This window comes from Patiria miniata, unplaced genomic scaffold, assembly GCF_015706575.1.
Source record: "Patiria miniata isolate m_02_andy unplaced genomic scaffold, ASM1570657v1 HiC_scaffold_3, whole genome shotgun sequence".
Classification (NCBI taxonomy): Eukaryota; Metazoa; Echinodermata; class Asteroidea; order Valvatida; family Asterinidae; genus Patiria; species Patiria miniata.
Window position 1 is genome coordinate 2,445,862 of NW_024037069.1, and position 72,089 is coordinate 2,517,950.

Sequence of the window (72,089 nt, forward strand, 5' to 3'; positions counted from 1 at the left end):
ACATGTACTACGGTGCAAGTCTCAAGTTTTAGTTATACATGTACATGTGTTTGTTGAGGGAAAAAAAAACCTTTTTCTGTTGTTTCAATTGAAAATATGACTGTCCAAGAAAAAAGGGTGGATAAGCCACATTGATTATAAGAATGGCATAAAATACATGCACCACAGAGTCCATATTGTCTTATTGTCTACATTGCTCATCAATTGAGGAAGTATATATACGTACATCCATTTGACCATTTATAATAATGAAGGGGGGGGATGAGGGGGGCTAATAATCCATACTCGCAGCAGCAACTCAATGCGAGGACGCAGCTACGACATGGTCGAGCCGAAGGCATGTAAAGGTGTCTCAGGCTGCCGCCATATGACCCATGCATGTATGACCACGGAGCACAGCCAGATTGACAGTGTGGATTTTTGCAGAGGGAGGAAAACCGGAGAACCCGGAGAAAAAGTCTTGTTGCACAGGAGAGAATCAATGAACAACTCCATTTACATGTGACCCAAGATGGGAATCGAACCTGGGCCACAGTGGTGAGAGGCGAGTGCTGTACACACAACGCCACCCATGCACTTCATATTTTTTTTTTTAACCCTTTCATGCCCACATTGTTTATTGACTAGGCTCTCCCCAGGACCAAATTGTTTGCTCAGTCATGCGGAAATCACTAGAACGTGAACAAAATGAGCACGAGTCAAAACCTAACTTTTTTCAACCCAGATTTTCATTGCCAAGGAGTGATTTAAATCATAGGTGTGTAAAGTTTGTTCCTTGAACCTTACTCTTTTATGTGATGTAAAAATGAAGTCCATACGTGTAAATATAAGAAAGTTATGCCTGTTTGTTCATCTGGTCCCAATTATCAAACTGCAAGCCATTTCACCACATGACCAAATGGCACTCCATACCCCAAATCGTGCGTGGATACTTCTGAAGCACTTTTCTCATTTTTTTTGTATGGTAACACTATGAATAAACCACTTCAATAGAAAGATCTGAAAACACTCTTTCAGCTGGTATATAGTTGATGTATGGGCGGCCAAACATCAACATGCCGCCTTTCTGAATAGTAGTGAATATATCTGTGTTGAGGGTGTTTTGTGTGTGGTTTCCTGGTCGACTAAAGTTGCCCATGGGAACCAGCAGGGGGCAACTTCTTGTCGACAAAAGTCGCCCATGGTAAGGAAAGGGTTAACCAAATAAGAATAGGTGAAAATGCCCAATGGAGTTACAGCAGAAATACAGTTTCATGTCATGATGAAAACCAGCGCATACATCTCAAAAGCTGTATATTTTCATTGTTGGCAGCATATTACCATAACTCCGAATTCCTGCGAGATTGACCTTTACATTTGTGCTGTGTAACTAAATGGTTCTTTCAGTGTTTCCCCTGGCAAATGAACTGAGCGAGGTGGTGTAAACATTCAAATTGATGATTGAAACAAAATTGACGCAGTCTGCAAAGTGAAAAGAACGCAGCACCCAGAAAAGTGCGCGATGATTCCATCTACATATCCAGTTCTTGATACATAGAGGTCAAGGAAAACGCTAATACATTACACAAAACAAAATTTTTCGATAATTTGTATTTCTATTGGTGCAAAGTTTCGCAGTGAGGTGGTGATATTTGCAAAAATTGAGCGAGGTGGTCACTGAAAGTAGCGAGGTGGGCCACCTCACGTTTGAATGGGCAGGGAAAACACGGGGTTCTTTACAAGTATTTTTAGCCAACATTATATCAATAGGTCTTTTTCCTTTCTTTTTTTTGAAATCCACATCTAGCTAGAGTTCAAGCTGGACTCAGCGCTCTGCCAAGGAATTGAAGAGGCCAAGGCTAACCACGCATTGGCTACCAGCCAGCTGAACGTACAGTGGGTGCAGTATCCGAGATATGGCAGTTCCTTCATGAAGAAGTGCGGAGTGAGCCCAGATGCCGTGGCACAGCTGGCTTTACAGGTAAGCTGGGCTTGTGTCCAGCGGCAGTGTTGTAGTTGCGGTACATGTGATGGATCAACAATGAATCACAAGCGAAGTAGAAGTGAATCACAAGTGTATCACATGTGAATCACATGTGAGTCACAAGTGAATCACATGTGAGTCACAAGTGAATCACATGTGAGTCACAAGAGAATCGATTCCTCAAAAAAGTGGAATCGCGATTCCAATTCCGAATTTGGAGTCAATTCTATTCGATTCCGGCGTGGATTCACGTAACAGTCACATTGTTTAAACATGTATTGAGAATGGTGAGCGTTTTTCTTAAAACAGATGGCATACCATCGAGTCACTGGTGGCGTCGCAGCAACATACGAGTCCTGCAGCACTTCCATGTTCAAGCACGGCCGCACAGAGACCATCCGCTCAGCAACAGCAGAAACCAAGAGTTGCACAGAGGCTTTCTACAAAAACTCCGGTGTCAACATGGACGAGAAGAGAAGTCTGGTAAAGGCCTGCTCTGATAAACACCGACTTCTGTCCAAGGAAGCTATCCAAGGTAAGAGAAGAATGCAAAATTAAACAAGCGGTAACTTGGTGTGAAACCCCGAGTTACCCTATAAAAAGCTCATTAACCTTGTAGAACCTTGAGGTAAATGTAACCTAGATTTGCTGCCTGTTTTAATTTTGCATTCGAAGTAATTAAATTTAGGGAAGGTATTCATGCATGCACAGTGTTTTTCTTGTGTAGTATTTTAAATTGAGGAAAATTCTTGCCACGTCATAGGATTTCCAGGAGTTTGACATGAAGGGCCTGTAAGCTTAACATAGCCTAAAGACCAGTTGCATGCTTTGGGTCAAAATTTGTAGCTTTGCTAAAACATTCCATTTTCTGCTGATGGAACTGTTGTCCATTTCGCCAAGACTAATTTAAGCACTATGTACGCACAGCAGAGTGTATCCTAGCTTCATGGGTAGAATTTGCTTAAAATATTAATGCGACAACAATTTAAGTTTCCTTCAATTGATCAAATAGCACTTTTTGCACTCACAAGTCAACGCAATTCGATCACTATATCAATCAGGTCATTGGGTTCTGTCCAAACTTGGCCCCAGACACGTATGTCACCCTCCGATGGTTTGTTAAAAAAGTCATGAAATAAAATAAACGTAAAGAATGTTGCATCCTGACGCCACTGTTTTCATCATATATTATCTCAATGAAGGTCAGTCATTATCACCCATCCAGACTCCCACCGGTCTTAAAACAGAGTGTTATAATACCTCTCGAATACACATTTATTCCCTTGATGAAACCATCTTAGGCCCCCAAAAAAGTCTCCGGTTTCTGGTATGGAGCTTGCCCCAAAAGTGGTGCGACAACGCGGGTTTTATTTTTTCCCCTACTTTTTTTTTTCTTCAAATGTCGGCTGATGTTGCAGATGGCGCTTCAATCCCCTTAAAACTCTCAAAATATCATCCTTCAAGGGTGGAGCTTGAGGTGACCTCAGTAAGGCCATAAGGCTTGAGAACTCTGCACCCACTTACGATCTCACCGACACAAACATTCTTCTGAAAATTTGGATAGTCAAAAGAAATGTACAGCGCCATCGACATCGTGCATGTGTTGCCGGGCTGTTCATTAGTCTGCTACATATTGCGCTAATTTAAAAGTGTTTACAGCTTCCAGATACACGACCATCGCTCCCTCAGTCTGGCTTCCAGACGCACAATTACAAAATTACAATCACCGTCTGCAAATGGTGCACGGCTAACTTTAGCGCAGAATATATGGGATCCCAGAGAGGTCACGTAAAGCTTATACTCGATCGCAACCCCATCTAAAAATAAGTTAAAATTGTGCAGCAGCAGGATTCCAGTCAAACAAGTGAGTTTGTCGGTTTTGAGACTTCACCCTCCATTGAAAAAAATTTGGCCGATTGAAACCATCTATTATTTTTTGAATGGTTGAAAATGGTGCATGAAAAACAGAAATCCTGAATTGTGGGAATCTATGTCCATACGTGCAGTGTGCATACATGGTGTATGTGTGATGTGTGTCCAGATTGTGAAGCTGGCCACCTGTGGTTTTGGCCATTAATTAATAATAATTGTGGATATTTATAAAGCGCACGTATCCACCAGGACTGGTGCTAAAGGCGCTACATCATTATTACCCCTGCTCATTGGGCACATGAAACATTCCAAATACCATCTCAGCTCCCTGGGGAGTATACAGCTCGATGCAGCCTGTTAGGAGCAAGGAAGCTAATTCAATCACAATAACCATCTCTGCCCTCACAGGTACCCATCTACTCCTGGGTGGAGAGAAGCAATGAGTGACAAAGTGCCTTGCCCAAGGGCACACGCACCATGACCCCGCCAGGACTCGAACCCACAACCTGCAGCTTTACCCGCAGACCACGAATCAGTGCCCTTAACCACGAGGCCACAGTACTCCACATTTGCCTGAAGAAATTAACCAGATAATAGTGGGCTGGGTAAAAGATAAGAACAATGACATCCTGGTATGGAAAAGACACTGGTTCTTAAAAGGCAACATTACCTCATGTGCTACCCCGTGGTTGAACAAAAGACATTGACTGTATCACAACAAACGATATTCTTTTTTGTACAGGCCAAGGCTGGGACCGTCATCTCTTTGCCCTGCGCTGCCTGGCTACGGTCACAGGCAGACCCATGCCGGCAGTATTCCAGGACCCGGCCTACGCCAACATCAACACCATCACGCTGTCAACAAGTACCACGGGCATCTCCAAGAGTTCAGCCGGGGCGGCTTTCGCACCGGTATCCCCTGGCGGGCTCGGTGTGGCTTACACTGTGACGGGAGATGGTGTGAGTTGGATGGGGACCAGCTACTCTGCCTCGCCGAGTCTGTCAGACTTTGCCAGGAGCGTCCATGAAGCATACGATGACCTGTACGAGGTTATGAGTTACTAAACGTAATTGTTTCAGTCTGGGTACATTTGTACATTATGACTAACTAGAGGACCACATGTATAAGTCATTAGAGAGGATTCACATGCAAACGGATACGTTTAGTGCGACGGATACTTCATCAGTTATGATGTCATACGCCGCTCACTTTCCGCTAAACGTGCAGACGACACGCATATCCCGCTCGCTACACTTAAGTAAAAAACAGATACGGATAGCTAAACGTAAGTGTTAAGCGTATCCGTTCGCTTGTGAAACCTCCCTATTACTGATGGTGTTACGTACCACATTTGCACACAGGTGGTATATGCACACACTCGTTGATCCTACAACCAATAGTGTTTTCAAATTACACACATGCCTGAAATTAAAAACAGCACGTCCAATTCAACATCCATGTGTCCATCATGCGTGAAACATATGCGCATTGTGTGTGCTTTAACATCACGCTTACGTACATGTACACATGGATTTTAAGAGTGCACATCACGGTTAGGCAACTGGTAAACGTACAACTCACTGCGCAAACAGACACACGGATTTTAGGCCGTAGTCTGTATTGTATTAAAGGCATGTGCGGTTCTAGGGGGGGGGGGGGCTGTAGCCCCCCCAAAATTTTGTCTAGCCCCCCCCAAAAAAAAATTCCGTAAAAAAAAATTGCATTAGCAAAAAGAAGGATTGTGATGTACATGCAAACGGTCTCCCCCTAAAGAAGAAATAGCCGTGACAAGGGTGCATTAGTTAATATGGTGTGAATGATTTTAGGATTTTATTGGCGCTCCCCATTGAAAATATAGCATGAGCCCCCCCCCCCAATTGATTTTCGGAGGCCTAAGTGTCGGGAAAAAATTACCGGTCTACATTTCAGCACGCCTCCCTGAAAAAAATTCTGGATCCACCGTGCTAGCCCCCCCCCCCCCCCAAATATTGGTTCTAGAACCGCGCCTGATTAAAGGCACATTTTTCACTGTCAACTTGCAATTAGTGTTGTGACGCTGTAAATACGACGGTTTATGGAAAAGATTTCCATATACGAAGTTCACTCAACACCCTGTGTACAAACCCTATGAGACTGGAATGGAAACATTTTAAGTGTTTTCTAAGAAAATGCTTGTATTTTCTCACTGCTCAAATTGACTTTGATGACATGAAATTGCTATCTGGGGGCTTGTTAGTCAATACAGAGGAAAATTAGTGAACTTCGTATATGGAAATCTTTCCCAGTGTATTACCATTTTTGACAACAAATAACCCTATCATGTCTTCACGTAAAACCATTGAAAGTTCTGATTGAACAATTTGTATGAAAGTTTTGATACCTCATGTTTACCAAAAAAAACCACCAATATTTGCATGATATTTTTGCAAGATTTATATATATTATTAAACTTAAATTCCTTCGGCATTAATTTTGGAATTTTTTTTTTTTTTGTATATTTTTTCATCAGCTATCATGTATGGATTCATAAGGTGGAATTTTGCGTTGGGGTAATGTAAATCAAATTAGGCTTTGCCCTTCACCGACGTATAAACACTGTATACTCAGTGTGTTACCTCCCGAATGAACATTGGAAAAAATCACTCAGGTGGGACTCGAACCCACGACCTCCTGCTTTCTAGTGCAGATGTCTTACCATTTGACCACCGAGCTAACGGGATCCGCTGGCTGGTTCGAATCTGATGTACATGTAAATAGCAGCGGGTACTGCATTATGTATTCATCAGGTGGAATTTTGCGTCGGGGTAATGTAAATCATATCATGTACAAAATTTGTAGTAGAATCATTACAGCAGGCAATTACAAATGGGCAATAAATCAAAACAATGTTTACATTAACAACAATGTTGTCTTTATTTAGGATTGAGAAACAGTTTATTGCAGGTTTTTGTAATGTTTTTTTTTTTTCTACATTTAAATAAAGACAGTTAACATTGTATCTTATACATGTTACTGTTGGTGTAAAAACTGATATTTAGATGCACATAGCAAGTGGGAATACTAAACAACTATTTTACTACTGAAATATGCCAGAAAATACATTTAAATGTACAGCTGATTTGTACTGAACTTTCTATGAATTTTATAATTAAAGTTGCCTTTTATTTAGAAATAAGCTTTGTTTTGTACATTTTCAGGCAGTTTCATATGGTGCATTTCCCTCGTATACAAACATACATTGTGCAAAGTTGTCAGTCAAAATCAATCAAGCTGGATTGACTTACTGTGACTGTTTATGTAACTTGATACAACTATGTGTTGACAGTGATTGACGAGCCAGCTGTACCTACCACTTGCCTGCTTTTGCCTGTTGACTTAATTTGACTAGTCAAAGTGCTTGCTTGAAATATGATCCGACTGTTGGTGATTAGGCCAAAAAAAAAAAATATTCGATCTCTGGTCAGACCAAAGTTCCGGAATTGACACGGGGACGCGGCTTTTTTTTTTTTCTTCAAGCTTGGATTGTACAGACATGGTGGGGTATTTTTTTGCTTTTTTGGTGTCCTCATGTACAGTGGTGTCCTCCATAATTTGCCTTGGTGCTCTCGATCATTTGCCTTGGTAAAATTTCCCATTCCTTGGTGCTCTTTGGTAAAAAAAAAATTGAGGAGGTGCGGCAATAGAGGGCGCTGTTGGAGCTACCGCGGAACATTTTGGAAAAAAAAAAGATTGACGTGCATGATTAAAATCGACGCGCACGCTGACCAGAGACCTTAGCCCTTAGCCTGAGTAAACGGCATGGCATGTGGAAGAGGATTTTTTTTTTTTTACTGTCTGTGGCTGGTCAAACAGCAGGAGGGTTAATGAAGTTATGATCACAGGATATCACTACACTTTTGCCACAAGTGTTTAACCCTTTAGTCACTGTAGCGCCCCAAAACTGCCCTGCCTTGCCTAACTAATACTTGTAGTGACTAAAACACCGTACAGTACTCTATGATTTTACTGACTCTTCAGTAAATAAACACAATGTAATACAATATAGTACAGAGGACCAATGGGTTAAATACTTGGCATAAATACATGTACAACCATGGCAATGATGACTTTTAATACATCGCAGTACTGTTACGTTTCTTCTAATTTGATTGAAAGAACCAAAAGTTTCATTTGCGAAATTTCCCTCTCAATTATAAAAAGAAATGGAAAGAATGTTGCAACCTGACGCTGCTATTTTCTTCATATATCATCTCAATGAAGGTCAGTCGTTGCAAAAATGATGATTAGACATGAATCTGGGACTGAGAAACATTTCCAATTTTGTTAGGAAATACTTAGAAAATGTTCTTGACTCTCCATAGACTTTGTACACAACTGCTGAAGTAGCGTCAGGTTGCAACATTCTTTCCAAGTAAATACATAAACAAGTAAATACTAAAAAAGTAAATACATAAACAAGAAAAATAAACAAGTAACCAAAAGACCCACTTATACTGTAAATGAAAGTTTGAAACTTAATGTGGATATTATGCAAAGACAAAATAATACCAAATTATTTCAGACAACACAATGAGTTAACCGATGACACAGGTTGGGCAAGACACTTGCGAAAAGGCAAGTTATGAATAATGGAAACCTACATTTATTAAACTCACTACTGTCCTAAAGGCAATTCACACTTCTTTTTGATATTCATTAACATCCAGTTAGTATTCAGTAACATTCATATTCACTTAAACGTTAAAGCCACCGACAAACCAGAGATGACCCCAAATTAGTGAAAACTTGAAAAAAGAAAAACCAAATCTGAAAATAACCATGCTGTACACAAATTATACACAAAAAAAAGAGTAATGAAAGAAAATCAATATAAAATCTGGACTTGGGAAACAAAAATACGTTTACATGTACAAAGACAGGCGCAATAATCTACATGTACATGTACTTGAAGTTCTTTGTACATGATTTATTGTCGAAGTGTACGACAATCGGTAGAATTGTTAGAAGTGTAGGAAAATCGATTGCACAATGCAGCAGAAGTTGCATTTGGTTGCATTTAGCAGGGCAATTGCTTGGTGCCAAGGCTGGTATGCACTGGGTTCACTGCACAATGCAACAGAATCCACTGTTGCAATTTGTTGCATTTAGTTGGGTTTTTATTTCAGCCAAGTTGCATTTTGTTGCATTTGGCAGGGTGCCTAGAGAAATCCTGTTTGGGGGGAGGGGGGTGGTAGGGTTAAATGACTGATGAACAATCACTTCAGCAATTTTGCTACAAAACATTTATTTGAAAATGAAATGTGTTCAATTAAGCTAAAAATATTACAGAATGTTTGTACTGAATATTTGTTAAATTGGAAGGAACACAATTAGTCTATTTCCCGCTGAAGCATAAAAATCATTGGCCCTACGTAGGCAAACAGTAAGACAGTAGTGGTAACTACGTGTACAGTCTACAAGAAGTTCCGGGTTGGCACCGGGATTGCTTTAAAGTACTTTCAAACAGCCAGAAACTAATCGGCCAAGACCCTTTTGGAAATTTTGCCGCAATTTGCAGATAGGGCTTTCCTTTCTTTGGTGTGCTTTCTTTAGTTTGCCTAGTCAGGAGCGTGCTTGCTCCTCTAACCCTAGTTGGAAGAGGAGGATACCCATGGGCGTCCGCTTCAGCCCCAGCGATTCCAGCTTCTTGCCCATCTTGTTCTTGAGGTTGCGCATCCTCAGCGAGGCGTGGATGAAGATCACTGAAATCAAGATGAAAAGGAAAGCCTTGGAATGAAAAAAAAAAAATTGTCGGGATAAAAACCTCAACCTCAAAACCCTCCCAACTGTTATGTACAACATGGCAGGGCCTATATGGGAAATCTTCAATGATCAACTACAGTAAACTCCGGCTAGACTCTTAAGAAAGCACATAAGTAAACAAAGTGTGACGCCATCAGTCCAGAGGCTTATTGACAGGTGCATGGCAGACTTGCCACTGAATGAGGTTGGCTACTGAATGATGTGGCCAGCTACTTAACAATGTTGCCAGTTCTGAAGCAACCCACTCACTTGCTAGTGGGAGGGCGATGCCCCACATGAACACCAGCAGCCCACCAAACACCTTGAGCAACAAGAAGCAGCACAGCAGGATCAGGAGGAAGCAGACAAAGGGATGGCTCCGCTTGAATCTGTGCATCTCCACCCGGTTACTGGTGGTGTAGACGAAGATGGCAAAGATGACGACCATAGTGAGGAGGCCCATCAGCATGGCTTTGGGGTTCATAGTCCTGGATTGGGAGTAGAAATTTGTAATCCTTGAGAAATTTTCTTTATCACACGTACATGTATGCATGATAGATTGAGGACTTGATAAATTTGGGTAAAACAGACAGATGCACACATCAGCATGTGTAATCACGCTGTTCTAGTAAAATAGGTGAAATACTCAAGCCGAGTAAAAAAAAATGTTCATCTGGGCTTAAAAAAAAAGAAGTAGGCAGCCCCTTTTAGTCTTTTTTAACCAAAATGATGGATCAATTCTTCCATTTTCTCGACTCTTTTGCCGATACCTCTGCGTCCAGAAAAAAACACCACCCTTCCTACCAGATGTTGATCTTGCATATTTTTGTCGGCAACCAATAAAAAGTGTGACCAACCAAATTCAAAATTGGAAGAAAAAAATTCTAGTGCCCCAGTTACCAAGTCTAGCAGACCGGCCCTTTATCTCTCCCTCCCCCCCCCCCCCCACCCACCTCTGCCCTCAAGATTGTGGATTTTCCAAGAAAGTGGTCTGCGTGAATGGATTCTTCAGTTCAATTATTCAAAGGAGCCATTTACCTTCTCTACATAGGCTCATAGCTATACTTTTGTTGGAAACAAATAAAAAGACAAAATAGTGACAATTGATATATATGTGCATTAGAATTGGCAATTGCTTTGGATTGTAAAGGTGATCTTTTGAGCAATAAAAACATTTTGACTCAAATTTGATTACCGGTAAAACAAAACAGGGGTGATCGTGTAGTGTAGGGCCCAGTTCTTTTAAGGCCGAGGGAATGAAAGTCATAGAATACCGTACAAAAAAAATCATTATTCACCCAGAATAATCTGCCACAACAGTTTACTTCTAATTTTATCAGAATCCGCTCCACACAATTTTTATAACGCAGAATAGTCGTATTCTGTGTACCACATTGGCGCAAAACCCAATCTGCCCACGCGTACAGAGTACGGTGAACACGTGGTACATAACAATACACGCATACAATGTATAGCGCGCGGTTACCAGAACCATGGAGCTCCATGATGATACCAACAACATGATACCTATCAGTACGATTTTACATGATTCTGGTTAGTGCTTCAGAATAATGAAAAAAAGCCTCATTATTTTTCCAAAATCAGCAGGACGGTATTCTATGACTTTCATTCCCTCGGCCTAAGGGAATAAAATCCACTTTAAAACGACCGACCAAACTAGTTTGCGACATTCTCAATAAACAGGTTTGTCATAGCTATAGGGCAGGGTTTTGATTTTTTTAGGGAAATTTGGGGGTAAAATGACGATGACAGCTCGGCGACAACATGCAACCCGAAAATAAAGACGGCGATCACCGCACGACCAATGCGCTGAATCGCAAGGCACAAACTGCGCACGAAACATGGGGAAATTGTGATTTCTAGTTATTCTACCCCAAATTTTTGACTCTAATTTGATCAAAACAAAACCAAAACAGGGGCCCTACACTACACGATCACCCTTGAATCCTCAAGTCACCATAATCGGCACAGGTAACGCTTGCAATGCGCGCGCGTTGTCCAACGCAAATTGAATTTGAGTGCGTCGAAATCGATCCTCGTCGGTTTAGGTGGACGTGCAATCTTCGAAATGTGCGCAGTACGCTAGTCGCTGTGAATAGCCAATCAGCGTCATTTACGTCATCACGCGCCCATGGCGTCGAGGCTGACTGACGATAATACTAATTATAGTATAAGACTAAGACTAGAGGCTAGCTAGGCTATAGGCCAAGGCTATTTGTATTTGCTATATTTTGACATTGACAATTGACATGTCTGTGACACCCACCCAACTATCAGAAATACCAGTACTGCAGTCAAAAAGTAGTTGGTTTGATAGTACAAAAGGTTGTCTATAACACGGTTGGCCCATCTTGAAGGGTCGTTTATAGCAGGCGTAGAGAACCGAGCCGATTCTAGGAGGAAATCGCTGAGAGAGCGAAGAGACGGAACCTCCAAATCGTCCATTTTGTGTACGTGTGTCAATATCGACTGGTGCCATCCGCGTTTTGCGCTATTTTCCAATACCTGCAGAAGGTTTTGAGACCGGTCATTTCTCCCCCATTGCGGTGCTATTAAACTTGTACAAGTCTGTCTTCATTTTAATTTATTCTGGTTGAAACTTTATTTAAACTTTAAAGCAAGTTTCTTGGTAAACATAAAAATCGATAAAAGTGTCTACTTTTATACGAAAACCAAAAAGAAGTTGTGTATTCATTCGAACATTAAACTTTAGTCAAAGTGACATTTCTAATAATTTAATTTAGCACATGAAACACAAATATTGAGCGCTAGACTTGTGTGCAACTTTAGTTTAGTATAAAATAAACAAAAATCAGATTGCAGGTCAACTCGCCCCCTGGCCGACTCGACCCTTACCGACTCGCCCCTGACTGATTCGCCCCGTGACCGACTCGCCCCGTGACTGACTCGCCCCTTACCGACTCGCCCCCCTGGCCGACTCGCCCCCACGCCTACTTGCCTCCTAGCGGACTCGCCCCTTGCCGACTCGCCCCCTGACCGACTTGCCCCCTGGATCACATTGCATGCCCGGTCGTGTCGTGAATCTCAATGGAGCCAAATTATTTAAACGCCATTTCAAATGATTTCTGGTACAATAACAATAATTATTATAATAAATGGTAATATTAACCAATAATAAAAAGGTCACACATGAAAATAAAAAATCCCTTTCCGCAAGAGAAGAGGGTAAATCACGTTCAAATAAGCTTCGTTATCTGAGTTTCGGTTTTGATTCTCAAAGTTGAGCCTCAGCTCCTCCTATAACATTTTAAGAACACCAAACAAATACATGTTTTTTTTATTTTCACAATATACATCCTTAATTCTTAAAATACTTTTTAATGAAACTGAGGACCTAAAGTTGAGATTTACAAACGGTGAACGCGGTACATGTGCCGCCGCGCACCCGCAGTCACCATGAACGGACCGCGAAATAGACCGGCTGCTACGCGCGATAGGCCCCGGGCACTCCGCGAATATCGGTACAGCTGTGCTAATGTGTTTCCAACCCAAATTCTTCATAAAAGATCAATAGTTTCTTGCATTTGTACCGGAAACCCTTCAAAAGTGGCGTTTGAATAATTTGGCTCCATTGGGTTTCATGCTACGATCGGGCAATAATATTGATTTTTATGAAGAATTTGGGTTGGAAACACATTAGCACAGCTGTACCGATTACCCTCTTCTCTTGCGGAAAGGGATTTAAAAAAATATATATTGACAGTGCGGGAACATATTATGTTCCCGCACTGTCATTATTTTCATGCTACGATCGGGCAATAATATTGATCTTTTATGAAGAATTTGGGTTGGAAACACATTAGCACAGCTGTACCGATTACCCTCTTCTCTTGCGGAAAGGGATTTAAAAAAAAAAAATATTGACAGTGCGGGAACATACTATGTTCCCGCACTGTCAATATTTTTTTTCCAAGATATCCTTGTGATGAGATTATGCATGCAGTATATTCCACCAGATACAGAACCAGAATAAAATGTCCGGTTTCGAAGAGCGCTCCAATTTTTGTAACTTTGGTACTAGCCCAGCCCCCTCCCCCCATTTGATTTTACGGAGGCCAAGTGTCCGGTGAAAAAAACATGTCGACATCAAGTTCAGCACGGATGTGCCCCCCCCCCCCCTAAAAAAAACTGGATACGCTGCTTCACCAACGGACGATGCCTTTTATTGAGCAAGTGCCCCGGTGATGCGACTGTAACCGGTCAGTCCAAAATTTAACCCCAAAAAGTGGGTGCAGCCCCCCAAAACCACTTTTCATTTGCATGTTTTTTAATAAGAAACATTTCGTTTTCGTCCTTCACAAATGTATTTAAACAGGCAATTGTTTTCAACTCATTAAGTTGATCAGTATGAAACTGTGCCACCCCTCTAAGTAAGTCTCGTGACCAAAATGTAATCGCCCATCGGGATTACGTCATTAGCATTGTATCCGACTCTCATTTATAACCCAGGCTTGTGCTGAATGACATTATGCAACTAATGTGTTTAGAAGATTTCCACTCAGACTCCATCCCTATTGTTACATTCATGCCTCGCTGATCACCATGGTACAGCGACGTAGCGTGCACGGGCTTTATCTTAAGCTGTTGTTTCGGTGCTGGGCTAGGCCTTCATTACTGTCGTTGTGCTCCTCACGCTCACTGCATGCAACTCATTACACTGTTCATAATTATCATTTTGGCTCGGTATAAAATTGTTTATTCTAATTGAACGTGCACATTGTGTCCAATTTATATTGTATTAACAAAGACATCGTTACCATTTACTCCAAGATCAACATCAAGAGGGGCAATGTCTTCAAGAGTAGAAAGAGGTACGTTACATGTCTCTGATTAATGTACATGTGTATAAATAGCCTAAGGTTCTCCTACCAAAATCTAGGGCCACTTTAAAGCTATAGTCCATCATTTGCAGCCATCCGAAAAGTAACTGGCGTAATTACTGTTGAAAAACAAACTTGGTTGAAAGATAGTAAGGGAACTAAACTCCCTGTGAAATTATTCTTTCTGGGAAGCTGTCATTTTGAAGTAATCAACGAAAGAAGGCCTTTCCAACGGTGATTCTTAAGAAGCACCGTAGGAAAATTTAAATTAGTAGTTCGTTTTGTTATTCAGCGCAGCGCGCACAAGTATTGGAACCACGAACGCGCGCGCGCGGTTATAATTCGTCGGATCAGTGCGCGACGCCGCGTATAGCTGCAATTCAAAACAGTTCAAAACATGATTCAGTAACTTTTGATTTGAAATTGAGATCTTAGAATGCTGCTTTTCTCGGAATATACAGCTGAAGCTGAGCTGAAACTTCATCAGGTTAGTTGCTCAGTATCCTTCATTAGATTTTGAACCCTTTTGTTGCTTCAAACAAACAAAATGCACTAATTACAAATGATGGACTATATCTTTAAGTAAGTGTAAGGCCTTTATTTGTGTATAAAGTATAACTTGGGGATAAGCGATAATAAGTGATTAGGGATTTGTCTCACGCGTGCGGTGACATTGTGTTCGCACGTAGAATATAACATTTGAATAATATTTCGGCCTACACGTGCAGTGACATTGCGTTCGCACGTTTAATTTGCATAGAAACATAGATAGAATAAAAAGACTAGATCGGTAGCGCGTCCACACGCGCTGACTTGCATGGAGGGTCACGTGCTGGAGGAAAGATACAAATAATGCGCGAAAACGTGACGACGCGTTAATACTTGGTGCGTATTTCTTGCTTCGCGCGCGTTGAGCTTAGTGGTCACGGTGCTGGAGGAAAGATACATTTAGCTCCGTTAATTTACGTTAATTTGTTGCGCGTCCACGAGACACAATACAAAACGCGGAGATTTATCGCACAATGAATGGGCGCGTGTGAACGCACTGCCGATCTAGTCTTTTTATTCTATATCTATGCATAGAAATTCGAAAGACGCATGTAGTGATTGCGTTCGCACGTTTGTAAATAAAATGGGGCGTGGCTATAGGCTCCGTTAATCCGAAGCAGTTTAGATATAAAGTTTGAGACTGCAAAAAGCCACTGGCCGGCCAGGAATTGTTTTCTGGCTGAGCGGATAAATTACTTCATTTCAAGGCAGTAAAATGCTTTAATTTGTTTAGGAAGCTCTGGTAAAAGTAGAGAGTTTTGTCACCTGAAACAGAGAACTCCTTAAAAGGGAAAATACAACATTTTCAAACGTCGAAAAATAAAACTACCAAGTTTTTACGAAATACCTTACTAGAATGTTGGTAAATGACAGTCTAAAGCATCCTGTAAAATTATGGCACCTGGTGTCTAATTATTTTCAAGAAAATTGTATTTTTGTATAGATTTCCAACGGTGGTCGGCCGACCACCGTTGGAAAAACCTAACTATTTTTCAACTACTGCTCCAACTTTTTTGTCCAAATTTTGTTTGCTATTGGTTACATGTTTATGGACGGGTGCAGGCCAGCCTTACAATTTTCCGACATCTATAAATTGATCCATTTTATCTTTAGTGGAGACAAGGAACCAGACTACTTAAACATTTTTGTTTTGCTTGGCTTTTTCCAGCACTTTCGAACCCAAAACTTCAAACATGTGAGATAAACAATACTTGAGCTATAATACTAACCCCTCAAATAGTTCATTTCTGAAAATTACAGCAAAAGCCAATGATGTACATTCCCTTTAAATTTCATTGGATGTTAAAAAAAAGTTTACATGGGAAGATAAATTACAGCAGATTTAAGGTTGAACGAAAATGATTATTTTATTCAATATAATGCAATGCCAATAGGAATTTGTCACGTGCATTGACATTGTGTTCCCACGTGTGTTAATTTGCATATAGGAATTCATAAAATACGTGCAGTGACATTGCGTTCGCACGTTGAATATAACATTTGCATAGAAATTCGTCTGAAATTTGCAGTGACATTGTGTTCGCACGTGGGGAGAAAATACAATTTCGAAAGAATTCGTCAGACACGTGCAGTGACATTGTGTTCGCACGTGGAACAGTTGAAGGGTAGCATTCCAGTGGAATTTTTTTTTTTTTCAAATTGTTGTCTCTGAATAATTTAACTCGCTCATTTACACCAGTATTTTCAATGATAAACCTGTGACAGTGTCTCCTTCATTGTCACATTGACTTGCAGGTCTTATGTAACTCCCTTTCTGGAGAAGGTTAAAAGACGTTCTCCACCTCTGTCTCAGAAACTAAAAAATAAATTGAAACAATATAAAACCTAATCAACATTCTGGGCAAAACGTTTGTGCAAGTGATGCAAACAATTAATTAGTTTTTTTGTAGGTCAAGTTGGGAGGAGTGCGACGCTGCAGGCGTGCATTATGCAGCATCCGCAAAGCAAAGCAGCTGCTGGATCTGTTGGAGTATTAATGTTATGTTATAGGCATTTAGATAATGTTCAATGCATTTAGATTCGGCGAAATATTCTCATACGCGTTTAGAAACCTCCGCACCGCGTTCTATCGCTTTTCCGTGCGACAATAAGGCATATTCATACGTAATGTTCGGCAAACTCGTTTTTTTTTTTTGTTTTTTTTTTGGCTAGACCGGAGACGGTTTGGTACGAAGACCGTGAAGGGACATGGGAGTTATTTTGTTTTTCATTTTCACAATACTATTACGTATGTGTTATTGTCACGTACGTACGTAACTCACGCACGTACTTGAATATTATCACGTACGTAGGTAATATTATCACGTAGGGCCCACGTGATAATTATTACGTACGTAGGGCCCACGTGATAATTATTAAGTACGTATACACAACGTATACTCGTTTAAGGATACACGTTATCACTTACATATGCAATACATGTACGTACGTAATATGTACTTATTTATCAGGTATGTACGCAATGATAGTACTAATATTACGTTAGTACGTAATATTATATTGTCACAAGTATACGTATGTGATTAATTAAATGTATCACGTACGTACGTTGTGATTGTCATATGTATAGTAGTAGGCCCTAAATAAGAACAATATGTTCATCTCCTCTTGGTCTTCGTACCCACGTACCCGCGTATCCGCATATCCGCGTACCTGCGTAATAGCGCGATTTCGTGTACCATACTTCGGAATGTTATAAAACTTAGGAACTGCAAAGTGCAATGAACAGTGTTAGGGAAAATGAAGAAAACAAAAATTAGGGAGCAAGCATAGCCTGCTGCGAGCATGCGCACATTGAGCCTGCAGGCAGTGCAATGGGGAGTTTTAGAAGTTTTCTAAAAAAAAAAAAAAAAAAAAAAAAATAACACTAACACTAACTTAATGCAAACGAAAATCAGTCTAATGAATAACACTGTCCCTCTAAACTTGAAAGTACTGGTGTATTTTATTTTAGCTATTAAGAAACTTCACTCGCAAATTTAAAGTCGATTTTGTAATTGATTGAGAGTCATTTTGTGATGTTTTATCGATCCACTGGAATGCTGCCCTCTATACGGACATTGGCTGGTACTTTGCCCAACTCAAAACAATAATTAAACAAAGTTAGTAAAACAACTACAGAAAGTGGCAGGCCTGGTGCGTTGTCCACCAACGACGATATAATTTCTTTATGATTGTATAAAATGTTTAAAGGGAATATACAACATTTGCAAACATCGAAAAATAAAACTACCAAGTTTGTACGAAATACCTTACTAGGATGTTGGTAAATTACAGTCTAAAGTATCCTGTAAAATCATGGCACCTGGTGTCGAGTCATTTTCAAGAAAATGGTATTTTTGTATACATTTCCAACGGTGGTCGGCCGACCACCGTTGGAAAACCTAACTATTTTTCAACTACTGCTCCAAACTTACAATTTTTTTCAGTCCAAATTTTGTTTGCTATTGGTTACATGTTCATGAACAGGTGCAGGCCAGCTAGACTGGTTCCCTTATCTTACAATTTTCCGACATCTATAATTGATCCATTTTATCTTTAGTGGAGTCAGGGAACCAGACTACATAAACAGTTGTGTTTTTCTTGGTTGTTCAAGCATTTTCGAACACAAAACTTCAAACATGTCAGTTAAACTATATTTGATCTATTATACTAACCCCTCAAATAGTTCATTTCTGAAAATTACAGCAAAAGCCAATGATGTACATTCCCTTTAAGAGCAAACAACATTCATAAAATCTAGGCCATCGGCAACTGACAGTGACCATGCCTGGTGCAGTGTCACTGGTAAGGGATACCCTCTTCGGTGCATATTAGTAGCGCCGATTTCCAAGAGGCCCCTTCCTTCAGAAGAACTTGAACATTAAAACTTAGACCACTTAACACGGAAGGACGTTACTACTTCAATAGCCATACAGAAAAAAACTGTTGGTTAATAATTAACGCTAATTCCTAAATGAGCTCCCTGTTAAGGTGACATATACGCTCTTATAGTAACACTGAAAAGTAAAACAAATCTGGGATTAACAGCGTCTGTAAAAGCGCCACATTGTGAGAAGTGAGGGCACAGTTGACAGTTGACCATATTTAATCAAAAGTCATAACGTTGGTTAATTATACTTTGCATAAATTTATATAAAAGACATTTTTATTCTGTGAAGACCTTTTAAGATCGGTTCATTATTAAGTATTTAAAGATAAACTTATCTGTGAGTAAATAATGCTTACAGAGAGAATGACTTTTGGGGGAAAAAACTCAAAAGTAGATTGTATTTTGTTTCATTGTAAATGTTGCATGTTTGATTTTTTGCCTTAGTGTGCATTGCTCTCTGTGTGGTGTGATTTGTTTTTAATGGTATCCGTCTGTTGTCTCTGACAATAGACACAATTAAATGTTTTTAAATCACATAAATCGTTGGCTACGAAAATGTCAAATCGTTAAGCAAAATCGAAGCAGACGTCGAAAGGAATAATACTTGAAATCAGTGTTATTTTTTTCTCAACTGCAATACGTCGGGCAAAAAATGTTACGGTTTTGAAGCGACAAGCCTCAAATTGACGAAAATACGAAATCAACTTTAAAATGTTAGGCAGTATTGGAATAAATAATACCTGAGTTCGGTGTTATTTTTTACCTTTTACTGCAATACCTACCCGGATATTTACTTGACTACGCGTATGACGAAAACTGAATACAAGATTCAAATCGGTCCAAAATAAATTGTAGCGAAAATCACATCGTAAGCGAATTTTTTTCCGAAAAAAAAATCACTCCGCTTTCTACGTGTAGGCCTACACGCTAGGAAAATGATGAAAATAACGCGAGGAAAACATCACAGCGTTAATGAGAGTAAAAATACCTGAAAGTAAACAAAATTGGTTATGGAAATAACAAATCAAAATGACGAAAATAACGGCATAGAAATTAATCATCTGCAACGAGAGAAGTAAATACATGTACATGTACTTGCAAATTGGTGCTAATTTCTAAACTTCGATCCCTTTCCAAATTTGGCCACAGAGAAAAAAAGACCGAAATTAAGATTGAAAAAAAGTATGAAATTATGCCGAGCAGTGAATACCGGTTCTACATTGCCAAAATTCGCTTTCCGATTTTTTGAGGCAAACGGTGGGAAAATGACGGCAGCAAAAGAAAATGAAATTGACGAAATTACGAGAAAACAATCACACCATAATGAACAAAATATCTGTTTAGAAAATGACTGAATTTCAGTTATATACAGCGGCATTTCAAAAACATCAAAATTGTTTGCATTGTCGAGAAGTGCCTTCAAAACGACCTTATTGCCCCCCCCCCCCCCCCCCCCCCCCACACACACACACACCAAAAAAGGTACATTGTGAAAGGTACAACTTATTGGCAACCTGCCATTATCGGCGTCGGCACATGTTCATGTGCATTATGACAAAAAAGATCATATCTGTTCTTAAAAGTAAATAGTGGAAACATGGGTAGAATCGTTTAGTTTCCATTTGGTAACAAGTGGCCTCATTACAGGTAGGCTTGCTTTGGAATGTTTCACTTCAGTAACAAATGGGCTAGGCCCAGTGTTTTCGTAACCATGTTCACTTAGGAAAGAGTTGCAGCTTTCATCAAAGAAACTGATGATCTAAAAGTTGATGAGACAGCATGGATGAGCTAGGCTGCTTTGTCTGGACGAAAATGAACCCTCCAAGGCTCCAACAGCCTCATCACACAGAAACTCGAGGAACTGGAAGCAGGGAGGAGGACCGACAGATGAACGGATGACCTGCTTGCTGGGCTACCCATTACTGATTCTCGAGGTTAGTTTACATGTTGGCCTCCTTTTTGCATGATCAATCAAGTCACAGAACTCATCAAAATGGGCGATCTGACTCTGTTATAATGTTCTAACACAAAGAACGAGTTCTTGGTAGCGGACTTTGCTTTGTGGGGTTAATTCAATGTTTTCTTTCCCCTTTCTAGCCCTGGCACGAATACAGCTCACTAATTCCCCGGAAGCAGGGAGGAGGACCGACAGATGAACGGATGACCTGCTTGCTGGGCTTCCCATTACTGACTATCAGGTTTGTGTACATGTAGCCTGCTTAAACAGAAACAATCAAGAACTAATCAAAATGGGCGATCTGGCGCTCTTCTTTGTTCGTCCACAAACAACGAGTTCTGGGAGCGGGGCTTTGCTTTGTGGGGTTATTCAATGTTCTCTTTACCCTTTCTAGCCCTGGCACGATTACAGCTCAATAAATCAAATGTTTCCTTTCGTCATTTGAATCCTTTTAGGAAAATGAGGACCACTGACTGATGAGGGAATTGCTCTAATGGGATTGATGAGCCTGCCTCAAGACTCGTTAGGGCTCCAACAGCCTCATCAAACAGAAACTCGAGGAACCGAAAGCAGGGAGGAGGACCGACAGATGAACGGATGACCTGCTTGTTGGGCTTCCCATTCCTGATTATTAGGTTAGTTTACATGTAGGCCTTCTCTTAACAGGAACAATCAAGTCACAGAACCATTTAAATGGGCGATCTGACTCTGTTATTATGTTCGTCCACAAACGAGTTCTGGTAGCAGGGCTTTGCTTTGTGGGGTTAATTCAATGTTTTCTTTCCCCTTTCGAGCCCTGGCACGAATACAGCTCAATAATTCAAATGTTTCCTTTCGTTATTTGAACCCTTTCAGCAAAGCGAGGACCACTGACTGATGAGGGAATTGCTCTACTGAGATAAGGATGAGCCTGCCTCAAGACATCGTCAGGGCTCCGATAGCCTCATCAAACAGAAACTCGAGGAACCGGAAGCAGGGAGGAGGACCGACAGATGAACGGATGACCTGCTTGCTGGGCTTCCCATTACTAATTCTTGAGGTTAGTTTTTAGTTACATGTACCTAAAGAATAAGCAGAAACAAGTAATCAAAATGGGTGATCTGGCGCTCTTCTATGTTCTCCCACAAATAAAGAGTGCTGGTAGTGGGACACTGCTTTGTTGGGTTAATTCGAACATTTCTCCCCCCCCCCCCCTCTTGCTCTACCTTTTAGATATTTTCTAATAATAATTTGGATATTTTCTTTCGTCATTTGAATCTTTTTACAGACATGAGGACCACTGACTGATGAGGGAATTGCTTTACTGGGATTGATGAGCCTGCCTCAAGACTCGTTAGGGCTCCAACACTGAGCCTCATCAAACAGAAACTCGAGGAACCGGAAGCAGGGAGGAGGACCGACAGATGAACGGATGACCTGCTTGTTGGGCTTCCCATTCCTGATTATTAGGTTAGTTTACATGTAGGCCTTCTCTTAACAGGAACAATCAAGTCACAGAACCATTTAAATGGGCGATCTGACTCTGTTATTATGTTCGTCCACAAACGAGTTCTGGTAGCAGGGCTTTGCTTTGTGGGGTTAATTCAATGTTTTCTTTCCCCTTTCGAGCCCTGGCACGAATACAGCTCAATAATTCAAATGTTTCCTTTCGTTATTTGAATCCTTTCAGCAAAGCGAGGACCACTGACTGATGAGGGAATTTCTCTACTGAAATGAGGATGAGCCTGCCTCAAGACATCGTCAGGGCTCCGATAGCCTCATCAAACAGAAACTCGAGGAACCGGAAGCAGGGAGGAGGACCGACAGATGAACGGATGACCTGCTTGCTGGGCTTCCCATTACTAATTCTTGAGGTTAGCTTTTAGTTACATGTACCTAAAGAATAAGCAGAAACAAGTAATCAAAATGGGTGATCTGGCGCTCTTCTATGTTCTCCCACAAATAAAGAGTGCTGGTAGTGGGACACTGCTTTGTTGGGTTAATTCGAACATTTCTCCCCCCCCCCCTCTTGCTCTACCTTTTAGATATTTTCTAATAATAATTTGGATATTTTCTTTCGTCATTTGAATCTTTTTACAGACATGAGGACCACTGACTGGTGAGGGAATTGCCCTATGATGGATGAGCCTGCCTCAAGCTGCCATAAGCTGGGAGGACCGACGGTTGACTGACACTGCCTGCTTGGTTGGCCATTACCGATTCTTGAGGTATGTTTACTTGAAAAGAGACCAGGGATATGTAGGCCAACACTTAAATTTGTTATTCCTTTAATACTATGTCACCTCTTACGATGCTTGATTTCCTCTTTAAATATTAATTCTAATTTTGTTCTAGTTTACTCTTTTTGTAATGTTTTAGAAGATGAGGACCGCCAAGCTTGGATGAGACTGGAAAATTACGAAGCTGCTCTATCTTGACAACGATGCCCTCATCAGACACTTTCCGATTTGCGGAATATTGGATCAAAAATCAGACTGCATATTATTTTGCAATATTATAAAACATCAAAACGACTAAAATACGAATTCTTACGCCAAAGATACCGCTATAATTGGAAGAAATAATAGCTTAAATCGCTGTTACTTGTTAACTTTACTGAGATACCTATACCTGAAATATTTGACAACGAATATGACGAAAATTGAAGAAAAATAGTCAAATGTGTGTTAAAAGTACATTGCAGTGAAAATCAAATCATAAGCGGATTTTCTTCTCACAGAAATGCTTCTCTGCTTCCATCTAACAAGTGGCTGAGAAAATGATGAAATTTACGCCGAAAATAACTGAAATCAGTGTTGTTTTTGAAATATTTGACTAAACGCGTGTGACGAAACATGGAAACAAAAATCAAATCGGTCCAAATTAAATAACAACGAAAACCACATAGTATATACGTGGAGATTCTTCTCGAAGCATGGCACTCTGTTTCTACAGGTAGCTACAGGAAAATTACGAAAGTTACACCGAAAATCAACGCGACATATAAGTGAAGTGACGAAACATAGTTTACACGGCTAAAAAAATCACAGCTTTAGTGAGAGAAATAATACTTGATATCAGTGTTATTTTTCTTACGTACAAAGTGAAAAAAAAATCGATAGCGGAAGAACCAAATTAAAGAGACGAAAATTACGGTAAAAAGATTAACAGCGGCAGCGAAAGAAATAAATATTTGAAAATCGGTAATTTTCTAAACTTCTAAGCCCTATGCCATGCAAAAATTTGCTAAAGAAAATGACCGAAATAATGTTAACAAAAAAAATTCAAATTATAATCGGCAGCCACTTCCGGTACGGTACTTCACTGCTTAAAAAAGCCGGAAACCGAATTCGGTAAACGGTGCACCGCGGTGGGGAAAATGACGGCAGAAAAAAGTTTTAAAAAATGACGGAAATTAAGGAAAAACTCCATTATGTCGATGTAAAGAAAATGACTGAATTTCAATTAAAGCAGCATGTTAAAGGCATTCCCCCCAAGTTCTAGGCCTACACCGTATCTTTTAAGTATTATTCGTCAGCTAAAATAACTGCAATTTGTGACATTGTCAAGAAGTTTGCCTTCAAAAAGGCCAGAAATAGCCAGGTTATGCATGTGAAAGGGTACAACTTATGTGTAATCAACAAAGCGGCGATAGGGAAAATGGCTGTACAGTGCGACATGCGACATATTTACCATCGCATGCGACATTTCTTCGTGTTTTTAATCTACATCATTTATGTGAGTCCGATTTGGAAAGATCGGCAGGGATACATGTTTTCATCAAGTTTATATTTCTCCTTTGAGTTACTCATTTGGTTGTCTTACTTTGACCTTTGATAACGCATAAGGTCGACAGTGCTGTTTTATTGAAGGGGAGAACACGAAAACCATAACGGAAAAAGGCGTTGCAGTAGTTAGAGATCGGTCTAATATAGACTTTCACGATCAAATCTTTGTGGGCTACGAGTACACCTTACTTAACGTAAATTTCAAAAGAAAGCATTTCAAGATATGCGACAGGTTTAGAGTTACATAGAAAACTACTATTTCCTTGTTGATTTTAGCCTACGTGTAACCCTCCCTCCGTATAGTACTATATATGTTCAATGTAAGTCCGATTTGGAAGGGATCGGCAAGGATTAAGATGGCATTTTGTCATCTTAATGTCACGTGAATTTTTTTTTAATGGTTGTTTATTTAGTGTGCGAGGTACATGTATATACAGTTTCCAAAGGAACCTGCCATTATCAGCGTCGGCACATTATGACAAAGTAATCGTGTCTGTTTTAAAAAGGAAATAATGGAAACATGGCTAGAATCGTTTGGTTTCCATTGGGTCCTACCCATGACTTGGTTATAGGTAGGCTTAGACATAATTATTGGCTACATTTGCAATGTTTCACTTAAGTAACAAATGGGCTAGGCCTAGTGTTTTCATACCCCTGTCCACTGAGGAAAGAGTTGCAGCTTTCATCAAAGAAACTGATGATCTAAAAGTTGAGACTGCATCACATGGATGAGCTAGGCTGCTTTGTCTGGACAAAAATGAACCCTCCAAGGCTCCAACAGCCTCATCACACAGAAACTCGAGGAACCGGAAGCAGGAAGGGGGACCGACAGATGAACGGATGACCTACTTGCTGGGCTTCCAATGACTGATTCTTGAAGTTAGTTTACATGAAGGCTTCGTCTTAGTCACAGAACTCAAAATTGGTGATTAGCACTTTTCTGTGTTCTTCCACAACGAGTGCTGGTATAGAGTTGTGTTGCTTTGTGGGGTAAAAATCGAAGTTTTCTTTCTCCTTGCACATATTTCTTAATAATATTTCAGATATTTTTTTTTCGTCATTTGAATCCTTGTAGAGAAATGAGGACCACTGACTGATGAGGGTATTGTCTTACTGAGATGAGGATGAGCCTGCTTCAAGCCATCGTAAGCTGGGAGGACCGACGATGGACTGACACCGCCTGCTGGCCTGGCCATTTCTGATTCTTGAGGTGAGTTTACTTTGAAAACGAAAAAAGACCAGGGTATGAGGATTATAATTTGTTATTCCTCTGATTGTAGTTTGTCCCTCCTACAAAATCCACAGTGCTTGATTTCCTAATATATGTATTTTTTTTAAATTTGCTTGCTTATTTTGTCATGTTTAGGACATGTTTTTGTCAAGCTTGGACGAGACTGGACAATGACGAAGCTGCTCTACTGGACAAGGATGCCCTCATCGGAAACTTAGTTATAAAAAACTAGCTTGCACAATATGAAATAATCAATCGACTGCATAATGCAACGTCATTAATGTTATACACTAAGGCAACAACACTAAAATAAAATGAAAAGTAATTTTGATTTCATTAAATTATTTATGCCTCTAAAATAATCTTAAACCGGATACTGCAACAGACAGTTAACAATGGACAATAATGGAAACTTGCTGAAAAATTATTGTGAGGGTAATGATTTGTCACTGGCTTTTCAGCAGTGACATGTCTGGGAGAAGGGATGTTCCTTTGATCTGTCCTGGGTCATCCAAAATTATTGCATCAATATCATCATACTCCTTACCTTTAATGCATTCAATTGGATCTTCTCGGTAAATTATAAACGAGGTCTCCCCTAACGCTTTGTATTTGCTTTTTGTTCAGTTGACAATGAGAATTTTGCTCTATATATTTAATTTGATATTGAAAGTGCAATTTTAAGAAAACCAATTTAAGTTTTAAGAGTTTTGAAAGATTTTAAAAAGGATTGATTTATTGTTTAAAAACTGAAGAAATGTAGCAAACTTTATTTAAATTTAACGTCTTTAACAAGACGTCGGTTTAACTAAAACGTGACTTTCTTTCCATTGTACATTTATTAGAAAACACAAGAACGTTTAATGTTTAGGAAAATTTAAAGAATAAACTGTTCAGGAACTTCTATCCATCAAAATGCATTGCAACAGGTATGAGTGACACTCAAATTACATTTGTGTTTATCCTTTTGTGATTTATTTCATTGCACTTTTTTTATTTGTTATATTTTTACTTAGTATGCACAATTGTTTTTCTTGGTGGTTTTGCATGTCTTTTCATTTTCTTATTAATAACTAACCTCACAAAAGGATAAACGCAATATATATCGAGTGTTGAACTTGCCTGGCATCAAATAGCTAAATTAGACAAAATATAGTCCTGAAATGTTTCAAAATAATCTAGGAATTTTTTTTTTGGAGGGGGGGGGGGCATTCCCCAGTTTTATCTTCCCTTTTGAAAATCTTTTTCACAAAATGGCGAAATACAAAAACCTGGATTTACCGTGTACAGTCATGTAGTCGTTGCTTATGTAATAATCATCTATGATATTATAAAGTGATTATTAATCTCTCAAATTTATTGGCCTTCTGCCCAACTTTTCCCCTCATTTGCAATCTTTTGTATTTGTTTGTATGAATTGGTTAAATATTTGTACGTCAATAAGACTAAGGAATTAAACAAAATAAATAAAACTTGAAAGATGTGAGACACTTGATCATGATCCTTGGAAGGTTGTCGGTATTTTGCCTATTTTTGTTTTAGTTGTTGGCGGGGGAGGTCAAGCTACTACAAAAGTAACAAAACCCAGCTGAAATGACGTTTTATTATTTCTGGGTGATTGGGGGCGGGGTGTGCAAATAAAGGCACGTCAGGGAATATAAAATAATAAGGTGTTTTTGTAAGGGAAATCTTTACTCTTCAACGGAAATAAAAGAAATCTCCTAGGCTCCTAGGTTCTACCTTTTAAAAATTGTCCGATGAAAAGACCCGAACTTGCATACGCACAATTTGCATGCCCCCATGGGCTTTTTTTTAAAAAGAACTTTTGCAAATGGGAAAGACACTTTGGAAACGACCGATCAGTTTGAATATGCTTCATGAATTTCTGAATAAACGAGCACATTTTTAAACAGTATTTAATTACTATTCATAAATACCTCAGACAGTTTAGCTATTCCTATTGGTCGAGAGCCCGTCACGTGGCCGGTCTTAAACGGATGATAAAGACATGGCTAGCTGGTCTTAAACACTTTTCCAGTGTCACAATAAAATGTGGACTCCTAAAAATCCAGTGCCTCTTACCGTTTCATTGGTTGAACGTTCACAATCCTCACGTAGGCATGCGCAACACTACAAGCGAGTCAGAATTTTATAGTTCTAAATTCAAAACGCAACGCCCCAGGTGCGTTCTGCGTGACATCGCGCAGAACATGTTACGCGCGCGTCAATCTCCATAAAAGGGTTGTTTACATCTTACTCGCCAGCAGAACACTCCATTATTTTGCTAGAGGGATGTTTCAAAAAGCATGAAGTGAACTTGTTGAACAAAATCGGGATTTTTTGAACGAATTATTTGATATTTTTTACGGATAAGGTATTTATGAATGGGAATAAATATGTGCTCGGTCGGTATTTATCACTCTGTTTAATACCGCTTATAGTCTGGGTGCTGATAATTACCCTCGCCTCCGGCTCGGGTAATTATCAGCACCCAGACTCTAAGCGGTATTAAACGAGTGATAAAAACCTCCGGAGCACACATTTATTCCCTTATTATTTTTCGATGTGGTGGGGGGGGGGGGGGGGGGGGGGGGGGGGGGGTGGCGGGGGGGGGGATAGACAGAAGAGTGACGCAATAAAACCGAAAGCGGGTGCAATAATTTTGATTAGGAATAATTTAACCGGGCCATGTTTTTTTCTCAAGAGCATGAAGAGTGTGTCTAAATGTGTAGGTGCATAATATTCCGGGGGCGAGTCAGTCAGGGGGCAAGTCGGCGAGGGGGCGAGTTGGCGAGTCGGCTAGGAGCGAGTCGGCCAGGGGGCGAGCTTGTAAGGGGCGAGTCGGTTGGGGGCCGAGTCGGTCGGGGGCCCGAGTCGGTCAGGGGGCGAGTCGGTAAGGGGCGAGTCGGTAAGAGGCGAGTCGACCAGGGGCGAGTTGACCTGACACCAAACCATGCATGTGACGTCGGTGAGTGTGAAGGGGTTGCAGGTGAGGACGAGTTTCAATGTTTTCCTTGACTGACTGTTTTCATTTGATCAGCCTCAATATTGGTAACAATAAACATTTACCAAACATGCCAAATACTATAGACTGTTTGTGTTACCTTGCAGTGTAATAGTGGATCAATTGGTCATGTTTATAGAGCTAATGACAAGTTTGTTGCAACCTGACGCCATTTCACCGGTCATGCCGGTGACCGGTTGTGTACAAAACAAAGTCTAACCATGGAGCTATAGCTCCATGGTCTAACCATGGTCTAACTTTGTGCGCTTTCTTGCAATTTGCACAATCTTAAGAATGAGCGCGCATTCTTAAAAACGAGCGCGCATTCTTAAAAACGAGCGTGCATTCTTAAGAATGAGCACGCAATCTGAAGAATGAGCGCTCATTCTTAAGATTGCGTGGGAATATTACTTAGGCCTACTTGCGCAATTTTTGAATTTTGCGCAATCTTAACAAACACTGCACGGCATTATTATTACAATTTTAATTTATTATTTTAAATTAAACGTATTAGAGGTTAAAGGGGAAATAATCATATGATGAGACAAGCAAATGATCTATGCATCTGTACCTGTTGAACTATGATAATTTGAATTCAATTAAACAGTTAAAGCTGTTTTGTAATAACGGAGGACTGGAAACTAGTCTGGGAAGTGCTTTGATTAGTCTAGACAAGTTACAAGTCCCTCACCATACGTGTACGCATGCTGAGTGATCATTAGGAACACGTTAGCCTTTACGTTTTTGTTATCAGAATTCTTTCTACCAATGTCTCTTATTATTTTCCCCAATACGCATAATACTTTCATCTCTACCTTACATTGTTATATCTTTTCCCTAGTCAATTTACGTTGCCACAGTATAATTATTTAAGTACAGCCCAAGAATTAATCAGTGAACGAGGATGCAGCTAGACTCGCCAAGTGCAGCCGGTTCTCAGCATCGAAAAGATCGCTTCTCTTGTTGCGCATTCTTAAGAATGTGCGCTCAAACTGGAAGTGGAAGATTTTTTTTTTCGAAGATTGCGCACGGATCCAGTTAAGAGCACGGTGCTGTGTATATTACTAGACCGCTTGCAGACGCGTTCGATAATCGACGCGCGAAGGCGCGCGACGCCATGTTGTGGGACAAGCGCATATCTATCCATGCACATTTTGTCCCACAACATGGCGTCGCGCACCTTCGCGCGTCAATTATCGAACGCGTCTGCAAGCGGTCTATACATATCGTATGTACATTGACTGAAAGTGAAAACGACAAGAAACCGTATTCGTACTCCGTTGTGTCCGATGTAAACAACCAAGGTTTTATTCGTCTTTTCTCGGGAACGGTAAGATATTAGGTTGGTTTCCTTTGAACCAGATGTTTAGAATAGGCTAAGTAAACGATCCAAAAACATGAAATATTTGGGGAGTTCAGGACCTAGTACCCCATTAAGTTAAGTGCATTTTTATGTAGCCTTTGTTTTCTGTACTTTTTATTGTATGTTGACTGAATAAAACATATTGTTTTGTACAAACAATGTACATTGTACCATACTCTATTATGACACACACACACGTTACATACACATGTTTACCATTTTGAGTTCAGCTCATTCATAAAATTCGCAAAGTTAGTTGACCCACTTGTTTACACAGCAAATTCGTTCATGCAGATGAAAAAGTGTACAGAAACATATGAAAAAGGTTACGGCCATTACGCATAAACTTGAAACCAGCACATTTCAAAATTTCCGTCAATTTGCCAGTGAACATGGTGAATTCATCAAGTCTTTACATACACAAAACATCTAGTGTTTTGTCTAGATGAGATGTATTGTTTACAGTAGGCGTTGCCTGTAGATGTTCAAAGTCCACGGTGTGCAGGAATATTCATCAATTTGGATACTGTGCATTAAACACTTTTGCAAGCATGATACAGCAATGTACATTTATTTATTTATTTCCAATTTTTATTTATTTCCATTTAAATGTCCCCAAAATGACAACATTTAAACTGTGTAATGTACACAAAGCATGTACAAATGTACCGGTAGATTAAGATTTTTAAGGTCTAAATTAGGACATCTTGACTTACTGACTAAAAGTTATGATTAATGGGAATAAATGTGCTTCAATGGCTGGTTTTAAACAAGTCCGTTTGAGACTGGTTTGGGGCCTGGTCGCCGATAATGGCCCAAGCCAAATGTCTTTTCCCCAAACCGATCTTAAACATAGGCCCTACTTGTTTAAAACTGGCCAAGCACATATTATTAATTCACTTATTCATGAATATAATTATAATCTTACATTGTCAATGATTGTAGTACACACCAACATTTTGTAAGGTACCGGTTCACATGTACCGGTAGAAGTCAGGAAATGAAGTGAGCACAATTTACATGTAAATGATGTGAATTTGTGGAGTGTTGTGATCCTATGAAGTCCAACTCCTGTGCGATAGTACTGGATCGTGGGAATAATTGGAAGCCAGGCAAGCTGCTTGTGTTTTTGGGCAAGACACTTTACTACAATTGCCTCTCCACCTACACTGTACATTTAGGAGTATAGATGGGAACCTGTGTGGGTAGAGGCCAGATTGTGCTGATCTGCTGCAGAAAACTTTTCTCATGGCCAAGTGAACAACAGTAATAACTGCAAAAACGCCCTAGATGTTAGTACCACATGATGAATATTAATTTATTATTATTATATTTGTCTTGTCACCCACACAGGTTTTCAAGACTCCAGCTGCATGTCTAATTCGTCATGACCCATCAGGCACAGCATGATACCATGATTTCAGGTGCGGTCGGGGCTGACATCATCCCGCCGACCGTCAACCCCCTCCTACAACGAGAGAGAGACAGGGCCACGCTGACCAAGGACCTGGTCACTCAGATGACCTATATGATTGATGATGGCAAGGACAAGACGGCACGTAGACGCCATATTGGTAAGCCTATTATCTGGCCAGGTGTATGCCCCAATTTTTCTTTTTTTTATGTACATGAGTATATCAGAAAGTAATTTTATCGTAAGAGAAAATTTGTGTCTCATCCCCAAAAAATTTATCTAAGGAGTGAGACAAAGACGATTTTTCTTGAAATAATACTTTTTTTGGTGATTTAGAGGGCATTGTTTTAAAAAGTTTTTCCGTGGCAGTTTTGGAAATGTTCGGAATACCGGTGCCACTTTTGTGTTTACATGCACAATTACACATGAACAAAAAAGTGGTGATCTTTTATTTGATTTGCAATTAAACACAAATAATGAATGTTTATGAGTGCGATGGTAAGAATAATTTCATGAGGTGACAGCGGACTGTTCAATCGAATGGAACATTCTGTTTGTCACAGAATGAATTTGTTCTTTCCATTGAACTCATGTGAAAAACACATTATTTGTTTTATACAAAGCCTGAATTAAATCCTCGTCATCTGATTGGTCAGATCCACCCTGCAATGGAACTTCTATTTACCATGGAAAGTAACTGCAATTTAGCAGTGCAGCCGGGCCGTGCGTTTGAATAATCCAATGGGCAATTCCATGGTTACTCACGTTACATTTTTGATGTATTTTTGAGTTTCCTTGGGATGTAATTACCTTACTGAGAAGGTTTAATAGCTGTTACCCCGTGGTAGATAGAGTAGACCTAGACCTACCTAAGCACCAAAGATGACATCCAGAAAAATGTTTTATATACATGATAAACAAGACGTACAAAATCAGTTACTCACTTTACGATAATGTAACGTGAGTAACCGATTTTGTGCATCTTGTTTATCATACATAACACATTTTCTGGATGTCGTCTTTGGTGCTTAGGTAGGTCTAGGTCTACTCTATCTACCATGGGGATAACAGTTATTAAACCTTTTCAGTAAGGTAATTACAACCCAAGGAAACTCAAAAGTACATCAAAAATGTAACGCGAGTAACCGTGGAATTGCCCCAATGATGTAATCGACGATCCACCAATCAGATGATGGGGATTTATTCAGGCTTTGTATAATAAAATAAAGAAATTAAAGCTCATGTAGACTAAAGTTGCTACCCAAGGGACTGGCCACTATGAAACGTTGGCCACACTCAGTGCTAAGATTTAACATGTGTTCAATTACTGTGAGTGACCCAAACTGACTAAATAGGACAGGTGGCCGCATTGTGAGATTGACAAAGAAGCACATTTGATAAGTGTGGTTGGCACATCGGGCAGATAGCTAGAAATACTGCTGATACTGTTACATGTATGCAGAATTTACAGTGTATAGTTTTAGTACAACAAAAACCTGCACAGTATCAAAACTGCTGATAGAGCTGTTCAAGAATGGTCATGATTGTTAATTTTTGTTGGCACTTTTTATAATTTTCTTACAATCTTATCTCAAATTCAGTTCAGTGATCACCCTCTTTTTCAATTATCATGTTTATTAACATTGTTTTTATCTTTCTGCCCTTTTCCAGAATCCAGTCTGTTTTCAGACCCTCTTTTCAGCGAGCGAGACCGCTACATCCGGACCTCAGCAGAGACCTTCGACATCGGGGTCAAGCGTTCCATCCGACTGATTGACTTCAAGAAGGTTCACAACATCACGTTCTCAGAGACATGGGATTATGTCTACAGGTACAAATAAAAAATACAAGGGATCTTCATGCCTGTCAATCAAACAGTGCACATTGACCAATTCTTCTTATTATTTATTATTTTTGTTATTTCTGGTAATGAAACCAAGGATTCCTCAAAAGTGCCCCAGGCACTGTAGCTCGCAAGCCTGAAGAAACTTGTAGAGAGAAGACAATGAGTAGAAATTACAGTTTTAGTGGTGGAAAGAAGTCCCCAGAAGAATATTCTGGGGAAAACCCACGGAATCAGGCAGGGACTGAAAACCCAATCCACAGTTTGGTGCAGGCGAGATTCGAACCCGGGTCACAGCGGTGGAAAGCGAGGAAAGTACCGCTGCACCAACCTGAAATTTTATATGTCCCTTAAAGGGGACATTTGGTGCTTGTGTTCTTGGGCAAGGCACTTTACTACGATTGCCTCGCTTTTTACCAGAAGTATAAATGGGTGCCTGTGAAAGTAGAGACCACATTACGCCTATCATAAGCTGCTGCAGTGTCTCATTCCTGATGAACAAGGATAAAATTGTGACGATATTTTGATCACATTCTTATGGAATTTGCTCAGTCATGTCAGTGTAAGTGTACAAATTATAACAGTTATTAAGAGGGGTATTGTGAGCAGTAATTGTGAGTCCCAAAATTCTCTCATAAATATATTTGGAATAACCTCACAATTGATATGCTTCAAATTTAGTTATATTTTTCCCCAGAGCATTGACCAATGACGTGACTTTTGGGGTTCATGACCTGATGTTTGTGACCTTCATTGACAACCAAGGCACCGAAGAGCAGAAGGCGCGATGGTTGGGCAAAGCTAGGAACATGCAGATCATGGGAACGTATGCGCAGACAGAGTTAGGCCATGGTGAGTTGAGCAAGAGGTGATGTTGAGAAGTGTAGCGTTGATGGCTCTTGCTTCGGGGATTCATCCACAGCCAATTTCACAAAACTGAATCATGTTGAGATTATGACACATTTCATGAGAATTACACATAATGCGTGTTCCGCATCAAACTTCCTTGTAACTTGCAAGGTCTTCAACCAGTTTGCGTCAGCGGCCGTGATAACACGTACTGGCTGTTTTTTTTGCACAGGCACGGCTGACGGGTTAACATGTCAAGATTGCCTCGACTCACCTCCGGGTGACGTCTAAACATGCTAACCCCTCATGCTTTTTGTTACTCACACACAAAGTCCATGTAGTCTGTGGAAGTGGACCGTGTGTGGGCCGTTGTGCATGGCCTATTGTTACACAATTTATGCTAGAGTGCACAACTTGGAATATTGAAACATATGAGGTTTTGGCAAGAAATATCGTACAAACATTGAAATCACTCTTGCAAATCAGTATTTGTGGTGTTTGGCTGTGTATCAGAAGTTTTCTGGAAAAATTTATCTTTCGAAAATTTCGACATTTTTGGCCAAAAAAGAAACTGGCGCAAAGTGGTTAAGGGGGCGTACGTTACAGCATACATTTAAAAGGTACAGATAAGGCCAAAAAAAAAAGTCTCCGGTTTCTGGTATGCGCGCGCGTCGCCGTAGCCATGCGCGTCGGCAAAATGAAAAAGTTTTTTTTTCAATACAAGATGATGTCTCAAAACCGCCAAACTCACTGGTTTGACTAGAATCCTGCTGCTGCACAATTTTAACGTGTTTTTAGATGGGGTTATGATCGAGAATAAGCTTTATGTGGCCTCTCTGGACTCCCATATATTTACACTAAGTTTAGTCGGGCACCATTTGCAGTCATCAGCCGACATTTGAAGCAAAAAAAAAAAAAAAACAGGTAAAAAAAAAAAAAAAAGCCGCGTCGCCGCACCACTTTTGGGGCAAGCTCCATACCAGAAACCGGAGACTTTTTTTTTTGGCCTAAGAATTTAGTGGCTAATCTTGTTGGTATTTGAACCCATCAAGGTTACTACAAGAAATTTACAGTTCGGACAGTAACCAGTCACAAGTAACAGGGAAAACAGTTCATTTGAAGAGCTTTTGACTTGACTTAAGAGACTTGAAGACTTGTGATTGACTTGTGATTGACTTGTGAGGAATTTTGATAGACTCAACTACAAACATTGTAGGATATTAATAGTGAATATTACAAATATTAAAACATTTTTCTTGTGCTCATTTCTTGTCAAATAGGCACCTATATCCCGGGATTGGAGACCACCGCGACATACATTCCATCCACCGAGGACTTTGTCCTCAACTCTCCCACGCTGACATCAATGAAATGGTGGCCAGGAGCAAGTAGGTTTATAACACCATGAAACCCTTAAGTTATTTGATCGAGGGAGTATTCTTTTTTCCCTTGGCTTTGCCTCATATAATAGTATTGGCCTAAGACAGGTTTTGGATGTTGTTTCCCTTATATCGTGTCGGCCCAAATCCCTGGCAAGCACTGACGAGCTTTATTGGTGGAGGGTGATATCAATCAGCTGAATCAAATTTAGTCTTAGCAGCTATAGCACTTATACCTGTGAAATTCTGAATATACATGTACCTCATGCGTGCTATGGTCTCTGTGTGCGAATAAGAGACAGCTCCTTTTGACCACTTGACCAGATGGGACACACCACATGTGCATACTGGAATGAGCACGGATAGTGCGAAGTACGCAACTAATTTTATGCTGAAAGTGCACAAAGGCATAATGTCTTCGCGAGAGCGTCAGGCGTCTGGCGAGTTCGACTGTATAGTCTTCCAGTGGTCTCCCCCAACTCTTCCAATCTTACAGTTGAGAGGGTACTTATGCATGGAACCCAGTATCAAGCAAATGCATACCTTTGAGGTATGCTAATAATTCTTCTGGTCAAAAGTTCAAAAGTTTTTACGAGCAAAAGTTTCAAAAGCTGGATTTGATTCATCTTGTTGATATCTAGACTTGGACCGAGACTTTGCCTTAGGAATATAGACTAATTCAGGGACAAAAATTTTCTGAGGTGGTACCAGGCTCGCGCAAGTCACGCTCAGGTATTACGCTCACACTCCGGGCTCCTTTGACAAATAGGCTACCAAAGCATTCCCTTCTTGTCTTTAGGTAAGCGTGCCGCGTGTGTACGAGCATAATACAACTTAAAAATGGTGTCTAATTTTGTTCAGCGAGAGGCTAGTCTACAAAACAAACGTACATGTAGTCCATCAAAGGGGAATTCCTTTCCAACTGATTTGTTCATAAACCATAGAAATTAAATTTACTTTAAAGGGAATGTACATCATTGGGTTTTGGTGTAATTTTCGGAAATGAACTATATGAGGGGTTAGTATAATAGATCAAATATTATTACACTGACATGTTTGAAGTTTTGTGTTCGAAAATGCTGAAAAAAACAAGAAAAACAAAAATGTTCAAGTACATGTAGTCTGGTTTTCTGACTCCACTAAAGTTGAAATGGTTCAATTTATAGATGCCGGAAAATTGTAAGGTGAGGGAACCAGTCTAGCTGGCCTGCACCCGTTCATGTACATGTAACCAACAGCAAACAAAATTTGAAAACAAAACTGAAAAAAATGGTAAATTGGGAGCAGTAGTTGAAAAATGGTTAGGTTTTTCCAACGGTGGTCGGCCGACCACCGTTGGAAATGTATACAAAAATACCACTTTTCTTGAAAATGACTTCACACCTGGTGCCGTTATTTTACAGGATGCTTTACAATGTCATTTACCAACATGCTAGCATGGCTAGTAAGGTATTTCGTAAAAACTGGGTAGTTTTATTTTTCAATATTTTCAAATGTTGTATATTCCCTTTAAACTGAAGAGCATGTAAAAAAGAAACAGAGATTCTGGGACACAAAAAATGCCACTACAATGTATCTTGTTTGTACAGGAAAACTATTCTATGTCACAGCTAGAGTCGATTCACAACCGTGAAGTTGTTTCCCACAAGAGAACAAAAACAACATGATTAAGAAAAAAAACATAAAATGTGTAATGCTCGGTCGAAACAATTTTAAAAATTCAATGTGTTTTTATCCATTTCAGTGGGCAAAACTTCAACCCATGTCATCCTGATTGCACAGTTGATAATTGGAGGCAAGAATTATGGCCCACATGCCTTCATGGTGCAGCTGAGAAGTCTGAAGGATCACAGTGTGCTCCCAGGTATTGTTCTTTTCTAATATGTGAGGCATTTTGGCAAAATGAGATGGAATTTAGGGCCAATGATTTTCCGCGATCGCGGAAAACGGACGAAATTCGCGGAATCTGCTCCTCGAAACAGAAAACGGAATTTGAATCTGAAGAAAATAATTTCTGCAATTTTATTGATAAAAAACATAATTTCGTTAAATTTATTGAGTACAAAACGAATTATTGATGATTGATTGAACAGACGAGCCATACAACAAATGAGCAGTGTTTATATCACGATTTTGGGGGGACAAAAACGTTCAAGATCAGAGCAATAAATGTTGCGAGATCATTACCGTACTACGCGTAGTCATGGGAGTGACAGTCCCGACGCATGCCGTAGCTGTTGGTCAGCGCAACGGTGAAAATCATCACACTCACGGAACGCTCTCGCGGGTCTCTTTTGCTCCATCGGCAGGTTTATTTTTCTCTGTTCAATCAATCAACCATTCCTATAACACCTAACTTTGGCTCTATTGAAATGCATGTTGTGCTTAGGTCCAAAATCTACCGTGTGTTCTTATTCCTCCATGCGTAAACTATCCAATTTTGTCGCTAACGTTAGCCCGAAAACAAAATGGCGGACATGAATTTCGTTTCGGCCAGCTGATGTGTGTGACGTCATGGGATTGGCCTGTACGGCTATTGCATGTTTCTTGCGTGTGTGGCAGTGGCAGTGCAGTATACGACTTGACTGTGGTGAAGTTAAATACTATGTCTGTACATTGATCGGCCGTTGATAAAATAGAAATCTTTTTGGGGCAGTTTTCCCGCGCTCCAACCAAACGACTATTTCATTATCGTCTTGGAATTATTTACTGCCTTTTTATGTAATGAATAAATGTGAAACGGAATTTTTCAGCCTAAAACGGAATTCAGGATTTTTGAAAACGGAATTTGCACTTTTCTGAAATGGAAAATCATTGGCCCTAGGAACTGGGCACAGGTCTTGGTGGAGCAAAATGCAAAAAACGGAATGGGATGATTTTTCTTCCAAAAAGTTTTCCCTACATGTACTAGTTTTGACGATATTTTTGTTGTTACATTTTTTAGGCAGATCTGTTGGAGCCATCGGAGACAAGTGGAACTTTGGTGGAGTTGACAATGGCTACTTGTCTCTGGAGAATGTACGCATCCCCAGGAAGGATATGTTCATGAAATACTCCCAGGTATGTGGAAATATTCCTAAAATTAACGTGCATACATTGTAAAATGTTTAAATGGTGGTAACTGGGTTATTCTTGAGTACTTGTTTTGTTTCATTTGTACATGTAAATGTATGTCCACCAGTTACCAGAACTTTATATAGTCATGTTGAGTTTGTCACAGACATTGTTGACATACAGCAACACCAAACCGTCCTGTTCTTGTATGTGCAGGCCTACATCTGTTTCAAGGTGGCATTCGGCTAAAAAAAAGAGAGGATTCGTTCAGGTCTACCCAAATGGACTTTGTTTCAGACAGCCAGACTTTAAGGATTCATTTCTCTTTTCATGAATATTTGAGACAGTTTATCAATCCCATTTGGTTAAGAGCCCATCGGGTGGTTTTAAACCGTCTGTAAAACACCGCTGTGTTCTGCGCCACGTTGCGCAGTATGAGCTGCACGCGCACCTTAAAATGTTCATATTTTTTAGCACTACGCATGCGAGGCACGTACCATAGACATAGCCAGAGGGGTGTCTCACAAAACGTGAAGGACAATTGTTGAACAAAATTGGTTGGATTTTTGTACCAAAAGGTATTTTATGAATTGAAATAAATATCAGCAGGAGTCGTTATCCGTGTCCACGCCCCTAGCCGGTTTTAAACGAACTTCATTCTGGGCCCAATTTCACGGCGCTGCTTAACAGTTAGCAGAAAAGTTGTGCTTAACATAGCAGACAAATTTGCTAACCTCAAGCACTATTTCACGGCGTGGATGTGTCATGAAATAGACGGAGGCTCTGTCAGCAGAAAATTGTGTGCTTAGCAGCGCTGTGAAATTGGGCCCAGGCCCCTTGTCGGCTTTAAACGTACTTGCTGAACACCGGCCAAGCATATTTTTATTCGCTTATTTAACTATATTATTTTTCAACAACTATGGTGCAGTCCATCTTTTTTGTAGTCACTCCGAATGGTTTCCAGCATCAAACTTTCCATGTATCTAATAATTCGGACATTAGGAATAATTAAATTTGCTCGACGATGTATTGCCAGTCTGCCACTGGTATTTCAATCACATTTTCTGGCCTCATCTGTACGTATCTCAGGTGGCACCAGACGGTACCTACAGCAAGAAGGGTAACCCCAAGGTCATGTACACTACCATGATGGTGGTCAGACTCAAGATAGCCCAGGAGTGTTGGCAGTCCCTGGGCCGTGTCCTAACCACGGCGATCCGCTACAGCGCCGTCCGTAAGCAGGGCCCCGTAGATCAAGGGTGAGTTAAAGCTATAGTCCATCATTTGCAGCCATCCGAAAAAGTAACTGGCGTATTATTGTTGAAAGACATACTTGGTTGAAAGATAGTAAGTGGACTAAACTCCCTGTGAAATTAATCTTTCTGGCAAGCTATCATTTTGAAGTAATCAACAAAAGAAGGCCTTTCCAATGGAAAGTAGGAAAATTTAAATTAGTAGTTCGTTTTGTTATTCGGCGCAGCGCGCGCAAGCATTGGAACGGCGCACAGGCGTGCGCGGTTGCTATAATTCGTCGGATCAGTGCGCGACATCGCGTATAGCTGCAATTCAAAACAATTCAAAACATGATGCAGCAACTTTTGATTTGAAATTGAGATCCTAGAATGCTGTTTTTCTCGGAATATACAGCTGAAGCTGAGCTGAAACTTCATCAGGTTAGTTGTTCAGTATCCTTCATTAGATTTTGAACACTTTTGTTGCTTCAAATGAACAAAATGCACAAATTACAAATGATGGACTATATCTTTAATACAAAGTATGGCGGGCCATCTCTGTCAGAAATAGTCACTTCAGAAATAAAGTCTCACTGTGGTAAAATGTGTTTACTTAATCAAATTTGTCTTTTACTATATCATTGTATATAGAAATTTTTTTTCTTGAACCAACGGAATTGAATTCTCTACAGACTGCACCAATTTGGCTGTAAAGTATGTTTCACACAAAGTGATATTTAATTGCACCATTCATTGAAAAGTAGTAAATAAAATTGCACGGAAGTATATTTCAAAGTGTTTCAGTTTTTGTGTATTTACATGTATCTTGCCAACTCGACGTTCAAGCCATTCAGGTGCCAGTCTTGATAAAGTCACACATATATTGTTTTTGTCCAAAATATTACTTCAAATACATTTGCTCTCATTGTTGTGGGACCTGGTTTTCCACAGCTCCAGTTTGGGGGAAATTCTCACTGACAGACAGTATTGTCAATCTTGGTCATTCTTGGTCACAAGTAAATTGCATGTAGATCAGTCACTTATGACCCAACTCACTTAATAGAATCGCAACATGTAGTTGTTAGAAGTAAGGCTTATTAACAAGTCTTGCACAATAAAACTGAATAGTCAACGTTTCATCTATGAAATGTCTGCAGTTACATGTATGACTGTTATGGGCTCCGCGCACCAGTACCCCCTCAATGGCAAGAAAAGAAGAGTTGGGAGAGACCACTAGCTGGAAGAGTCATTCGAACGCATAGCCGACAACGCCTGATGCACATGTTAAAGATATAGTCCATCATTTGTAATTTGTGCATTTTGTTCGTTTGAAGCAACAAAAGTGTTCAAAATCTAATGAAGGATACTGAACAACAAACCTGATGAAGTTTCAGCTCAGCTTCAGCTGTATATTTCGAGAAAAAAAGCATTCTAGGATCTCAATTTCAAATCAAAAGTTGCTGAATCATGTTTTGAATTGGGCCTGAATTCAGCGTCCGAGACGCGTTCTCACTGAGCCGATTGCAGCTACGCAATGTCGCGCACTGACCAGACGAATTATAGCAACCACGCGTGTGTGTGCGTCGTGCCAATGCTTGCGCGTGCTTCACCGAATAACAAACGAACTACTAATGTAAATTTTCCTACGGCGCGTCTTAGGAAAGGCCTTCCTTCGTTGATTACTTCTAAATGACAGCTTGCCAGAAAGAATAATTTCACAGGGAGTTTATAATCCCCTTACTATCCTTCAACCAAGTATGTTTTTCAACAATAAGTACGCCAGTTGCTTTTCGGATGGCTGCAAATGATGGACTAAAGCTTTAAGATGCTTTGGCTTTGTGAACATTCAAAACAAACAAGTCGTGCATACATCGAGCTATACACGCGTCAACCAGTACACTTGCACCCTCTTTTATTCTCGCACATATATCTGTATATTGCCCATATCAAAATAAAGACCTAAGTATGCTCTTCTGACTGCATATGTGAAAAGTTGTCAAAAAAAATATATTGTTAAGATTCACTTTGTAGGATCACAATTAACGTTGTACATTAATTTTGTTTCAGGGGCCCTGAGGTAGTGATTCTGGACTATCAGACCCAACAAGAGAAGCTCTTCCCAGGTCTGGCCACGGCCTACGCCTTCAATGCCGTCGGCAAACGGCTCCAGGAGGTCTTCAACAAAGTCCAGGCAGACATTGAGAAAGAGGACTTCAGCAGTTTGCCTGAGGTAGGCAATAGCTGAAACTAGAATTGCAATTTGTCTTCTTTTGTGCAAAGTCAGTGTTGTTCAAACAACTTAGGAGAAAAGGAAAATCACAAACCTGCTTGGGATGGACTCAAACCCATGTCCATCTGCTTAGTAATGCAGATGTCCTAACCAGTCAACCACTGGAGTTGCCTTAGTGGATGAGCCGGTTCGAAGCTGACATAGCAGTGGGTATTGGTATCGATAATGATGAAATTATCATACCTTAACAGGACACACGTAATGTCATTTCTACTAGAACCTTTCTTTAACTCTAATTACATGTTTAACCTGCCATGGTATTTTGGCTAGAAATAGTTAGACACACGTAATGTTATTTATAAGACACACACAATGTCATTTCTACTAGAACCTTTTCTCAACACTAACCTGCTGTGGTATTTTGGCTAGAAATAGGAAACATGTAGTGTCATTAGATAGGACATACATGTACATAATATCATTTCTACTAGAACCTTTCTTCAGCCCTAACCTGTCATGGTAGTTTGGCTGGAAACTTCTGCTAAATGCAACAGCATTTTCTGACCTGTTGAAATTTGTTGCGCCTGGCAGAATTAGGCTTAGGGCTGTTCATTTTCAAATAATTCAATATTTGATTATTCATTTGACCGAATATTTGAATATTTGAAACTCACCGATCAAGTTTTACAATGTGCCAGCTGCAACTGCATGCCGTGCTGCTAACAACTTGCACACAACACGCATTGGTTAAAATTTGCATGCAGCGATCGCAATTATGGGCCGCTGGAGTGATTTACAGTATAGATAACCAGATAACTGTCAATGCAAGGCCTTTAACCTGCCAAAAGGATGGGAACAATGAACCGCTGTCGACAAAAAAGTAACCTCAAAAAAAATGTGGCATGTGAATAAAGCGCTACAAAGTTATGATTATAATAACATAAGAGTTGTGTGTGTACGTGCATATTTTTTTTTTTAGTTAAATAATTGAACCGTCAAAAAGCTACTAGAGTTCGGTTGATGATTGAATATTTGAATACTCGGTATACACCTGGCACAAAAAGAAACTAAGCAGTTTTTATAATCATAGTTGTTTGCAACACACAATTGAATGCAATGATGCAGGCCTCGCATTTTGTACCAGGTGTATTCAGGACAGCCCTTATTAGGCTCAATAATTGGTTGAGGCTGTTCTCTCGCTAGCCAAGAGTTAACAATCTTTACTTTCTCTCTACAAATGTTGACCTCACAGCTTCATGCCCTGACCTGCGGCCTGAAGGCTTTCACCACTGGCACCGCCGTGCGCTTCGTTGACACGGCCCGCTTTGCTTGCGGTGGGCACGGCTTTCTGCTCAGTTCCGGTCTGCCGTACAGCTATTCGCGACTGTCGGCTGGCTGCACCTACGAGGGGGAAAACACCGTCATGATGCTTCAAGTGGCAAGGTATTGCTGTCCCACACTGCCTTATGCCTCATGAATATTTATGGACCAATCTAATAATGTCATTGGTCGATATTGGTCACACGGTTGCTGTTATTTGTCGGTTTAGTGCGCGACATCGCGTAGCTGCAATCGGTTGAATGAGAATGTGTCCCGGATGCTGATTTCGGGCGCAATTCAAAACATATCACTCGGTAACTTTCAATTGAAATTGAGATCCTAGAATATAGTTTTCTGGGAATATACAGCATTCACTGAGCTAAAAATTTATCAGGTTAGTTGTTTAGCACTCACCTTTAGATTTTGAGCACTTTTGTTGCTTCAAACGAAACAAATGCTCAAATGCAAATGACAAGTGAACTACCCAACCTTTAATCAGGTGTATGCTAAAATATAAAAATAGTAATTCAGTTTGGGGTTCCACAACCCAAAATTCAGACCAACCGTGTTTAAATGTATACCTGTTTCCCTCTGGTCATTGTCATACATGTAGGTACTTGCTCAAGAGTGCCTATGCTGCCCAGAATGGAGGCAGCTTAGCATCATCAGTAGCCTATCTGGCTGAGGATACCAGCGGGCAAACATGGCCAGCACAGACAGAGACAGATGTGGTGAACAGTGATTTGCTCTACAAAGCGTACCAGCACCGAGCCTATCGGTAAATGTTGGGCCTTGCTTTAACACCAGTATTTCATTGTATTACATTGTGTTTATTCCCTGATATGTCCTTAAAATTCACATAGTGCTGGGTGTGGGTGTGCATCAGAACCAGGGACCTGAGTACACGACCACTGATGTCAGGAACCGGTTCCAGATTATGGGCATTGGGTACCCATAACCACCTTTACAAATTTGAGTAACTTTTCAGACAATGAACAAAAAGGTTTTAAATGCTTCTTGTTGGGAATTATCAAATTGAAACCAGGCTGAATGGAAAACAAAAACAGACTTCATGTTTAGTTGTATTTTAACAAGTGACGGGCGACCCTCGCGAAAGTTGCAGTTTACAGGGTAAAGCTATGAAGCCCTTCAGACAATTTTTTTGGATTTGAATATTGAGGTTCTGGTTTCTTTTAGGGGTACCCGTGTTTTACTTCTATTGGGTGTCCCGTTGCTGCGTACCACAGCGCTGGGGAGGTTTAGGGTGGTAGAGGGAGTGAGTGGCAGGGTGGTGTTGGTTTGGACAGGGACTATAACTGTTTACTGCCAGTGATTGGTTTTTCATCATATAAAACTGTCGTTAGTCAGTTTTGCAAGGTTTTGTGGTTTAAGCTGATTCCCCTATTTCCAACATGTACAAATTCTTATCGATGACAACGTTGTTGGAAAAGCTCAGGTATTAGCTGTATGCTACTGCCAAACCTGGTTCACCATAGCGCGAAGCCAAGACTCCCAGTCACTTTAACAGGCATGCCACTTTTCCTCGGAACCACTGATTTCCACATTTTTGGTTTGGAATGTCCTCGTTTTTCCTAAATTCCCAGTTGCATGCCTGTTAATTCTTGTTGCCAGTAGTAGTTTACTTTTTGCGTTGCGTAACTTCAGCTGCCAATAATAATAATAATAATAATAAAAGGAATGCCAGGCTAGTACAAAGTAATAGACTACAGAGCTGATACAACAGCGTCCTGACATGAAACAGAGATGATACATGTATTTGAGACAATAAACCAGCTAATTATCTTCATGTTTCTCCTTTAAATCTCCCCACATTATTCTCCTCCTATGTGTACAGTCTGGTCAACCAAGTTGGTCAGCGTATGGCACAGCTGATGGGCCAGGGGCAGTCGCAGGGTGTGGCCTGGAACAACTCCACAGTAGACTTGGTGCGCGCTGCCAAGGTAAAGACTATTTTGTTGTTGTTGCATGTTTTGGGGTGTTGAAAATTCTCCAACTAAACGTGGCTGCTTGAACAACTCGGGCTGTGCATTTTCGAATAATTTAATATTAAATTCGGGCTTTCACAATGCAGTGCGCAGTTTGCCACGGAGAGTTCATTTTTCCCAATGTATTGCGGGAGATGGTTGACAATTCGCAGGACGGGATATTTGAAATTGTTTTTGTTTTTTCGGTCAGTCGTTTCGTAAGCTCATGATGAGAGTGTATGTTTGCCCTTTTTTTTGCCAGTGCAAAAAGCGACCACAAAAGAATGTTAAGATTCTCCATTGCGATGCAGTCATGACTTGACGAAACCATTGAGCTTTAGCTAACAATAGTTTGTGAATCTCATGCCTTGCAAGTTTGAATAAAAGTTATGCTTCAAATGTCAAAATAGCTTTTAAAGAGAAAAAAAAAATGTTATGGGATAGCAGCACAGGATCCAGTTGGAGGAAGAAAGATAAAGAACCAGCCAAGTTCAGTAATCAATTGTAAATGCCAGCCAAAAATAAAGCGGATAAGCCACTTGCGTGTTAGATTTGAATAAAATCTGGAACGCTGACTTAATACAATGCTTTGCACGTTTTAACCTAGCATTCTCCCGACCAAAGAGACTGTTACTATATCACGTGATTCGGGGCAAGCCTTATGCTAGCAACCCCCAGCTCCGGCATGGTCTGGTGTTTTTGTGCCATTCTCACCCATTGTGAACGATGTATTGGTGCTGAGCGTCTCTTACGTAACTATGCAAGAGCTTGCCCCGAATCATGTGATTAGCAACAGTGTCTTTGGTCTGGAGAATTCACAGTTAAAATGTGCCAAGCATTCTGAGCAAGTCATTGTACCCGACGTTTTTCAAATGTAAATCCCAAAGGGTATAGGTTACACGCAAATGGCTTATTGGAACTCAATTGTGTATAATGACCCAGCCAAAATGGCAAAGTATCAACATACATACATACATAGATACACGTAGATCTTCAATCCTTCGGATTTCTGTGTTCCCTTTGATAACACAATTTTATAATTATGCTATCAATGATTTCTTGGATTAAGAAACATTTTCACAAAGTGAAAATGTCATTTATGTTCTAAAGATCAAATAACCATGCCAAGCATGCGCCATGATGAATGGCGCCATGTACATGGGTATTGTCATGTCTTACTGGTGTACATTTACATGTGAATATCAGGTGAATTTCTGGCCAAATTAGACGTCTCGGCTTCAGGCAAATACTTCGTGCAAAATATATTAGAAAATGCCCCTGGACTTAACTTAATTTGTTCTAGGCCAATGACAATACAGTTTTCAAGACAAAGGTACAAATGTACAACAATATTATTTATATCAGGCTGACTTGATTCACAAGAAATACATTTTATGGCACCATCTTAATTTCTCTTTTGTCAAATTATTCTTCGCTTACCGAAGCAAATTTCATGCCGCTCGAAGCTGCCATTTGTGGTTATTGACAAAAGTGCGCGTATACCCTGCTGCGCGCTGTGTAATCATGTGACAGTACTGCGCGCTACGCTCTGTGACAACTTAGAGTTTCTACACTCTTGATTGTGCAAAAACCAGTGAAATTTGTTTAAAGCTATAGTCCATCATTTGTAATTAGTGCATTTTGTTCGTTTGAAGCAACAAAAGTATTCAAAATCTAATAAAGGATACTGAGCAACTAACTTGATGAAGTTTCAGCTAAGCTTCAGCTGTACATTCCGAGAAAAACAGCATTCTAAGATCTCAATTTTAAATCAAAAGTTACTTAATCATGTTTTGAATTGTTTTGTAATTGCAGCTATACGCGGCGTCGCGCACTGATCCGACGAATTATAACAACTGCGCGCACGTGTGCGTCATTCCAATACTTGTGCGCGCTGCGCTGAATAACAAAACGAACTACTAATTTAAATTTTCCTACGGTGCTTCTTAAGAATCACCGTTGGAAATGCCTTCTTTCGTTGATTACTTCAAAATGACAGCTTCCCAGAAAGAATAATTTCACAGGGAGTTTAGTTCCCTTACTATCTTTCAACCAAGTTTGTTTTTCAACAGTAATTACGCCAGTTACTTTTCGGATGGCTGCAAATGATGGACTTTAGCTTTAAATGCCCAGATGAGGACAATATCAAAAACAATAATTGTCCTCGTCCGGGTACTTTTACTGACATACTACTGCAGTTGTCGGAGTACTTTTTGGGAAAGCATGCAATACGCTGATTTATTTTTACCACCGAGAGCCTGATATAAATAATAATATGTTACACTTGGTGTCTGTCTTTGTCTGAATGCTCTTTCTTCAGAACCCACTGTGGTCTCATAATATATATTTTTGCTTTTGCCTCTATCTCCAGGCCCACATGCAGTTCTACACCATGGCCACCGTCTTTGATGTCATCAAGCCCTTAGCCGTAGACCCAGCCATCCAGTCCATACTACAGACCCTGAGCTGCCTGTATGCTATCTACATGATGGATCAGAGCATTGGAGACTTCCTAGAGGATGGGTACATGAACGCTGAGCAGGCACAGATGGTACATGGGCAGTACCTGGCACTCCTAAATGCTGTCAGGTAAGGCAGGAAACATAGCATTGTTTTGTATAATTTTATTAGGTGGCATGGCTGGCTAGTGCGTAAAGGGCTCGTCTCGTACCACTGTGACCCTGGTTTGTTCCCAGCTAGGACCACATGTGAGTAGAGTTGCAACCTCGACCCCAGGGTGTCGAGCAGTACGTGCCCATCACTACCGGCTCTCTCACCCTGGTATTGGATCGTTTGCATGTGCAAGATTTTTGAACACGTATGCAAATGAGGAATAGTCTGGTGCCTGCTTGTGCGTTACATTTGCGTTTGTTTTTGTATGCGGTGTCTGGGGTAAAAGCAGAGTCAATTTGTCGCAGCGCGAGCATGGCGTGAGTTACGAAAAACACGATTTATTTAATTAAATTGTTACGATCTTACCGAGACAACATGAAGTATCACATTTCATATTAATATGAACAAATTGGGAAGGAAATGAGTATTTTCGAGAAGGCGTGGACGAATAATCGCGAAAACACGTACTGCACGTTGTGAATAACAGCACAAAGTACACGACAAAAATCCATTACTAGCCAATTGCTGTATCGAATCAGGATGCAGGAAGAAAGTTTCCTATCCAGGGTTTACTATTGGAAACTAGGTTGGAAATAAAGTAAGCACTGGGGACGAGGTTGGTAGAGTTATGCTTTGGTTCCCTCCTGTGCCATGAGACTTTTTCTCCGGGCCCTCTGGTTTTCCTCCCTCCGAAAATGTCCAACACCTTCGATCTCTGGCTGAGCTCCGTGGTCATATATGGGTCGTATGGCTGGCTGCTTCTTTACATGCCAACGACTCAACCACATTGTAGCCGCATCCTTCGCAATTCAGCTTCTCAGCTGCGGATAAGGATGATTAGCCTCCCAAATTATTATTATTATCTCACAGTCACACGGTCACATCTTCAGTTCTGTCCATTTCTTGTGTTACCTACATGTAATTACTCTATTGAATATTCCTTTCCTACTGCATGACATTACAACTTAAACCAGTTAGGGGCTGGTCATCGATAATTATTCAAGCCTTCCCCTTATTGGCAGTTTGGCCCCTAAGGCCAAAAAAAACCAAGTCTCCGGTTTCTGGTATGCGCGCGCGTCGCTGTAGCCATGCGCGTCGGCAAAATGAAGAAATTTTTTTTCCAATAAAAGATGATGTCTCAAAACCGCCAAACTCACTGGTTTGACTGGAATCCTGCTGCTGCACAATTTTAACGTGTTTTTAGATGGGGTTATGATCGAGAATAAGCTTTTTGTGGCCTCTCTGGACTCCCATATATTAGCACTAAGTTTAATCGGGCACCATTTGCAGTCATCAGCCAACATTTGAAGCAAAAAAAAAACAGGTACAAAAAAAAAAGCCGTGTCGCCGCACCACTTTTTGAACAAGCTCCATACCAGAAACCGGAGACTTTTTTTTTTTTGGCCTAACTGGTGTTAAGCCTTAACTTTATAACTGCTCTGCCACACTGTCATCCCATAATAATTCTGCTTTGTACATGTTATACATCCTTATTAGGCCCAAGTGGTTCCTCAGTAGCCATTTGTCTCTTTGCGATGGACCACCTGTGGGCAATTGTAAATAAAACTGACTGCACTGTAGGGAGCAATGATGGGCATTACGGTACTGTAATGTGTGTTGCCAAGTAGATCCCCTGCCTGCCTGGCTGGTCGCAATTGTTTTTTTACACTTTTTGAATCAAGTATATTGGTTATCTGTTTTTCTCAGGCCTGAAGCTGTGCCTTTGGTGGATGCCTTTGACTTCTCTGACCTGACTGTACACTCAGTGCTGGGGTGCTATGATGGTAACGTGTATGAGAGACTGTATGAGCATGCCCTGAGAGACCCCAAGAATAAGACGGAGGTAAGTCTATAAGTCTAAGATGTACACTTTAAAGGTAGAATGGACCCATTTGTCAGTTAAGAATTGCTGTTTCTTTGTTTGAAGCAACCAAAGTGCTCAAAATCTAAAGGTGGGTACTTCACTACTAACTTGATGAAGGTTTAGGTCTGTGAACGCTGTACATTTTGAGAATACACAATTTTCTGGATCTTGGTTTCAATTCAAAAGTTGCTGAGTCACATTTTGAATTGTGTTGTCTCGTGACAAAGTCCTGATTGTTAAGTTAAGTGATGTCACACACTGAACCGACAAATAACAGTAACTGCGTGTGCATCGTGTCAATGCTCCAAATAATTTCACAGGGAGTTTAGTGTCATTACTATCTTTAAACCAAGTACATTAAGTGAGCTTTTTAACTATAATTTGGTGGGTTACCCTTTGGATAGCTGCAAACGGTCCACTCTACCTTAATAATGAGGCTGGCTGGTTGGCTAGCTAGCTTGCTGTGGAATGAGCCCTTGCTGATCCGAGAGAGACGAATTTGTTTTCTGTGTTTTTTTTGTTTTTTTTCAAAGTATTTTTTAACCTGCCGTTGCAAACTTACATTCTGTGCCAAGTTGTCCTTTCAGTCAAAATCAATCAAGTGGCTGTTTTCAACAGTTAAGAACTCCCAGCAGGATAAAAACAGGATTCACTAGCTCTGACTTTTTCTGTAACTTGATACAGCTTTGCTTTGACTGGGGTTGATTGATAAGACAGCTGTGTTTTCCAGTGTACCTGCTTTTGTCTGTTGACTGAATTTGACGAGTCAGAGTGCATCCCTGAAATATGATGTGATTGTTGGTGATTAGCCTGTGTAAAAGGCATGGCAGGGAATAGGATTGATTTTTTGACTGTCTGTGACTGTTCAAACAGCAGGAGGGTTAAAGATCTTTCTTTTCCAAGACCCTCATTGAACAACCTGATTACTTTGGTTATAATATTGTAGCGTGTGATCGCTGCCATCATTATTTGCAAGATAACTAGGGCGTTTGTATACCATACACTCCCATCTGTGCACTAGGTAATCAGACCTTTTTGCCTTTATCGTCTAGATTCACGAGACCTACTACAAGTACCTGAGGCCATTGCTGACCGAGCACCAGTCTAAACTGTAACCGGAATCGGCCGGCAGACAACCAGCGTACAAATTGAAGGTCCACAGTTAACCCTTTAGCCCTTGTACTGCCCCAAACCGCCCTGCCTGTTACTCCTCATTACCGCCCAAAACCGCCCCATGAATTCATGGAGGAGTAATTACAATGTTATACATTTCATACAAGTGCTAATGGTTCAATAAAACGACTACCAAAGTTTCATAAATGATGCATATCAATCCAATTTAGTTAAAACAACATCCAAATTGCACCAAATTTTACAACGAAGTTTTGTTTTTATTTATGAACAAATTATATTTTTGAATAAGTACCTTAAATTTGCGCTAACTAATTATTACTTTTTTTTTTATAATTCTAATGAATGGCATATCAAGAAGTTGGTAATCGGAATTTATTTTGTAAGGACTACCTCAAATCCTTGGGAATTCAAATTGTTTTTGTTTTAATATGATCTTGAGATGGTATTGCATTTGTTGAATTGACCGATTCTAATTATTTTGGGAGCTTACATAACGAAGGATATGGAAAGTCTTGACCCATGTCAAGGAAGATAATTTATTTCAAGTTCCATATAAATTGTAACCATTTCATGCTTATCACAGAATTGCATTCTTACAGCAGCCACCATTTGTAATTAGTGCATTTTGTTCGTTTGAAGCAACAAAAGTGTTCAAAATCTAATGAAGGATACTGAACAACTAACCTGAGGAAGTTTCAGCTCAGCTTCAGGTACATATTCCGAGAAAAACAGCATTCTAGGATCTCAATTTCAAATCAAAAGTTGCTAAATCATGTTTCGAATTGTTTTGAATTGCAGCTTTACGCGATGTTGCGCACTGATCCAATGAATTATAGCAACCGCGTGCGCCTGTGCGTCGTTCCAATGCTTGTGCGCCCTGCGCCAAATAACAAAACGAACAACTAATTTAAGTTTTCCTACGGTGCTTCTTAAGAAGCACTGTTGGAAATGCCTTCTTTCGTTGATTTCTTCAAAATGAGAGCTTGCCAGAAAGGATAATTTCACAGGGAGTTTAGTCCCCTTACTATCTTTCAACCAGTATGTTTTTTAACAATAATTACGCCGGTTACTTTTTTGGATAGCTGCAAATGATGGACTTGGGCTTTAAAATTTACGAAGAGAAAAAAGTTCAGGGTACACCTCTTTAACGTAAACCATCACTCAGGCACAGAGAATGCAAACTAAGAATAAAGTAAGTTAAGTCCAGGGGCATTTTCTAATATATTTTGCACAAAGTATTCACCTGAACCTGAGACATCCAGTCTGGCAAGAAATTCGCCTGATATTCACATGTAAATGTACACCAGTAAGACATGACGATACCCATGTACATGGCGCCATTCATGGCACATGCTTGGCATGGTTATTTGATCTTTAGAATATAAATGATGTCACTTTGGAAAAATGTTTCTTAATTAAATTAATTCTTTCTTAATTAAAGCATAATTATTCAGAGGGTACATAAATGTCTGAAAGATTGAAGATCTACATGTTTGTACATTGTATGTATGTACATGTATGTTGATACCTTGCTATTTTGGCTGGGTCATGATGTACATGTACATGTACATGTATATTTACAATTGGGTTTCAAGAAAATGGAGGGAGGAATGTAGATGGAATGGCTTGTTTCTGGTTGGCATTTACCATTGATTTACTGAACTTGGCTGGTTCATTAATTTTTCTTCCCCCAGCTGGATCCTGTGTTGCCATCCCATGACATATTATTTTCTCTTTAAAAGTTATTTGGGCATTTGAAGCATAACTTGTATTCAAACTTGCAGGGCACGAGATTCACAAAACTATTGTTAGCTATACTGAATGGTTTTGTCAAGTCATGAATGCATCGCAAGGGAGATCATAAGATTTGATTATGGTCACTATTTTTAAACTGGCCCTACCACATTTTCATTTTGTTGGTTTTAATACTGCATCAGCATATTAATCATTCATTACTTAAAGTTAAACAAGATGTGCATGTATATGTACATGTAGCATTGCGTAGGTATATTTTGGTATAATCAAATATGTAGTCCACATAAATTGCGACATTTCATTATCCTTAGGATCACATAATTGATAAGTATTGAGAGAAAGTATTAGTCTTTCTACAACATTCTGAACCGAATGTATCCGTACGATGTACATTGTATTCTTTCACCAGCACTGCCGACTTTGAAACCTATTTGTCAGAGAATGAGGTGTGTTGGTTTGACAAGAATATTATTTCTGATTTTTTAGCTTAAAAGGTGTTCGGAGCTGTTTGGAAAAGCCTGAACTTGATGGACAATCTGTCGAGGAATGAAGGAATTCAGTCAGTTTCAAGTGACAAAATGACCAAGTGCTTTAAGTGGTTTTATGTATCACTGTACTTGTGATTGTTACAATTTATATGTATGCATACTTTAATACACCTGTGTAGCTTACGTCACTGTCGGCAGGTATTTTTGTTCCTGTTATACCCATGGGTATAGACAAGGTCTTTCGATTGTCGATGAATTTATATGACAAAACCTGTCCTCGGGGCGTACCGTGCAGTTAGACGTAGAGGTTCATACCTGTATATTAAAGGATCTAAAAATCCCTTTACGTGTAAATGTAGCTTTCGGATAGTTCAGTGTTTCTATCAGTGTTAAACTTATATTGATATAAATCGTACAGAAATTGATTATGCAAATGAAATATGACTATAGATTTATATTTTGACTCCAATTATTTGATTGGTTTTTAAACAATCTGGAGTCTTCAGATGATATGGTACATGTATATTGTAGCATGGGATTTGGACTCCTATGAAATTCTTTGTTGGCCACCCACCATCACACTGAACCATGTACTGGTATGTTGTCACTGAGGTCAAATGGTCTATTTCTATTTGGAGTCTGAATTTCATGGCACAAAAGAAGGGACTGTACTCTGGTTGTAGGACTGAAATAAGCGTTAAGTTTAATTTGATTGATTTAAGTTGATTTTCAAGAACAATTTCCCCTGAAAATGAAAGAAGTGCTTAATAAACTGTAGGTACATGTCTCATCAATAAAAGAACAAGTGTCCTGTCTTGATCCAAACTTTCATGTCATATTCTTTGTCGGGTTTTAGTCTTTGTTAAAGACATTGTGATAGCAATTTGTGGTTGTAGCAGTGTGTTATGATAATGCTATCCTGATGTGGCGCATGATAGCGCGTACAACAATATTGTTGATGCATGTGCATGTACTATCATGCACCCACATTAAGATAACATTTATCGTAACAAACTATCTCCCACAAATCGCTATAGCAATGCCTTGGGAATCTGGTAATGTCATGAGCGCGCACCTGTTTTGCCTTAGAACATGTAGAATGTACATGTATGCATTGTAATTTTCTAATGACATGAACCTGCACACAGCTATAGCACTGAACTTTCAGAGATTCCCAGAAATATTGTGATAACGGTTCGTGGGTGATAGCAGTCCAGTGTAATACTAGCTATAGTGCCCCTTGCGGCCCGGATCATTAAACCACTATCAACTACGCCTTGACCGATTGTTGTACCATATGTACATGTATATTCCTATGGATAGCCAACATGGCCAAGGACTTATGAAGTCTTGAAAAAGGACCAGACAGTGTCAAGGGTATACAGTGTGTCCGGTCTTCTGAATGTTTCAGACATTTTTTTGACATCCAAAATGAATTTCGACACAAACAAGGGTATCTGTTGATACTTTTAATTGTGTTTGTGAATACCATCAGCTTCATAATTAACTGCACTGAGCTATAAATACATTGTACAACAAGGCTTCGCTGTTAAAAGAAACATGTAAAGTAATATTCATTCCAAAATCGGTAGATTTTCAGTGTGACACATTTGGCATTATCCTAATAAGTTTGCTTCAGCAAAAAGGATGAGGGTAGAGGTTTAGTTCACAATCTCCGAAACTTAAAGAATTATCACAAAAGGCACTGAAAAAACTTTGAAACAATTAGTACAATCTATTTATAAAGGGCGCAAATATTTGTGATTTACAAATACATGAACTGGAAGCACAGTGTGAAAATCATACATGTACTAAGCACAACCCATGAAAACAAAAAGCAAAGGACACTTCAGACTATCATCTGGTTGACTAAATGTATGTGAATACAAATAAATAATGCAGAAAAATTAAACTAAACTTCAAGGTGTTACTTCATGTGTACTTGAATCATCTAAGGCAATCTACTATTTAATGGTACAATTCGTCTTGTGCACCAAATTGACGTATCGTCTATGGACTTTGTGCAGACGATACATCACTTTGTGGTGCGACCATGGCAAATGACAAATTGTGGAATTTTGGAAATGTGAAAAATGTTCATGCAAATCCAACATAAAATGTATGTGAACCATGTTCTGTTTCGGTTCCCTAAACAATTAAAAATAACTATAAATAACATGACAAAATGAGACTTAAGGGTTTGCATGGTGGACATAATCAATGATTGGGGTTTGTGGTAACACCATGTGAATGATATCTCTTTAGCGAGTTGTGTGGTTCTGAGAAGAACCAGTTGGTTTAATGTAACTCAACAATTCGAGCAGTATGCTGTGTTCGTCATCAGGAGACTGCCGGACTCTTGCTGGTGTACAAACTATATAGTAGTTGATACCATAGTCTGTTCCAGAATCTCCCTCCTCAATGGTCCACTGAAAAGCATCCGCTACTAAAACTACATTGTACTTCACCAGCAAGAGTCCGGCAATCTCCAGATGATGAACAGAGCATACGGTTTGAAACGTTAAACCAAATGTTTCTTCTCAGAACCACACAACTAACTAAGAAATATCATTCACATGGTGCTTCGGCAAATCTCCCACTCAATGAACATGACAAAACTTACCCCCCAAAAAACAATCCACGGAAATGAAAGGCATACACATATTTTTGAAGCTCAAAAAATAAAAGCATGACAGGTTGTAACCATACCACCCCGTCTATTACACCCTGTATATCATGTATATCACCCGAAACTGTCCTAGCACTCAGTGAATAAGCATAAAGTAATACAATGTACTACAGTGCTATTGGGTCAAATGATATTGGTCATTTTACCAGACATGCCAGATGTTGAGTGGATCGAGTATTAACAATAATCCACAAACATGCTTCACAAGCGATAATTAACGATAAAAAAATGATAATTAAGTACATATGAAATGTAATATCAAAATTCTGAGTTTAGTTAGTTGTATGAAACACAATTCCTCTTACATGTACTTTTCTTAATGAAGCTCAAATATCTTTGAGCATATTTCAATATTTCAATTATAAGACACAGTTGAAAAGTATGAAAAAATAGTAAGTACAGTCGAGTCTCGTTAATACAAACTCGTTCGGACCTAGCCAAATTGTTTGTTATATCAGAATTTTGTATTAAGAGGAATATCAGTCCCATTCATTGTGCACATAAATGCACAGTCGGGACTAAGACTTTTTGTTTGTTATAACCAGAATTTTGTATTAACAGAGTTTGTACTAACGAGAGTCGACTGTACACATGTATGCAAATCATTGTCACAGTGCCAAAAATAGCATGGATATTGCAAATTGTGAAAAACAAAAAATCAGTTACAAGTAATTTTAAGTCAAGTACTACTTTTAAAGAAAAACGCCAACTAATTAATATATTAAGGCACTTATAACATTGATCAGGCACCACAACATACATACATGTATTAACAGTCTTCACTATCTACAAATGTAGTCGAAACACATGGGAATATTACACAAAACTAAATATCTAATAAAATTGAACGTAACAAAACTAAATGCAGCGAAAAAAAAACCCAAAACCAAAAATATAACTTTCCTAAGGAATACAAAAATAAACTTTTGCTTGTGAACTTCAATGAGATACCGTAACTATGGGAACATTACAATAATACATCACAGTGTACATTGTAGTTTGGCTGGAAAATTGCAAAATATACGTTTATGAGTTTAAAAATGAAAACTTATAGAAATCACATTGGGAAGACATCTTACAAGTCAAGTACATGTGAGTATGAACATTAAACAACAGAACAGACAAGCTGATCAAATGCAATCATTGAGCTGTATACATTGTACTCCCCACAGAGCTGAGATGGTCTTTGAAATGCTTCATTGGCCCAAAGATTTCCGTGTAATAAATAATTAGGGCCTTGAGCGCCAATACTGTAACAAACTACCGGTAAGTTAATTGGTTCTTGGTTCTTGGTTGGTTCTTCTCCTAAATACTCCACGTGGGAGTTTATACAGGAGGCCAGAAACACCGGGGCAAACCCCTTCTCTTAGCGATAAGTGTTTACTGGGTTCTTTGACGTGCATTTATACAACACACGGGACCTACGGCTTGACGTCCCATCCGAAGGACGAAGCAATAATGGTGAAGTGCCTTGCTTAAGAGCACAAGTGTCCGCCGGCGGGCTCGAACCCACGTCACTGTTGCCTCTGAAACCCCAGAACGTGAGTCCGGTGTTCTTAACCGCTAGGCTATGACACTCCACTTAATGCAATTATTGTTTGACTACCAGTACACGCCCTATTCTGGGAGAGACCTACTTTGCATTTTGATGCCAGACTCTTCTATCCAGGCACTTACAATGGCCTTTAGTTCACTCATCCTCCAACCACTGGAATTGGTAGTCTTTTGTTTAAAGGGACACTGGGTCCTGGAACAGTCCAATTGGGCTACAAAATGCGCTTTGAATGAAATGATGTTAATCGGAAAGAACATTTAAAAGTAGGATATAAACATCCATGCAACTATCCTTTAAAAAGTGGGCGTTTTAGTGCTTTTCCTGTATTATGCGTGCGAGAACAAATTTCGGGGTCCACTTTTGCGACCCCAAAAAGTGGAGCTGTTTGTGTGCTAGTTGTGATTCCAGCCGTAAGTTGTTCGCCTTTTGCGGACGTCGAAGAAAATATAATTTGTGCATTGGTGATTGCTGTTCCCGAGACACACAACGTGCTTATCGTACACTGAGAATGACAGAAAAAACGTATTCGTACTCCATCGTGTCTGATGTAAACAACTGTTTTTTTTCTTTTCTCGGTAACAGTAAGACATAGGTTGGTTTCCTTTCAACCACATGTTTGAAACAGGATAAAGCCCGGTTCATTCTCGGCACGAAAGCGAAAGCGAAAGCGAATCTGTGACGTCATGGCAAGTATTCGCGCTGCGAATTCGCAAAAGTTGAACATACATGTATTTTCAACTCGGGCGAATTTCGCAGCGAATGTTTCATGACGTCAAATTGTATACATGTGGTCTGAATGATTGATCTAGATATGTTATGCCTTGTCCATCAGCATGTCTAGCCATTCAATCTGAGAACTTAACAAAAAGGATCTGGGAAACATTACTACCATGGTCAGTTCTCGGTAGAGTACAAAACCAATGGGGACTTCATTAATTAAAGAAAACTAAGTCCAGAAATGGGCTCAAGGACATATAATTTCATTTTGCCTCAAAGAATGACAGGACATGTCAAATGCACTGTATGACATCCACAAATTTCTCTTTATCATTTTAGGCCACATGAAGCAAAACAGGTCATACAACAAATCAAAACACACCTGCAAGTATTGAAAATGGAACACATAACTGAAGAGGCTGAAGCACCATGTACACATCTCAGGATTCGCCGCAATGCCATATGGCAGGACACTCTCCGAGTCTTTAAGAAGGGGAGCTTCGATCCAAGTAAGCCACTCAAAGTGACCTTCCTGGGCGAGCCAGCCGTCGATCAAGGAGGGCCACTCAGAGAATTTTTCTCAGAGATTTTGCGTTACATTTTTTCGAGTAGTTCCATGTTCACAGGAGATCAGTGCAACCCTTACAAAAAAGGGCCAATGGTATTCAGTGGTATTGTGTGGTATGTCAGTGGTATATAATGGTATGTAATGGTAAAGCAATGGTGTCGTGTGGTAGCCGTGCAATGATCAATGGTAATTCAGCCATTGCAAATGGTGGCATATGGTACTCTTAATGGTGATATAATGACGAGTGGTAAACTGGCAATTGTGAATGGTAATCTGTGGTAAAGTAAATGGTAATGGAACTATGAATGGCAAATAAGTTGTTTTGAATGGTGTGTAATTCTACATCAGAATGGTGATGGCAATTTCAATGAAATGATGAATGGTAATTCAGACAGTTTGGATGGTGGCAAGTGGTAAGTTACTGGTATTTGTATGGTAGTCTTAATGGTCAGATAATGACAAGTGGTAAATTGCTGATGTGAATGGTGTTAAATGGTATATGTCATGGTGACCTAAATGGTATATGGTTGACTAAATGGTAAGTTAATGGTATTTGTGTGGTAGTCTTAATGGTCAGATAACGACAAGTGGTAAACTGCTGATGTGAATGGTGTGCTATGGTATGTCATGCTGACCTAAATGGTATATGGTTGACTAAATGGTAAGTTAATGGTAGTCTTAATGGTCAGATAATGACAAGTGGTAAACTGCTGATGTGAATGGTGTGCTAAGGTATGTCATGGTGACCTAAATGGTATATGGTTGACTAAATGGTAAGTTAATGGTATCTGTATGGTAGTGTGAATGGTAATAAAATGACCAGAGATAAACTTGTTGGTGTGAGTGGTGTACTACGATAAGTTAATGGTAATTTGTAGTGGGCTAAATGGTAATAGAACTATGAATGGTAAATGAGTTGTTTCAAATGGTGTGTCAGTATGGTTTTCTATGGTGATGGCAAATGGTGATGTAATGACAAGTGGTAAACCTGCTGGTGTGAATCATTGCTAGGCGAGGCGAGGGTAATTATCAGCACCCAGACTCTAAGTGGTATTAAACAGAGTGATAAATACCGACGGAGTACATATTTATTCCCATTCATAAATACCTTTTCGGTAAAAAAAAATCATATAATTCGTTCAAAACATCCCGATTTTGTTCAACAAATTCACTTTATGCTTTTGGAATCACCCCTCCTGCAAAATAATGGAGTGTTCAGCTGGCGAGTAAGATAAAAACAACCCTTTTATGGAGATTGACGCGCGCGTATCATGTTCTATGCGATGTCGCGCAGAACGCACCTGGCGCGTTGCGTTTTGAATTTAGAACTATAAAATTCTAACTCCCTGGTAGTGTTGCGCATGCCTACGTGAGGATTGTGAACGTTCAACCAATGAAACGATCAGAGGCACTGGATTTTTAGGAGTCCACATTTTATTGTGACCCTGGAAAAGTGTTTAAGACCAGCTAGCCATGTCTTTATCATCCGTTTAATACCGGCCACGTGACGGGCTCTCGACCAATAGGAATGGCTAAACTGTCTGAGGTATTTATGAATGGTAAATAAGTTGTTTTAGGTAGTGTGAAATATGCTTCATCATAATGATATACAGTAATACAGACAGCATGAATGGTGGTAAGCAGTAATTTAATGGTATGTGTATGGTGGTATATATGGTCGAGTGGTGTACTATAGTATGTTAATGGTATTTTGTGGTGGAGTAAATACGTTGATTTCAGTGGTGTGTCAGAATGGTTTTCTATGGTAATGGCACATGGTGATATAATGACAAGTGATAGACCTGCTGGTGTGGAAGATGTGCTGTGGTATGTTGATTGTATTCTGTGGTGGACTAGGTGGTAAGGGAACTATACCTGGAAATTCAGTTGCAATTTTAACAGTGTGAAATGCCACATCGATTATAATGGTTTTGTATGGTGATGGCAATGGTAACGGAAGATGAATGGCAGCATGAATGGTGGCTAGTGGTAAGTTAATGGTATTGCTGGTATGAATGGTATATGGTATGGTATTTCAGTGGTATTCTGTGGTGGATTAAATGGTAATTCAACTGTGAATGGTAAATTAGTTGTTTTGTTTGGTGTGTAATGCTACATCAGAATGGTTTTCTATGGTGATGGCAATGTAATGATGAATGGTATGGTAAGTTGATGGTACTTGTAAGGTAATCACAATGGTGACATTTTATAATCGAGTTGTTGACAGGCTTGTGTGAATGGTATGCCAACGGTATTCTGTGGTGGAGTAAATGGTGACAAACTGTGAATGGTAAATTAGTTGTTAATTTGAATAGAAATGCTACATCATAACGGTTTAATATGATAATTGCAATGGTAATGTAAAGATGAATGGTAACAGCCTGAATTAGTAACAAATACGTAAATGGTTCTTGAATGACAGTCTTAACGGTAATATGAGTTTCTATTCATTTTCATTTTTTTATTCATTACTTGAGTAAATGGTAATGTGGTGAACTGAATGGTAATAGCACGGATAGAATGGTAGTCTGAATGGTAATAAATACCCCCAAAAAGAAAGTCCACACTCACTGAAGGCAATAAAGAAAATATAAATCTGATCGTCTCATGAGGACGTCATTTAAAAATTGTCGATTCTCCATAATCTTTTCTGGAAACGCACAGCTAAGTGCACGTTGCCAACGCAAATTAATAGTGGGCACGTAGAAATATGATCGAGTATTTAATCAGCTACAGGTTGATACCTCATTTTCCTGCAAGACTGTAATTTGGCCAAGAGTGACAAGGGTTTTCAAGAAAATTTAAGCTTAACTGAGTATCAGTTTCCATTTGTTAAGACACAACAATCAGTTGGCAGCTTCATATGCATCATCTTGACAAACATTCTTCCATGAGTTTCCACAATGGCGGGCAGCCATTGCACATAGTGATGTATGCATTTACTCGGGCACGCGCTTGTGTTGTGTTGGGCGCGAGGCACAACACATGTCATGAGGAACATGTTGGTCAGAAGTATCCACAAGTAACTGGAGCGAATCTGTGACGTCATGGCAAGTATTCGCGCTGCGAATTCGCAAAAGTTGAACATACATGTATTTTCAACTCGGGCGAATTTCGCAGCGAATGTTTCATGACGTCAAATTCGCTTCGCATTCGCATTCGCATAAAGTATGAACCGGGCTTTAACGTAAACGATCCAAAGCATGGATTTTTGGGGGATTTCAGGACCTGGTGCCCCTTTAACAGTTGCAAACTACCACTATCATATTGTTGTCACATAGTTGTTACATATAGTTCCTACTGGGAACCGGTCGGGCAGAGTGGGTATTGGGTATAAAAGTCAGGAGTGGTAGGTTTAGGTGTATATCCAACTGGTAACGGGTCGGAGGAGATCAACATGGGCAAACAAATGATGGGGGTCCTTGGTTTTATTCCATTTGTGCAGATAAGTCTCTATTAAATTTGTTTTCCCTGCCCCATTTTGGTTTGGCTTAATAATTTTTTTGGGGTTCATGCATGTTTGTGCCTTTTAACTCCAGCTCCCTTGCACCATTTCACTGTACTGATATCTACTCTGCTCAGCCATTGGTACAAACCTGTTATATATCGAGCCACGCCCTATTTCATGTATGACATTTTTTTAATAACCACAGACTCTTTTCATTTTTGTAATTAGTAATTACGAGCTGCGTCACGCGGCCTGGCGCGATGCGCAAATTATCATGTTGCTTTGATTTACGCGCATACTTTATACGTATCCCACGAATGTTCAGGCCAGCGCTAATGCACTTGTGCACCACTATAGTTTTTTGTTTCCCGCATGGCGTATGGGACCAAATGATTCCAAATAACGCGCGCAGTGAGACCGCTTTCTTGCCGACGCTTCACGCCTGTGGTGAGTGTTAGCATGATATGCGCAGCATTTTGCTCACAGGCGCAAAGCAAATGTCGTGTCTACATGTAGGTTTTATTATACATGTCTATGGCGCCAACTGATACATGTAGATCCAAATTTCTCGTGTTCACTGAATCAACTTTACAGTAAAGCATTCACACTGTACATGTAGTTATAATAGTTTTAAAATATATTGCATTTATAATATTTGCTTAACACATATGCATTATTTAAATAATGTTTTATCTCACTGTATCAAATTGTATTGTATTTGTAATGTATTGTATAATTATACATGTTTGTAGTCATTATTTATTGTATGCCGGGCCCCAATGGAGACCAGTTTTAAACTGTTTGGGCATACCCTGGGTAAAGAAATGGAAGAAATATAAATAAATAAAGCCGGTCGTTTTCAAACATGGCTGATGCTCAGGTGAACAGAGCAAAGTTTCTTAAGTTTTGTGAAGAAAAGTTCCCGTTGACTAATTCAACGAGCAAAACAATCCACAGGGACAAGGGTAGGAAAGTTATAGACTACCTCATCAATGGTACAAAGGGCAGCAATAATGCAATGCCCTACTGGGTAAAGAGAAGGAAGCTCAGCGTTCAGCAGTTCCCAAGCCTGGCAAAGTTATAGACTACCTTATCAATGGTACAAAGGGCAGCAATGCAATGCCCTATTGGGTAAAGAGAAGGAAGCTCAGCTTTCAGCAGTTCCCAAGCCATGGCAAAGTTATAGACTACCTCATCAATGGTACAAAGGGCAGCAATGCAATGCCCTACTGGGTAAAGAGAAGGAAGCTCAGTGTTCAGCAGTTCCCAAGCCTGGCAAAGTTATACACTACCTCATCATTGGTACAAAGGGCAGCAATGCAATGCCCTACTGGGTAAAGAGAAGGAAGCTCAGTGTTCAGCAGTTCCCAAGCCTGGCAAAGTTATAGACTACCTCATCAATGGTACAAAGGGCAGCAATGCAATGCCCTACTGGGTAAAGAAGAAGGAAGCTCAGCGTTCAGCAGTTCCCAAGCCTGGCAAAGTTATAGACTACCTCATCATTGGTACAAAGGGCAGCAATGCAATGCCCTACTGGGTAAAGAGAAGGAAGCTCAGCGTTCAGCAGTTCCCAAGCCTGGCAAAGTTATACACTACCTCATCAATGGTACAAAGGGCAGCAATGCAATGCCCTACTGGGTAAAGAAGAAGGAAGCTCAGCGTTCAGCAGTTCCCAAGCCTGGCAAAGTTATAGACTACCTCATCATTGGTACAAAGGGCAGCAATTATGCAATGCCCTACTGGGTAAAGAGAAGGAAGCTCAGCGTTCAGCAGTTCCCAAGCCTGGCAAAGTTATAGACTACCTCATCAATGGTACAAAGGGCAGCAATGCAATGCCCTACTGGGTAAAGAGAAGGAAGCTCAGCATTCAGCAGTTCCCAAGCCTGGCAAAGTTTTAGACTACCTCATCAATGGTACAAAGGGCAACAATGCAATGCCCTACTGGGTAAAGAGAAGGAAGCTCAGCGTTCAGCAGTTCCCAAGCCTGGCAAAGTTTTAGACTACCTCATCAATGGTACAAAGGGCAGCAATGCAATGCCCTACTGGGTAAAGAGAAGGAAGCTCAGCGTCCAGCAGTTCCCAAGCCTGGGACTGCACGATGTGCTCTGTCAGGAAATCAATGAGGTAAGAAAAACAAACGATGGGGTTCTATTATATGTCTATGGCACCAACTTAAAGCCGGTCATTTTCAAACATGGCTGATGCTCAAGTGAACAGAGCAAAGTTTCTTAAGATTTGTGAAGAAAAGTTCCCGTTGACTAATTCAACGAGCAAAACAATCCACAGGGACAAGGGTAGGAAAGTTATAGACTACCTCATCAATGGTACAAAGGGCAGCAATGCAATGCCCTACTGGGTAAAGAGAAGGAAGCTCAGCGTTCAGCAGTTCCCAATCCTGGCAAAGTTTTAGACTACCTCATCAATGGTACAAAGGGCAACAATGCAATGCCCTACTGGGTAAAGAGAAGGAAGCTCAGCGTTCAGCAGTTCCCAAGCCTGGGACTGCACGATGTGCTCTGTCAGGAAATCAATGAGGTAAGAAAAACAAACGATGGGGTTCTATTATATGTCTATGGCACCAACTTAAAGCCGGTCATTTTCAAACATGGCTGATGCTCAAGTGAACAGAGCAAAGTTTCTTAAGATTTGTGAAGAAAAGTTCCCGTTGACTAATTCAACGAGCAAAACAATCCACAGGGACAAGGGTAGGAAAGTTATAGACTACCTCATCAATGGTACAAAGGGCAGCAATGCAATGCCCTACTGGGTAAAGAGAAGGAAGCTCAGCGTTCAGCAGTTCCCAAGCCTGGGACTGCACGATGTGCTCTTGCAGGAAATCAATGAGGTAAGAAAAACAAACGATGGGGTTCTATTATATGTCTATGGCACCAACTTAAAGCCGGTCATTTTCAAACATGGCTGATGCTCAAGTGAACAGAGCAAAGTTTCTTAAGATTTGTGAAGAAAAGTTCCCGTTGACTAATTCAACGAGCAAAACAATCCACAGGGACAAGGGTAGGAAAGTTATAGACTACCTCATCAATGGTACAAAGGGCAGCAATGCAATGCCCTACTGGGTAAAGAGAAGGAAGCTCAGCGTTCAGCAGTTCCCAAGCCTGGCAAAGTTATAGACTACCTCATCAATGGCACAAAGGGCAGCAATGCAATGCCCTACTGGGTAAAGAGAAGGAAGCTCAGCGTTCAGCAGTTCCCAAGCCTGGCAAAGTTATAGACTACCTCATCAATGGTACAAAGGGCAGCAATGCAATGCCCTACTGGGTAAAGAGAAGGAAACTCAGTGTTCAGCAGTTCCCAAGCCTGGGATTACACGATGTGCTCTGTCAGGAAATCCATGAGGTAAGAAAACAAACGATGGGGTTTTATTATATGTCTATGGCGCCAACTTGAAGCCGGTCATTTTCAAACATGGCTGATGCTCAGGTGAACAGAGCAAAGTTTCTTAAGTTTTGTGAAGAAAAGTTCCCGTTGACTAATTCAACGAGCAAAACAATCCACAGGAACAAGGGTAGGAAAGTTATAGACTACCTCATCAATGGTACAAAGGGCAGCAATTATGCAATGCCCTACTGGGTAAAGAGAAGGAAGCTCAGCGTTCAGCAGTTCCCAAGCCTGGCAAAGTTATAGACTACCTCATCAATGGTACAAAGGGCAGCAATGCAATGCCCTACTGGGTAAAGAGAAGGAAGCTCAGCGTTCAGCAGTTCCCAAGCCTGGCAAAGTTATAGACTACCTCATCAATGGTACAAAGGGCAGCAATGCAATGCCCTACTGGGTAAAGAGAAGGAAGCTCAGCGTTCAGCAGTTCCCAAGCCTGGCAAAGTTATAGACTACCTCATCAATGGTACAAAGGGCAGCAATGCAATGTCCTACTGGGTAAAGAGAAGGAAGCTCAGCGTTCAGCAGTTCCCAAGCCTGGCAAAGTTATAGACTACCTCATCAATGGTACAAAGGGCAGCAATGCAATGACCTACTGGGTAAAGAGAAGGAAGCTCAGCAGTTCCCAATCCTGGGACTGCACGCTGTGCTCTGTCAGGAAATCAATGAGGAAAGAAAAACAGAACTGAAAAATGTAGGCCAAGTTTTAGTACATGTACGTGTGTAGTAAGTGGCCTTTTTGGAGGTGTTTTATGGTAACACCTCAGTCGTGTGTCTCCCTTGATACAAAGTTACAACTTACACAGTCATTAGTGATTGCCAAAGTATTGTATAACTCCACTACGCTGACCTTCAAGGCAGCTGACCTGAAGCGCTACGATGCTTTTGGCAGGACGATATGGCGAACCCTGCTGGGCATGAAGTGGTCAGACTGTATCTCAAACGAAAGACTGGCAGAGATGATTGGCAGATGCTGGTGTCTTACAGGTGATGAGGTGTTAGAGCGGAAGGCTATGTGGTGCGCTCATTTGATGAGACAAGGAGGTCTGCCCTGCGCAGTTATAGGCGGTTTGCCTACGGGTACGAGGTGTGGCAGAGGTCGCCCTAAGCTGCGCTGGGTAGACAATGTGACGAAGTGGAGTGGCAGAAGTGTAGAAGAGCTGATAATAGCGGCGATTGAAAGAGAACAGGTGATGGTGGCGACCCAAGGGATACGCCCCCATTACAATCTGAGGACGAGGCGGCCACGGATGCAAGTCTATGCCGAATGATGATGACCTCGGTCATGTCGGTGGTCGGGTTTTAGTGACGTGACCACGTGCGCGTTTGTAATGTATCGTATCTGCATATATATTTTTTTTCTGAAAAAGTAAGTCCTCCTTTTACTTAAGCTTTAACTAGTGCAGGGCCCGTCGAAAATGTGCCTGTTAGGAAGGGGCACACGATTCAATGGTGTTGTTTTCACATGTTGAACGCACAGGTTTAAGTATCCATCGTTGATAATGGAATAGTCCCCCCAGTGGAGGTCAGCTATCTCTATCTCTAGTTGAAAATTTGCCTGTCCGGGAGCTGGTATTGGTTGCATGCTTGCAGAGTTTTTGAGAACTGCTCGTGCCAAGTTTGAAGTTGTTTGGGCGATTGGTTCTTGAAAAAGTTGCAAAATAGCGCAGATATTCACCCCTACTTGACAATGGTATTGCCCTGCAGTAAGGTTGCTCAGTTCACTGCAAAAATAATGTGCCCGTGTAGCCACCAGTTGTACGTGTACATTACATATACATGTACAGGGTATGCAGTGCTATTCATCCATGGTATCGCCGTACAATGCACGTGCGCATGCCCGTCCTTTTTCCATTGTTGCGTCATATTGAGCACGCGCGCTTTAGCTTTACATGACGTAAACAGGCGGGGTTTCCACCCATGTGCTTGTAAATTGCAACTACTGGTATACATGTATAGGCCATTAGCCTTGGGGTTTGGCGGGTATCAAATCAGGGAATAAATTATTTCAGTGCTCATGTGCAAGTATACTGCCCCTCGAGTGGTAACAAGCAGTTTGGTAAAAAACATATGTAAAGCTACTTGAATGCTCAGGGGATGACAAAACTAGCTGGAAGAGGTGGGCGAGACAGAAACTTACACAGAAGAAAACAGTACAAGAAGATGAGAAGTCATCTTACAAAGACCAAGAGGTTGTCCGAAGAGTTCTGAACAATAAATCTGGAACTATCAAGGAGATGTGTGATGAACTGATTGAAGATGCGCTCCATCCAGTTCTTGGGGTAAACATTTGCCAGCATTTGTTTACAGCTCAGTGGAAACATGACCAGTACAGAAACCTGAAAGAACATTTGGATGACAACACTGTCCTCATGGCACTGGACTTGGGGGAAATGTTTCCACCCAATTCCGAGAAGAGATCAAGAGTAAGAAACAAATATCTGTACACCCAATTGTGGCATACTACAAACAAGGGTCAGATGTTGTACGGGATGCAATGATTATGTTATCTGATAATTAACCTCCAGCATGACCACAATGCTGTGCAAACATTTCTGGAAAAAAACTAATCAATATCTGACATCTGATCTGACACACGACAAACAACTCCCATTACTGAGAGAGATTCATTTCACTGATGGTGCAGCATCTCCATACAAAGGGAGGGACCATAGCTAGTTGTCTATAGAGGCTTTCAGATGTATACCTTCCGAATCCAGCAGAAGCGGGGAGGACCTATGAAAGTGGTCCATTCTGGCAGACTTAAACAGTACCAGGGAAAAGTTGGTGCCCTGGCTGTACACTCCCAAAAACTGTGTGGTGTAGAGCCAAATCCTCAGGTGAGGGATTCCAGGGAGTTGGAGAGGATGGAGAGGATGAAAGGAATCTAGCTCACACAGACATGACAGAGAGGAGAGAATAGGTGCAGGACAAAGAATGTGTCCCTGAAAGAGAAAATAATGATGCAGAGGTGCATGAACCACCAGAGCTTCGTGATGAGAATAAAAATCATGATTGTTGTACAGTCCAAACCATCAGAGTCACCTCTAAGGAAAAACCTGTGGAAAAAGCAAGCCTGTGCTTCTTCTGGCCCCTTTAGCCTTTAGTCAAGGTCCACGTGACCCAGACACGTGACAGGTCCTGTATTTGTAGTGTATTGTATAATGATACATGTTTGTAGTCATTATTTATTGTATGCAGGGCCCCAATGGAAACCAGTTTTAAACTGTTTGTGCATACCCTGGGTAAAGAAATGAAATAAATATAATAAAATAGCCGGTCGTTTTCAAACATGGCTGATGCTCAGGTGAACAGAGCAAAGTTTTTAAAGTTTTGTGATGAAAAGTTTCTGTTGACTAATTCAACGAGCAAAACAATCCACAGGGACAAGGGTAGGAAAGTTATAGACTACCTCATCAATGGTACAAAGGGCAGCAATGCAATGCCCTACTGGGTAAAGAGAAGGAAGCTCAGCGTTCAGCAGTTCCCAAGCTCGGGACTGCACGATGTGCTCTGTCAGGAAATCAATGAGGTAAGAAAAAACAAACGATGGGGTAGCCCATGCCTAAAACAGAACTAAAACTGTAGGCCAAGTATTAGTACGTGTACCGGTAGTATAGTGGCCCTTTTGGAGGTGTTTTATGGTAACACCTCAGTCATGTCGGTGGTGGGTTTTAGTGACGTTTTAGCTTTACATGACGGTTTTAGCTTTACATGACGTAAACAGGCGGGGTTTCCTCCCATGTGCTTGTAAATTGCAACTACTGGTATACATGTATAGGCCATTAGCCTTGGGGTTTGGCGGGTATCAAATCAGGGAATAAATTATTTCAGTGCTCATGTGCAAGTATACTGCCCCTAGAGTGGTAACAAGAATTTTGGTAAAAAAACATATGTAAAGCTACTTGAATGCTCAGGGGATGACAAAACTAGCTGGAAGAGGTGGGCGAGACAGAAACTTACGCAGAAGAAAACAGTACAAGAAGATGAGAAGTCATCTTACAAAGACCAAGAGGTTGTCCGAAGAGTTCTGATCAATAAATCTGGAACTATCAAGGAGATGTGTGATGAACTGATTGAAGATGTGGTCCATCCAGTTCTTGGGGTAAACATTTGCCAGCATTTGTTTACAGCTCAGTGGAAACATGACCAGTACAGAAACCTGAAAGAACATGTGGATGGCAACATGCACTGTCCTCATGGCACTGGACTTGGGGGAAATGTTTCCACCCAATTCCGAGAAGAGATCAAGAGTAAGAGACAAATATCTGTACACCCAATTGTGGCATACTACAAACAAGGGTCAGATGTTGTACGGGATGCAATGATCATGTTATCTGATAATTAACCTCCAGCATGACCACAATGCTGTGCAAACATTTCTGGAAAAAAACTAATCAAAATCTGACACACGACAAACAACTCCCATTACTGAGAGAGATTCATTTCACTGATGGTGCAGCATCTCCATACAAAGGGAGGGACCATAGCTAGTTGTCTATAGAGGCTTTCAGATGTATACCTTCCGAATCCAGCAGAAGTGGGGAGGACCTATGAAAGTGGTCCATTCTGGCAGACTTAAACAGTATCAGGGAAAAGTTGGTGCCCTGGCTGTACACTCCCAAAAACTGAGTGGTGTAGAGCCAAATCCTCAGGTGAGGGATTCCAGGGAGTTGGAGAGGATGAAAGGAATCTAGCTCACACAGACATGACAGAGAGGAGAGAATAGGTGCAGGACAAAGAATGTGTCCCTGAAAGAGAAAATAATGATGCAGAGTTGCAAGAACCACCAGAGCTTCGTGATGAGAATAAAAATCACGATTGTGGTACAGTCCAAACCATCAGAGTCACCTCTGAGGAAAAACCTGTGGAAAAAGCAAGCCTGTGCTTCTTCTGGCCCCTTTAGCCTTTAGTCAAGGCCCGTGTGACCTGGACACGTGACACGTCCTGGACGCTGGCACGGAAAATAGTCTAACCCATGAGTGGCACTTATGTTTTTCTTTACATTTGTCTACCAATTTGATAGACAAATTTCATGCATAATGCATTGCAGTGACCAATGAAAACGAAGAATTACTTACAGCTGTTTAGACGATGTGACATAACACAGGCTCTCAAAAAAATTCCGACCAAAGCAAGATGGTGACTTCCAGCAATATACTGTCAGAAGCGATACCATCAATGACAATTTATTCCAGGAAAGTTTCAATTTCGCTGCCTCCAAACTGAACATTTCGGGGAAATTCAAACCTCAACAACGGCATGCATACAAGTGTGTTGGAAGGTAGAGATCTGTTCACAAACATGCCAACGGGTTTCGGAAAAAGCTTCATTTTTCAAGCCGTGCCGTTGTGTCACAATTTTGTTCAGCAGCAGCACAGTACTGACGAAGAACCATCGGGGACAGGTAGGCCTGCTGGAGCATGTCATTCGGCTGTGAGTGTTGTGATATCTCCACCATGAAGGCTAGGCCCCTCAGACATGAATTTTAGTGGTTGCCCAGAAGGGGCACTGAATGTATGTGCTACTGATACATGTTTCAATTCAAGATATTAATGGAAGGCACTCATAGGAGAGGGACATCTGTTGTGGGGACGAATGCCCTCTGTGAACTCCCACCCTCTTTGCCTCCATTGCATAACTCAAAATGTTATAGAATCACAGGTCGAGGATCAAGACAAACACATGTCAATGACAGCAGTCAATGGCCTCGGTGTCACTGGGAACTGAGTTGTAAGGTTGACAGACCTTCACAGGGATCAGAATTACTGCGTGTACACAGACAGGTTTTACACCTCAGTAAAACTGACAGAATTCTTGCTAACGCATGGAATACGACTGTGTGGCACAGCCATGACAAATAGAGTGTCTTTTCCTAAAATTCTAAAACAACGCAGTCAGGAACTAACGGAAGGGGAATCAGTGCTATTATTCAATGGAAAGGTAGCAGCTCTTGTCTGGAAGGATAAGAAGCCAGTGTATTTCGTCACGTCAATTTATGTGGATTCTCCAGGGACAACAGTGCAAAGGTATGATGCCAAAGAACACAGAAAGATCCCAGTCAACTGTCCCAAAGCTGTGAAGTCGTATAATGCAAACATGGGTGGAGCACTTGAATGGTCAAATGACAAGGCTGCACAAGTGCCGTCGCCATATTACAAATGGCCAAGAAGACTGCTCATGAAATTCTTCATGTGGGCAGCCTACAACAGCTACATCCTGATGGACTATTACAAGCCACACTACACACATCACCACAGAGTTTACACTTTCCACTTCTTTCTGGAAAAACTCTGTCTGGAACTGGTAAAGAA

General features: G+C 40.4%; 3 protein-coding genes and 3 long non-coding RNA genes across 8 annotated transcripts in view; 4 read left to right on the forward strand and 2 right to left on the reverse strand.

The window, feature by feature from the left end:
- Positions 1–5,466, forward strand: part of LOC119738191 (carnitine O-palmitoyltransferase 2, mitochondrial-like) — a 21,630-nt gene extending 16,164 nt beyond the window's left edge. For both annotated transcript variants that reach the window (XM_038212946.1, XM_038212947.1), the window contains 3 exons: positions 1,787–1,960; positions 2,273–2,498; positions 4,578–5,466. In XM_038212946.1, the coding sequence (XP_038068874.1) occupies positions 1,787–1,960; positions 2,273–2,498; positions 4,578–4,900 (723 nt within the window). In that variant the 3' untranslated portion in view covers positions 4,901–5,466. The remainder of the gene's footprint in view (positions 1–1,786; positions 1,961–2,272; positions 2,499–4,577) is intronic.
- A 3,620-nt stretch (positions 5,467–9,086) lies between these two features.
- On the reverse strand, positions 9,087–12,142 carry LOC119738152 (PRA1 family protein 3-like). Its single transcript, XM_038212898.1, has 3 exons — positions 11,905–12,142; positions 9,888–10,105; positions 9,087–9,577 (listed from the first exon to the last, which is right to left on the reverse strand). Exons 1-3 carry the CDS (start codon positions 12,081–12,083, stop codon positions 9,438–9,440), a joined length of 537 nt encoding a protein of 178 aa, XP_038068826.1. The 5' UTR covers positions 12,084–12,142; the 3' UTR covers positions 9,087–9,437.
- A 2,063-nt stretch (positions 12,143–14,205) lies between these two features.
- Positions 14,206–27,348, forward strand: LOC119738087. 2 transcript variants are annotated; one of them, XR_005272423.1, is made up of 3 exons: positions 14,206–14,470; positions 25,720–25,854; positions 26,011–27,348. It is a non-coding gene; the product is annotated as an uncharacterized LOC119738087 (long non-coding RNA). The 2 variants fall into 2 exon arrangements; XR_005272424.1 differs by lacking the exons at positions 25,720–25,854; positions 26,011–27,348 and adding an exon at positions 20,613–20,671.
- LOC119738086 lies at positions 21,856–23,544 on the forward strand. Its single transcript, XR_005272422.1, has 3 exons — positions 21,856–21,916; positions 22,957–23,084; positions 23,236–23,544. It is a non-coding gene; the product is annotated as an uncharacterized LOC119738086 (long non-coding RNA).
- Positions 27,349–28,776: 1,428 nt separating the features above from the next.
- Positions 28,777–51,167, forward strand: LOC119738177 (peroxisomal acyl-coenzyme A oxidase 1-like). Its single transcript, XM_038212926.1, has 15 exons — positions 28,777–28,864; positions 31,596–31,816; positions 33,328–33,487; positions 34,197–34,351; positions 35,629–35,736; positions 37,472–37,591; positions 38,672–38,787; positions 39,871–40,040; positions 42,081–42,243; positions 43,496–43,686; positions 44,177–44,341; positions 45,419–45,524; positions 47,920–48,137; positions 49,869–50,004; positions 51,078–51,167. The coding sequence occupies exons 2-15, from the start codon at positions 31,630–31,632 to the stop codon at positions 51,138–51,140; spliced, it is 2,058 nt and encodes a 685-aa protein (XP_038068854.1). The 5' UTR covers positions 28,777–28,864; positions 31,596–31,629; the 3' UTR covers positions 51,141–51,167.
- A 14,372-nt stretch (positions 51,168–65,539) lies between these two features.
- On the reverse strand, positions 65,540–69,299 carry LOC119738385. Its single transcript, XR_005272448.1, has 2 exons — positions 69,188–69,299; positions 65,540–66,332 (listed from the first exon to the last, which is right to left on the reverse strand). It is a non-coding gene; the product is annotated as an uncharacterized LOC119738385 (long non-coding RNA).
- Positions 69,300–72,089: the final 2,790 nt, after the last annotated feature.

Coding starts and splice junctions, on each gene's coding strand:
- LOC119738177 (XM_038212926.1), top strand. CDS start 31,630: ATGACCCATCAGGCACAGCATGATACCATGATTTCAGGTGCGGTCGGG. Junction 37,592..38,671: donor GGATCACAGTGTGCTCCCAG/GTATTGTTCTTT, acceptor TACATTTTTTAG/GCAGATCTGTTGGAGCCATC. Junction 42,244..43,495: donor ACTTCAGCAGTTTGCCTGAG/GTAGGCAATAGC, acceptor TTGACCTCACAG/CTTCATGCCCTGACCTGCGG.
- LOC119738152 (XM_038212898.1), bottom strand. CDS start 12,083: ATGGACGATTTGGAGGTTCCGTCTCTTCGCTCTCTCAGCGATTTCCTC. Junction 10,106..11,904: donor CTGGTATTTCTGATAGTTGG/GTGGGTGTCACA, acceptor CTCCCAATCCAG/GACTATGAACCCCAAAGCCA. Junction 9,578..9,887: donor CATCGCCCTCCCACTAGCAA/GTGAGTGGGTTG, acceptor TCTTGATTTCAG/TGATCTTCATCCACGCCTCG.